Source organism: Nomia melanderi, unplaced genomic scaffold, assembly GCF_051020985.1.
Source record: "Nomia melanderi isolate GNS246 unplaced genomic scaffold, iyNomMela1 scaffold0168, whole genome shotgun sequence".
Classification (NCBI taxonomy): Eukaryota; Metazoa; Arthropoda; class Insecta; order Hymenoptera; family Halictidae; genus Nomia; species Nomia melanderi.
The window spans coordinates 21,761-93,849 of NW_027475283.1; the positions used below are offsets into that span (position 1 = coordinate 21,761).

At 24.9% G+C, this 72,089-nt stretch overlaps 1 protein-coding gene and 4 pseudogenes across 1 annotated transcript; 3 read left to right on the forward strand and 2 right to left on the reverse strand.

The window, feature by feature from the left end:
* Positions 1-681: 681 nt before the first annotated feature.
* On the reverse strand, positions 682-862 carry LOC143175718 (U2 spliceosomal RNA; annotated as a pseudogene).
* Positions 863-25,037: 24,175 nt separating this feature from the next.
* Positions 25,038-27,252, forward strand: LOC143175717 (cytochrome c oxidase subunit 1 pseudogene; annotated as a pseudogene).
* Positions 27,253-36,890: 9,638 nt separating this feature from the next.
* LOC143175715 (NADH-ubiquinone oxidoreductase chain 4-like) lies at positions 36,891-37,589 on the reverse strand (the record flags this gene model as incomplete). The annotated part of the gene is given in 1 exon segment (XM_076374138.1): positions 36,891-37,589. A coding segment is annotated over 1 exon segment (699 nt), but the record flags the coding sequence as incomplete, so codon positions are not given.
* A 1,634-nt stretch (positions 37,590-39,223) lies between these two features.
* On the forward strand, positions 39,224-40,284 carry LOC143175716 (cytochrome b pseudogene; annotated as a pseudogene).
* A 9,824-nt stretch (positions 40,285-50,108) lies between these two features.
* Positions 50,109-50,289, forward strand: LOC143175719 (U2 spliceosomal RNA; annotated as a pseudogene).
* The last annotated feature ends 21,800 nt before the right edge of the window (positions 50,290-72,089 follow it).

A 72,089-nucleotide genomic window follows, 5' to 3' on the forward strand; every position in this document is an offset into this window, starting at 1 on the left:
CGGCAGCGTTACCCTCCTCACTGCCGGGGGGATAGAAAGAAAAGAGAGACTCACTCGGCGCAGGAGTCCAGCGATGCAGGAGCGCTCTCCGAGGGGAATAACACCTCGCTCCTGATTCCTGATCCAGCGGTGGTTGACGTGGATCAGGCGAGCCGTCCTTCCCGTCGGGGTTGCCGATGTCCAAGTCCTGGTGGGTCGTTGCGGTGTTGGGTGACCCACGTAGAGGAAGACCAGGGCTGATCGGGTTGGCCTGTGGTGGTTGTTGGCGTCCAAGTAGAGGGCTGGTTGTCCTAAGACCCTCTTAGACCCTCAGTAGACCCTGGTCGTCCTCTCCCTCGGTTGTCCATGGAAGCAGGATGGTGGGCAGTGCAGGTGGTGGTGCGCAGGTGATCCTCCCGCACAGGTGGGCGGCGCAGGTGTACTCCCGCGCAGGCTCGATCCGGTCCCGTGGCGAAGGCACTTTATCACACTTCACCGCACAACACCTCGAGCACTGATCGTGAACAGACCTTGCCGCGCAAACGCCCGATCGCAACTCGGCCCGCACTGTTGCGTAGTACCGCGGCGGGTGAATTTACCGCGATTTCGGGACATCGCGGAGCCAGAATATTAAGGGGCTCACTCTTTGGAGTCCCGAGTCGGTCCAGCAGGTGAAAAAAGATAAGAGCTCTAATTAGCAGCGCTAATTGAGTCGTTTCTGGCGGCACTGCAGTGCCGGACCGACTCGCGGCGGAAGTGGAGCGAGCCCCAGCGATCCGCCTGACTCCAAAAATCAGGTTCATTTTCTGACTCCGCGATGCGGACTGTATCAGATATTAAGCTGATAAGAACAGATAAAAAGCGCTTTATTCACAAAGAATGTTCCCCCAGCCTTACATTGTTTGGCTGGGGATGGATACATAGTAGCGCCTTTATGGCGAAGGCAAAATAGTTGATATAACTCTATAGCGTCTGTCGCTATTTTCAGATCTCAATCTGCGGTGGCTCTCATCTCATAAACACCTTAGCATTTATATGAATCTAGCAAGAGTCTGAATATGTATATATTAGTGGAAGTAGATAGTTAATCGAATAAATAGCAAAACTAGAATAAATTATATAAATAAATAAATAATAGTAGCGTAGATTAAATAAACAAATATACATAGCATACATAAATATAAACAAGAAAAGAAGAGGCACAGAAATATATAAATATACATAAATAAATAAATAAATAAATAGATAAAATAAATAACCAAACAAAAATAAGCGAGAATAAACATTAAAGATTAAATAAACAAATATACAGGGCATAAATAAATATGGACAAAATAAATATAAGCGTAGATATATAGCTAAAGGAAATTTTCAATATATACAATTCAGTGGTTAAATATGAACATAATGTGTAGTTCCTAGTCGAATCCGGGCTCTACTGTGCCCAGGCCTTCGCCATAGAAAACAGCACAAAAATAAAATAAAATAAATAGATATATAAATATAAATACGATTAAAAGCATCTCAGTAGCGGCTATTTCGCATTTCAATTAGGGCGCACGCGCGGAAGTGCAGTTATAGAGAAGCGGCTAGTATAGAATTAGAGTAGGCGGTTGAGGCAGAGAATGATTAAAATGAATAGGTCAGATAGATAAAATAATCAAGGAAATAAATAAATAAATAATAAATAATAAATAATAAATAATAAATAATAAATAATAAATAAATAAATAAATAGATAAATAAATAAACTGGGATAAAAAAATAAGAAATATAAAAAAATTAAAGAAAAAGAAAAGAAAGAGTACCAAATTGATGAATAATTAGAACCAGTGTCATATCACTAATTAAGAAACCGTTACCAAATCTCGTAGTTAGTTCAGAAAGAAAAAATAAATAGATATGTAAATAAATATGTAAATAAATAAATATGTAAATGAATAAATATGTACATAGATAAATATGTAAATAAATAAAAGTGTAAATAAATAAATAAATATGTAAGTAGAATGAAACAAAAAAGAAAAAAAATATGTAACTAAATAGATAAATATATCGTTAGTCAGTATGTTTGAAATGGTTAAGTAAATAGATAAATAAAAACCAGGAAAAGAATATAATTAAATGAGTTAATAACTAAATAAATAAGTAGTTAAATAAACAGAGTAAGATAGTTAGAATATTAATAGTTATAAACACTTTGACCTTAGCCATAAGAACGAGAAGCGATCTGCATTTAGGTTATGCGAGTACACTTTGATCTTCGCCATAAGGTCGAGGAGCTACCTGTTTCTGTGTTATGCGAGTACACTTTGATCTTAGCCATAAGGCGGAGAAGCAATATGGATTTGGATTATTCTACTACACGTTGACAATAGCCATAAGGGCGTGAAGCGATCTGGATTTGGGTTATTCCAGTACAATTTGATCTTAGCCATAAGGCCGAGAAGCGATCTGGATTTGGGTTATGCTAGTACATGTTCATATGAGCCGTAAGGCCCGGGAGTCTATCTGGATCCGTGTTATGCGAGTTTTCTACAATTTTATACAGTTTTATACAGTATTGTATAGTATATTACAGTTCTATGTTATTTTATACAGTTTTATGTAGTATTATAAATGTTTCTATAGCATTATGTAGTTTTACGCGGTTTTACATTGTTTTGTATTCTTTTTTATTGTATTTCACATTTTACATTGTGTTATGCAGTTATATATATTATTATGAAGTTTTGTGTAGTTTTATATAGTTTTATATAGTTTTATACAGTTTTATATAATTTTACATAGTTTTATATAGTTTTATATAGTTTTATTAGTTTTATATAGTTTTATATAATTTTATATAGTTTTATATAGTTTCATATAGTTTTATATAGTTTTATATAGTTTTATATAGTCTTATATAGTTTTCTATGGCTTTATATAGTTTTAGTAGTTTAAGTAGTTTTAGTAGTTTTATATAGTTTTAATAGATTTAGTAGTTTTATACAGTTTTGTATAGTTTCATATAGTTTTATTAGTCGTACATAGTTTTATACAGTTCTATATAGTTTTATATAGTTTCATGCAGTTTTATATAGTATTGTTTGTTTTATACAGTTTTACATTGTTTTATATAGTTTTACATAGTTTTACATAGTATTATATAGATTTATATAGTTTTTCATAGTTTTATATAGTTCTATATAGTTTTATATAATTTTATATAGTTCTGTATAGTTTTATATAGTTTTATATAGATTTATATAGTTTTATATAGTTTTGTATAGTTTTATATAGTTGCGTATTGTTTCACACAGTTTTATTAGTTTTACATAGTTTTATATAGTTCTGTATAGTTTCATATAGTTTTATATCGTTTTATATAGTTTTATATTGTTTTATATAGTTTTATATAGTTTTATATAGTTTCACATAGCTATATATAGTTTTATATAGTTTTATATAGTTTTATACAGTTTTATATCGTTTTATATAGTTTTATATAGGTTTAGTAGTTTTATATAGTTTTATATAGTTTTACATAGCCTTATTAAGTTTTATATAATTTTATATCGTTTTATATAGTTTAAATAGTTTTATATAGTTTTATATAGTTTTATTAGTTTTATATAGTTTTATATAATTTTATATAGTTTTATATAGTTTCATATAGTTTTATATAGTTTTATATAGTTTTATATAGTTTTGTATAGTTTCATATAGTTTAATTAGTTCTACATAGTATTATATAGTTTTATATAGTTTTATATAGTCTTATATAGTTTTCTATGGCTTTATATAGTTTTAGTAGTTTAAGTAGTTTTAGTAGTTTTATATAGTTTTAATAGATTTATATAGTTTTATATAGTTTAATACAGTTTTCATAGATTTATATAGTTTTATATAGTTTATTACAGTTTTAATAGATTTATATAGTTTTATACAGTCTTATATAGTTTCATATAGTTTTGTATAGTTTTATATAGTTTTATATAGTTTTATATAGTTTAACATGGTTGCAATAGATTTAGATAGTGTTATATACTTTTATATAGTTCTATGTAGTTTTAAATAGTTTTATATAGTTTTACCTAGTTTTATTAGATTTATATACTTTTACATAGTTTTATATAGTTTTGTATTGTTTCATATAGTTTTATATAGTTTTATATAATTTTATATAGTTTTATATAGTTTCATGTAGTTTTATATAGTTTTATATAGATTCAAATATAATTTTATATAGATTGATATTGTTTGATGTATTTTTATATAGTTTTATATATATTTAAACATAATTTCATATAGATTGATATTGTTTTATGTAGTTTTATATAGTTTTATATAGGTTTATAAAGTTTTATGTAGTTGTATATAATTTTATATAGGTTTATCTAGTTTTATATAGTTTTACATCCTTTTACATTGCTTTGTATAATTTTATATAGTTTTATATAGTTTTGTATAGTTTCATATCGTTTTATTATGTTTACATAGTCCTATATAGTTTTAAATAGTTTTATATAGTGTTACATAGATTTGTATAGTTTTATGCGGTTTTATATAGTTTTATATAGATTTATATAGTTTTATATAGTTCTATATAATTTAATATAGTTTTATATAGGTTTATATAGTTTTATTTAATTTTATACAGTTTTATATAGTTTTATATAGTTCTATATAGTTTTACATAGTTTTATACAGTTTTCTATAGTTTTATATAGTTGTGTGTAGTTTCATATAGTTTTATGTAGTTTTATATACTTTTAATTGTTTTATATAGTTTTACATAGTTTTATATAGATTTATATAGTTTTATGTAATTTTATATAGTTTTACATAATTTTATATAGATTGATATTGTTTTATGTGTTTTTATATAGTTTTATATATATTTATATAGTTTTATATAGTTTTGCTTAGTTTAATATAGTTTCATATAGTTTTACTAAGTGTATATAGTTTTAAATAGTTTTATATAGTATTATATAGTTTTATATAGTTTTCCTTGGTTTTATGTAGATTCATATAGCTTTATATAGTTTTACGTAGTTTTACATAGTTTTCTATAGTTTTATATAGTTTTATATAGTTTTATATAGTTTTATATACTTTTGTATAGTTTTATATAGTTCTATATAGTTTTATATAGTTTTATATAATTTTAGTATTTTTATGTAGTTTTATATAGTTATATGTAGTTTTATATAGTTTTATACAGTTTTATATACATTGATATTGTTTTGTGTAGTTTTATATAGTTTAATATCGTGTTAATAGATTTATATACTTTTATATAGTTTTATGTAGTTTTAAATAGTTTTATATAGTTTTATATAGATTTATATAGTTCTATATAATTTTATATAGTTCTATATAGTTCTATATAGTTTTATATAGTTTTATACAGTTTTATTAGGTTTATATAGTTTTATACGGTTTTATATAGTTTTAAATAGTTTTATATAGCTTTACATAGTTTTATATAGTTTTATATAGGTCATATAGTTTTATATAGTTTTATATAGTTTTATATAGTTTTATATAGTTTTATATAGTTTTATATAGTTTTATTTAGTTTTATTCAGGTTTATATAGTTTTATATACTTCTATATAGTTTTATATTGTTTTATATAGTATTATATAGTTTTATATAGTTTTGTATAATTTTATATTCTTTTATATAGTTTTCTACAGTTTTGTATAGATTTATACAGTTTTACATAGTATTATATAGTTTTATATAGTTTTATACAGTTTTATACAGTTTTATACTGTTTTATATAGTTTTCTATAGTTTTATTTAGTTTTATATAGTGTTATATAGTTTTATATCGTTTTATACTGTTTCATATCGTTTTATATAGTTTTATATGGTTTTTTATAGTCTTATATAGTTTTATATGGTTTTTTATAGTTTTATATAGTTTTATACAGTTTTATATATTTTTGTATAATTTTGTATAGTTTTATGTAGTTTTATTTAGTTTTATATAGTTTTATATAGTTTATAAAGATTTATATAGTTTTATATAGTTTTACATAGTTTTACATAGTTTTATACAGATTTATATAGATTTATATAGTTTTATATAGTTTTATATAGTTTTATATAGTTTTATATAGTTTCATATAGTTTTATATAGTTTTATATAGTTTAATATAGTTTATTATAGTTCTATATAGTTTTATATAGTTTTATATAGTTTTATATAGTTTTATATAGTTTTATATAGTTTTATATAGTTTTATATAATTTTATAAGGTTATATAGTTTTGTTTGTTTTTTATATTTTTATATAGTTTCATATAGTTTTTTATAGTTTTTTATAATTTTATAGAGATTGATATTGTTTTACGTAGTTTTATATAGTTTTATGTAGATTGATATTGTTTTATATAGTTATACATCGTTTTATATAGTTTTAAATAGATTTATTACTTTTATGTAGATAAGATCACATTGTACTCGAATAACCCAAATCCAGATCGCTTCTCGGCCTTATGGCTAAGATCAATGTGTATTCGAATGACCTACATCCATATCGCTTCTCGGCCTCACGGCTAAGATCAATGTGTACTCGGGTAACCCAAATCCAGATCTATTCTGGGCCTTATGGCTAAGATCAAAGTGTACTCGCATAACACATATCCAGCTCGCTTCCCGGCCTTATGGTTATGCTTTGCCATAAGCCCGTGAGGAGATCTGCATTTGTGTCATGCGTGCTCTCATTAATCTTAGTAATAAGGCCGAGAAGCGATCTAGATGTTTATTTTGCGAGTACACTTTGACCTTAGCTATAAGGCCGAGAAGCGATCTGGATGTGTGTTATGGGAGTACACTTTGATCCTAGCCATAAGGCCAAGAAGCGATGTGTATTTGGCTTATTGGAGTACACTTTGATCTTAGCCATACGGCCGAGCAGCGATCTGGACTTGGGTTATGCGAGTACAATTTGATCTTAGCCAAATTGCCGAGAAACGATCTCGATGTGTGTTATGCGAGTACACTTTGATCTTTACCTATAAGGCCGAGAAGCGATCTGGATGTGTGTTATGCGAGTACACTCTGACCTTAGCCATAAGGCCGAGAAACGATCTGGATGTGTGTTATGCGAGTGCACTTTGATCAGAGCCATATGGCCGAGAAACAATCTGGATTTGGGTTGTTCGAGTACACTTTCATCATAGCGATGAGGCCGAGAAGCGATCTGGATGTGTTATGCGAATAGACTGTGATCTTGGCCATAAAGCCGAGAAGCGAGCTGGATGAGTGTTATGCGAGTACACTTTGATCTTGGCCATAAGGCCGCGATGCGATCAGCATGTGTGTTATGCGAGTACACTTTGATCTTAGTCATAGGGCCGAGAAGCGATTTGGATTTGGTTTATGCGAGTACACTTTGATCTTTGCCCTGTGGCCGAGCAGCGATCTGGATTTGGGTTGTTCAAGTACTCTTTGAACTTATCCATAAGCCCGAGAAGCGATCTGGATATGTGTTATGCGAGCACAATTTGATCTTAGCCATACGGCCGAAATGCGATCTGTATTTGGGTTATTCGAGTACACTTTGATATTAGCCAAAAGGCCTAGAAGCGATCTGGATTTGGGTTATGTGAATACACTTTGATCTTAGCCATAAGGGTGATAAGCGACCTGCATTTGGGTTATTCTAGGACACTATGATCTTAGCCATAATGTCGGGAAGAGATCTGGATGTGTGTTATTCGAGTACACATTGATCTTAAACATAGGGCCGAGCAGCGCTCTGGATTTGGGTTATTCGAGTACACTTTGATCCTCGCCATAAGGCCGGAAACCGATATGGATTTGGGTTACTCGAGTACACTTTGATCTTGTCCACATGGCTGAGAACCGTTCGGAATGTATGTTATGCGAGTATACTTTCATCATAGCCATGTGGCCGAGAATCGATCTGGATTTGGTTTATTCGACCACACTTCGATCTCAGCCATAATGCCGAGAAGCGTTCTCGAAGTGTGTTATGCGAGTACACTCTTATCTTAGTCATAAGGCCGACAAGCGATCTGGATTTGTATTATTCGAGTACACTTTGATCTTAGCCATCAGGCCGAGCAGCGTTCTGGATTTGGGTTATTCGTGTACACTTTGATCTTAGCCATACAGCCGAGCAGCGATATGGATTTGGGTCATTCGTGTACACTTTGATCTTTGCCATAAGGCCGAGAAGCGATATGGAGTTGGGTTATTCGAGTACACTTTGATTTTAGCCACAAGGCCGGATAGCGACCTGGATGTGTGTTATGCGAGTACACTTTGATCCTAACCATAAGGCTGAGAAGCGATCTGGATGTGTGTTATTCGAGTACAATTTGATCTTAGCCATAAGGCTGAGAAGCGATCTGGATTTGGGTTAATCGAGTACACTTTGATCATAGCCATACGGCCGACAAGCGATCTGAATTTGAATTATTCGAGTACACTTTGATCTTGGCCATAAGGCCGAGAAGCGTTCTGGATGTGTTTTATTCGAGTACACTTTGCTCATAGCCATGCGGCCGAGCAGCGATCTTGATTTGGGTTATTCGTGTACACATTGATCTTAGCTATAAGGCCGGAAAGCGATCTGGATGTGTGTTATGCGAGCACAATTTCATCTCAGCCATAAGGCCGAGAAGTGAAATGGATATGGGTTATTCGAGTACACTTTGATCATAACCATAAGGTCGAGAAGCGATCTGGATGTGTTATGCGAGCACACATCGATCTTAGCCATACGGACGAGCAGCGATCTGGTTTTGGGTTATTCGTGTACACTTTGATCTTAGCCATAAGGCCGAGGAGCGACCTGGATGTGTGTTATGCGAGTACACTTTGATTTTAGCCAAAAGGCCGAGAAGCGATCTGGATTTGAGTTATTTGAGTACACTTTGATCTTAGCCATAAGCACGTGACGCGTTCTGGATGTTTGTTATGCTAGTACACTTTGCTCTTTGCCATACGACCGAGAAGCGTTCTGGATGTGTGTTATGCGAGTACACTTTGACCTAAGCCATAAGGCCGAGAAGCGATCTGGATGTGTGTTATGCGAGTACACTTTGATCTTATCCATGAGGCCGAGAAGCGTCCTGGATGTGTGTTATGCGAGTACATTTTGCTCTTAGCCAAACGGCAGAGCAGCGGTCATGATTTGGGTTATTCGTGTACACTTTTGTCTTAGCCATAAGGCTGAGAAACGTTCTGCATGTGTGTTATGCGAGTACACTTTGATGTTAGCCATGAGGACGAGAAGCGATCTGTATTTGGGTTACTCGAGTACACTTTGATGTTAGCCATAAGGCCGAGAAGCGATCTGTATGTGTGTTATGCTTGTACACTTTGACCTTAGCCTTAAGGCCGAGAAGCGACCTGGATGTGTGTTATGCGAGTACACTTTGATCTTGTCCGTAAGGCCGAGATGCGATCTGTATGTGTGGTATGAGAGTACACTTTGGTCTTAGCCATAAGGCCGAGAAGCCATCCGGATATTGGTCATGTGAGTACACTTTGATCATAGCCACAAGGCCCACAAGCGATCTGGATGTGTGTTACGCGAGTACACTTTGATCTTAGCCATAAGGCCGCGAAGCGATGTGGATTTGGGTTACTCGAGTACACTTTGATCTTAGCCATAAGTCCGAGAAGCGATCTAGATGTGTGTCATGCGAGTACACTTTGATCTTAGCCATAATGCCGAGAAGCGATCTGGATGTGTGTTATGCGAGTACACTTTGATCTTAATCATAAGGCCGGGAAGTGATCCGGATGTGTGTTATGCGAGTACACTTTGATCTTAGCCATAAAGCCGACAAGCGACCTGGATGTTAGTTATGCGCGTAGACTTTGATCTTAGCCATAAGCCCGAGCAGCGATCTGGATGTTTGTTATGCGAGTACACTTTGATCTTAGCCATAAGGCCGAGAAGCGACCTGGATGTGGGGTATGAGAGTACACTTTGATCTTAGCCATAAGGCCGAGATGCGACCTGGATGTGTGTCATGCGAGTATTCTTTGATGATAGCCATAACGCCGAGGAGCGATCTGGATGTGTGTTATGCGAGTACACTTTGATCTTAGGCATAAGGCCGAGAAGCGATCTGCATGTGTGTTAGACGTGTGCACTTTGACCTTAGTACTAAGGCCGAGAAGCGACACGGATGTGTGTTATGGGATTACACTTTGATCATAGCCATAATGCCGGGAAGCGATCTGGATGTGTTATACGATTACACCTTGATCTTAGTCATAATGCCGAGAGGCGATCTCGATGTGTGTTATGCGAGTACACTTTGATCGTAGCCATAGGGCCAAGACGCGATCTGGAAGTGTGTTATGCGAGTACACTTTAATCGTAGCCATAGGGCTGTGAAGCGATCTGGATGTGTGTTATGCGAGTCCACTTTCATCTTAGCCATAAGGCCGAGTAAAGATCTGGATACGTGTTATGCGAGTACACTTTGAACTTACCCATAAGGCCGAGAACCGACCTGGATATGTGTTATACGTGTACACCTTGATCATAGCCATAAGGACGAGAAGAGATCTGGATTTGGGTTATGCGAATACACTTTGCACTCAGGCATAAGGCCGAGAATAGATCTGGATGTGTGTTATGCGAGTAAACTTTGATCTTAGACATAAGGCCGAGGCGAGATCCGGATTTTGCTTATTTGAGTCCACTTTGGTCGTAGCCATAAGCCCGAGTAAAGATCTGGATATGTGTTAATGCGAGTAAACTTTGATCTTAGCCATAAGGCCGAGAAGCGATCTGGATATGGGTCAATCGAGTACACTTTGATCTTATCCATAAGGCCGGGAAGCGATCTGGATGTGTGCTATTCTAGTACACTTTGATGTTAGCCATAATGCGGAGAAGCGATCTGGATGTGTGTTATGCGAGTACACATTGTTCTTAGCCATAAGGGCGATAAGCGATTTGGATTTGGGTTATACGAGTACACGCTGATCTTAGTTGTAAGGCCGAGAAGCGATCTGGATATGTGTTATGAGAATACACTTTGATCTTAGGTTAGGTTAGACTAATCTAAAACTGTGTAAAAATACATAAAAATAATAAAACTATATAAAACTATATAAAACTATATAAAACGATATAAAACTATATAAAACGACATAAAACTATATAAATCTATATAAAACTATATAAAACTATATAAAACTATATAAAACTATATAAAACTACATAAATCTATTAACACTATACATAACTGTATGAAGCAACACAAATCAATATAAAACAATATAAAACTATATAAAACCATGTAAAATTATATAAAACACGGTAAAACTATTTAAAACAACATAAAACATTACAAAGCTATATAAAACTATGTGAAACTATATAAAACTATACAAAACTATACAAAACTATATTAAACTATATAAATCTATTAAAACTATGTAAGACTATATAAAACTATATAAAACTATACAAAATTATATAAAACTTTATAAATCTATTAAAACTATGTAAAACTATATAAAACTATATAAAACTATGGAAACCAAATAAAGCTATATAAAACTATACAAAACTTTGTAAAACTATATAAAACTATAATAATCTACATAAAACTATATAATGCTATATAAAAGTATACAAAACTATATAAAACTATAACGAAACTGTATAAAACTATATAAAACTATATAAAACGATATGAATATATATATATAACTATATAAACCTATTAAAACAGTATAATACTATGTAAAACTATATAAGACTATGTAAAACTATATAAAACAAATAAAACTATACAAAACTATATAAAACTATATGAAATTATATAAAAGTATATAAAACTATATAAAAGTATATAAAACTATATAAAAGTATATAAAACTATATTAAAATATATAAAACTATATAAAATTATATAAAACTAATAAAACTAAATAAAACTATATAAAACTATATACAACTAATAAAACTAATAAAACTATATAAAACTATATAAAACTATTTGAAACTATACAAAACTATATAAAACTATAAAAAACTATATAAAACTAATAAAACTATATAAAACTATATAAAACTATAAAAAACTATATAAAACTCTATAAAACTATTAAAATTATATGAAACTAACAAAACTATATAAACCTATATAAAACTCTATAGAACTATATAACTATATAAAACTATATAAAACTATATAAAACTATATAAAACTATACAAAACTATATAAAACAATAAAAACTAATAAAATTATATAAAACTATATAAAACTAACTAAACTATATAAAACAATAAAAACTAATATAACTATATAAAGCTATATAAAACTAATAAATCTATATAAAACTATATAAAACTATATAAAACTATATAAACTAACGAAACTATATAAAACTATAAGAAACTATATAAAATACTATAAAACTATTAAAATTATATAAAACTAACAAAACTATATAAACCCATATAAATCTCTATAGAACTAAATAAAACTATATAAAACTATATAAAACTATTTGAAACTATACAAAACTATATAAAAATATAAAACTATATAAAACTAATAAAACTATATAAAACTATATAAAACTATATAAAACTATATAGAACTATATAAAACTATATAAAACTATATAAAACTATATAAAGCTATATACAACCAGTAAAACTATATAAAACTATATAAAACAAACAAAACAATTTAAAACAATATAAAAATATATAGAAATATATAAAACTAATAAAACTATATAAAACTATATAAAACCCTATAAAACTATTAAAATTATATAAAACTATATAAAACTGTGTAAAACTATATAAAGCTATATAAAACAATATAAAATTATATAAAACAGTATAAAAATGTATAAAACTATATAGAACTATATAAAACTAATAAAACTATATAAAATTATACAATACTATATAAAACTATATAAAACCATATAAAACTGTATATAACAATACAACCCTATATAAAACAATAAACAACTTTTAAAACTATAGAAAACTATATAAAACAATATAAAACTATATAAAGCTGTATAAAACTGTATAAAACTATATCTAGTTTCGAATAGTTTTATATAGTTTTGTATACTTTTATATAGTATTATATAGTTTTATATAGATTTATATAGATTTATATAGTTTTATATAGTTTTATATAGTTTTCTATAGTTTTATTAGTTTTATATAGTTTTATATAGTTTTATATAGTTTTGTTAGTTTTATATAGCTTTATATAGTTTTATTAGTTTTTATTGTTTTATATAGTTTAGTTAGTTTTATATAGTTTTATATAGTTTTATTAGTTTTTATTGTTTTATATAGTTTTGTATAGTTTTATATAGTTATATACAGTTTTTTATAGTTTTGTATAGTTTTTTATAGATTTATATAGGTTTATATAGTTCTATAGAGTTTTATATAGGTTTATATAGCTTTGTTAGTTTTATATAGTTTTATAGAGTTTTATAGAGTTTTATATAGCCTTATATAGTTTTATAAAGTTTTATATAGTTTTATATAGTTTTATATAATTTTATATAGTTCTATAGTGTTTTAAATGGGTTTATATAGTTTTGTTAGTTTTATATAATTTTAATAGTTTTATAGTGTTTTATACAGGTTTATATAGTTTAATATAGTTTTATATAGTTTTGTATAGTTTTATATAATTCTATAGAGTTTTATATAGTTTTATATAGTTTTGTTACTTTTATATAGTTTAATATAGTTTTATATAGTTTTATTAGTTTTATATCGTTTTCTATAGTTTTATATAGTTTTATATAGTTTTATTAGTTTTATTAGTTTTATTAGTTTTATATAGTTTTATATAGTTTTATTAGTTTTATACAGTTTTATATAGTTTTATATAGTTTTATTAGTTTTATTAGTTTTATATAGTTTTATATAGTTTTATATAGTTTTACATAGTTTTGTTAGTTATATATAGTTTTATTAGTTTTATATAGTTTTATATAGTTTTATATAGTTTTATATAGTTTTGTATAGTTTTATTAGTTGTTTATTGTTTTATATAGGGTTGTATATTTTTATACAGTTTTATATAGTTTTATATAGTTTTATATAGTATTGTATAGAATTACATAGTTTTCTTAGTTTTATATAGTTTTATATAGTTTTGTATAGTTTTATATAGTTTTACATAGTTTTGTTAGTTATATATAGTTTTATTAGTTTCATATAGTTTTATACAGTTTTATTAGTTTTATATTGTTTTATATAGTTTTATATAGTATTATATAGTTTTATATAGTTTTATATAGTTTTATATAGTTTTATATAGTTTTATATAGTTTTATATAGTTCTATACAGTTTTATATAGGTTTATATAGTTTTGTTAGTTTTATATAGTTTTTTATAGTTTTATACAGTTTTATATAGATTTATATAGTTTTATATAGTTCTATAGAGTTTTATATAGGTTTATATAGTTTTATATAGTTCTATAGAGTTTTATATGGGTTTATATAGTTTTGTTAGTTTTATATAATTTTAATAGTTTTATAGTGTTTTATACAGTTTTATATAGTTTAATATAGTTTTATATAGTTTTGTATAGTTTTATATAGTTCTATAGAGTTTTATATAGGTTTATATAGTTTTGTTACTTTTATATAGTTTTATATGGTTTTATATAGTTTTATTAGTTTTATATCGTTTTCTATACTTTTATATAGTTTTATATAGTTTTATTGGTCTTATTAGTTTTATTAGTTATATATAGTTTTATATAGTTTTATTAGTTTTATATAGTTTTATACAGTTTTATATAGTTTTATATAGTTTTATATAGTATTGTATAGTTTTACATAGTTTTCTTAGTTTTATATAGTTTTATATAGTTTTATATAGTTTTACATAGTTTTGTTAGTTTTATATAGTTTTATATAGTTTTATATAGTACTATATAGTTTTATATAGTTTTATATAGATTCAAATAGTTTTGTATCGTTTTATATAGTTTTATATAGATTTGTTCGTTTTATACAGTTTTATATAGTTTTATATAGTTTTAAATAGTTTTATATAGTTTTATAGAGTCTTATATAGTTTTACATAGTTCTACATAGTTTTATATAGTTTTCTTAGTTTTATATAGTTTTATATAGTTTTATATAGTTTCATATAGTACTATATAGTTTTATATAGTTTTATATAGATTCAAATAGTTTTGTATCGTTTTATATAGTTTTATATAGATTTGTTCGTTTTATACAGTTTTATATAGTTTTATATAGTTTTAAATAGTTTTATATAGTTTTATAGAGTCTTATATAGTTTTACATAGTTCTACATAGTTTTATATAGTTTTCTTAGTTTTATATAGTTTTATATAGTTTTATATAGTTTCATATAGTACTATATAGTTTTATATAGTTTTATATAGATTCATATAGTTTTGTATCGTTTTATATAGTTTTATATAGTTTTGTTAGTTTTATATAGTTTTATATAGTTCTATAGAGTTTTATATAGGTTTATATAGTTTTATATAGTTTTATATAGTTTTATATAGTTTTATATAGTTTTATATAGGTTTATATATTTTTATATAGTTTTATTAGTTTTATATAGCTTTATATAGTTTTATACAGTTTTATATAGTTTTATATAGTTTTGTTAGGTTTATATAGTTTTATATAGTTTTATATAGTACTATATAGTTTTATATAGTTTTATATAGATTCATATAGTTTTGTATCGTTTTATATGGTTTTATATAGTTTTGTTAGTTTTATATAGTTTCATATAGTTTTATATAGTTTTAAATAGTTTTATATAGTTTTATATAGTTTTATAGAGCTTTAAAAAGTTTTATATAGTTTTATATAGTTTTATATAGTCATATATTGTTTTATATAGTTTTCATAGATTTATATTGTTTTAAATAGTTGTATATAGTTTTGTATAGTTTTATTAGTTGCTTATTGTTTTATATAGGGTTGTATAGTTTTATACAGTTTTATATAGTTTTGTATAATTTTATATAGTATTGTATAGTTTTACATAGTTTTCTTAGTTTTGTATAGTTTTATATAGTTTTATATAGTTTTACATAGTTTTGTTAGTTTTATATAGTTTTATATAGTTTTATATAGATTCAAATAGTTTTGTATCGATTTATATAGTTTCCTATAGTCTTGTTAGTTTTATATAGTTATATACATTTTTATATAGTTTTAAATTGTTTTAAATAGTTTTATATAGTTTTATAGAGTCTTATATAGTTTTACTTAGTTTTACATAGTTTTATATAGTTTTACATAGTTTTACATAGTTTTATATAGTTTTCTTAGTTTTATATAGTTTTATATAGTTTTATATAGTACTATATAGTTTTATATAGTTTGATATAGATTCATATAGTTTTGTATCGTTTTATATAGTTCTATATAGTTTTGTTGGTTTTATATAGATTTATATAGTTTTATATAGTTCTATAGAGTTTTATATAGGTTTACATAGTTTTATATAGTTTTATATAGTTCTATGGAGTTTTATATAGGTTTATATAGTTTTGTTAGTTTTATATAGTTTTCTATAGTTTTATATAGTTTTATATAGTTTTACATAGTTTTGTTAGTTTTATATAGTTTTATATAGTTTTATATAGTACTATATAGTTTTATATAGTTTTATATAGATTCAAATAGTTTTGTATCGTTTTATAGTGTTTTATATAGTTTTGTTAGTTTTATACAGTTTTATATAGTTTTATATAGTTTTAAATAGTTTTATAGTTTTATAGAGTCTTATATAGTTTTACATAGTTTTGCATAGTTTTATATAGTTTTATTAGTTTTATATAGTTTTATATACTGCAATATAGTTATATATAGTTTTATTAGTTTTATATCGTTTTATATAGTTTTATATAGTTTTATATAGTTTTGATACTTTTATATAGTTTTATATAGTTCTGTTAGTTTTATATAGTTTTATATAGTTTTATATAATTTTATTAGTTTTATATAGTTTAATATAGTTTCATTAGCGTTATATAGTTTTACATAGTTTTATACAGTATTATATAGTCTTGAATAGTTTTATTAGGTTTATATAGTTTTATATAGTTTTAATAGAATTTTATAGTTTTACATAGTTTTATTTAGCAATATATAGTTTTACATAGTTTTATTATCTTTATATAGTTTTATATAGTTTTGTATAGTTTCAAATAGTTTTATTAGTTTTATATAGTTTTATATAGTTTTATTAGTTTTATATAATTTTATATAGTTTTATATATTTTAATATAGTTTTATATACTTTTATATAGTTTTATATACTTTTATATAATTTCGTATAGTTTTATATAGTTTTGTATAGTTTTATTTGTTTTATATAGTTTTACACAGTTTTATATAGTTTTACATAGTATTATACTGTTTTAATAGGTTTATATAGTTTTATATATATATTCATATCGTTTTATATAGTTTTATATAGTTTTATACAGTTTCGTTATAGTTTTATATAGTTTTGTATACTTTTATATAGTATTATATAGTTTTATGTAGATTTATATAGTTTTATATAGTTTTACATAGTTTTGTATAGTTTTATATAGCTTTATTTGATTTCCATAGTTTTATATAGTTTTATATAGTTTTATATAGTTTTACATAGTTTTAATAGATTTATAAAGTTTTATATAATTTTCTATAGTTTTATATTGTTTTAAATAGTCTTACATAGTTTTAATAGATTTATATAGTTTAATATAGTTTTGTATAGTTTTGTATAGTTTTATATAGTTTCACATAGTTTTATATAGTTTTGTAATGTTTTATGTTGTTTTAAATAGTTTTACCGTGTTTTATATAGTTTTACATGGTTTTATATAGTTTTATATTGTTTTATATTGATTTGTGTTGCTTCATACAGTTTTAAATAGTGTTAATAGAATTATGTAGTTTTATATAGTTTTATGTAGTTTTATATAGTTTTATATAGATTTATATAGTTTTATGTCGTTTTATATAGTTTTATATCGTTTTATATAGTTTTATATAGTTTTATATAGTTTTATTAGTTTTATGTATTTTTACACAGTTTTAGATAGCCTAACCTAACCTAAGATCAAAGTGTATTCTCATAACACAAATCCAGATCGCTTCTCGGCCTTATAACTAAGATTAGCGTGTACTCGAATAACCCAAATCCAAATCGCTTATCGCCCTTATGGCTAAGAACAATGTGTACTCGCATAACACACATCCAGATCGCTTCTCCGCATTATGGCTAACATCAAAGTGTACTAGAGTAGCACACATCCAGATCGCTTCCCGGCCTTATGGGTAAGTTCAAAGTGTAATCGCATAACACACATACAGACCGCTTCTGGGCCTTATGGCTAACATCAGAGTGTACTCGAGTAACCCAAATACAGATCGCTTCTCGGCCTCATGGCTAACATCAAAGTGTACTCGCATAACACACATGCAGAACGATTCTCGGCCTTATGGCTAAGACCAAAGTGTACTCGAATAAACCAAATTCAGATCGCGCCTCGGCCTCATGGATAAGATCAAAGTGTACTCGCATAACACACATCCAGAACGCTTCTCGGTCGTATGGCAAAGATCAAATTGTACCCGCATAAACTAAATCCAAATCGCTTCTCGGCCCTATGACTAAGATCAAAGTGTACTCGCATAACCCAAATCCAGATCGCTTCTCTTCCTTTTGGCTATGATCAAAGTGTACCCGCAAAAAACACATCCAGATCGCTTCTCGGCCACATGGCTATGATGAAAGTGTACTCGAACAACCCAAATCCAGATTGCTTCTCGGCCATATGTCTAACATCAAAGTGTACTCGCATAACAAACATCCAGATCACTACTCGGCGTTATGGCTATGATCAAAGTGTACACGCATGTCAGTCATCCAGTTCGCTTCTCGGCCTTATGGCTAAGATCAAAGTGTACTCGCATAACCCAAATACAGGTCGCTTTTCGGCCGTATGGCTAAGATCAAATTGTACCCGCATAAACCAAATCCAAATCGCTTCTCGGCCCTATGACTAAGATCAAAGTGTACTCGCATAACCCAAATCCAGATCGCTTCTCTGCCTTTTGGCTATGATCAAAGTGTACCCGCAAAACAAACATCCAGATCACTACTCGGCGTTATGGCTATGATCAAAGTGTACACGCATGTCAGTCATCCAGTTCGCTTCTCGGCCTTATGGCTAAGATCAAAGTGTACTCGCATAACCCAAATACAGGTCGCTTTTCGGCCGTATGGCTAAGATCAAATCGTACCCGCATAAACCAAATCCAAATCGCTTCTCGGCCCTATGACTAAGATCAAAGTGTACTCGGATAACCCAAATCCAGATCGCTTCTCTGCCTTTTGGCTATGATCAAAGTGTACCCGCAAAACAAACATCCAGATCGCTTCTCGGCCACATGGCTATGATGAAAGTGTACTCGAACAACCCAAATCCAGTTTGCTTCTTGGCCATATGTCTAACCTCAAAGTGTACTCGCATAACAAACATCCAGATAGCTCCTCGGCCTCATGGCTAACGTCGAGGAGTAATCGCAAAAGACATATCCAGGTCGCTTCTCGGCACTATAGCTAAGATCAAAGTGTACTCGAATCACGCAAATCCTGGTCGCTTCTCGGCCTTATGGCTGAGATCAAAGGCTACTCGAATAACGCTAATCCAGATAACTTCTTGGACTTATGGCGAAGTGCAAAGTGTACTCATATAACACACATCCAGATCGATTCTCGGCTTTATGGCTAAGATCAAAGTGAACCGGAATAACACAAATCCAGATCGCTCCTCGGCTTTATGGCTTTGATCAGTCTGTACTCCCATTAAACTCATCCCGATCGCTTCTCTGCCTTCCGGCTAAGATCAAAGTGAACTCGAATAACCTAAATCCAGATCGCGTACCGGCCTTATGGCAAAGAACAAAGTGCACTCGCATAACACACATCCAGATCGTTTCTCGGCCTTATGGCTAAGATCAAAGTGTACACGAATAACCCAAAACCAGATCGCTGCTCGTCCGTATGGCTAAGATCGATGTGTGCTCGCATAACACATCCAGATCGCTTCTCGACCTTATGGTTATGATCAAAGTGTACTCGAATAACCCATATCCATTTCACTTCTCGGCCTTATGGCTGAGATGAAATTGTGCTCGCATAACACACATCAGGATCGCTTCTCGGCTGTATGGCTAAGATCAAACTGTACTCCAATAACTCAAATCCAGTTCGCTCCTCGGCCTTATGGATAAGATCAAAGTGTACTCGCATAACACACATCCAGAACGCTTCTCGGCCTTATGGCCAAGATCAAAGTGTACTCGAATAATTCAAATCCAGATCGCTTGTCGGCCGTATGGCTATGATCAAAGTGTACACGAATAACCCAAATCCAGATCGCTTCTCGGCCTTATGGCTGAGATCAAAGTGTACTCGCATATCACACATCCAGAACGCTTCTCGACCTTATACCTAAGATCAAAGTGTACACGAATAACCCTAATGCAGATCGCTGCTCGACCGTATGGCTAAGATCAAAGTGTACTCGCATAACACACATGCAGAACACTTCTCGGCCTTACGGCTAAGACCAAAGTGTACTCGTACAGCCCAAATCCAGATCGCTTGACGGCTTTACGGCTAAAGTCAAAGTGTACTCGAATAACACACATCCAGATTGCTCCTTGGACTAATGGCTAGTATCACAGTGTACTCTAATAATCTAAATCCAGATCGCTTCTCGGCCTTATGGCAAAGATCATAGTGTACTCGCATAACACACATCCAGAACACGTCCCGGCCTTATGGCTAAGATCAAAGTGTACACGAATAACCCAAATCCAGATCGCTGCTCGTCCGTATGGCTAAGATCAAAGTGTACTCGCATAACACACATCCAGATCTCTTCTCGGACTTATGGCTAAGGTCAGAGTGAACTCGAATAACCCAAATCCAGATCGCTGCTCTGCCGTAAGGACAAGATCAACGTGTACTCGCATAACACACATCCAGGTCGCTGCACTGCCATATCGCTAAGATCAAAGTGTACTCGCATATCACAAATCCAGATCACTTCTCGGCCTTATGGCTAAGACGTAAGTGTACTGGAATAATCCAAATCCAGTTCGGTTCTAGGACTTTTGGCTCAGATCAAAGTGTACTGCCATAACACACCTCCAGATCGCTTCTCGGCCTTATGGCCAAGATCAAAGTGTACTCGAATAATTCAAATCCAGATCGCTTGTCGGCCTTATGGTTAAGATCAAAGTGATCTCGCATAACACACATCCGGATCGCATCCCGGCGTTACGGCTAAGATCAAAGTGTACTCGCTTAACACTTGATATTATCCATAATGCCGTGAAGCGATGTGGAACTGTGTTATGCGAGTATTATATAATTTTATAAAGTTTTATACAGTTTTGTAACGTATATTACAGTTCTATATAATTTTATACAATTTTATGTAGTATTATACACGTTTCTATAGCATTATGTAGTTTTAGGCGGTTTTACATTGTTTTGTATTCTTTTTCATTGTATTTCACCTTTTACATTGTGTTATGCAGTTATAAGTATTATTATGAAGTTTTGTGTAGTTTTATATGGTTTTTTATAGTTTTATACAGTTTTATTCAGCTTTATATGGTTCTATTAGTTTTATACAGCTTTATATACTTCTGTTAATTTTATATAGTTTTATACAGTTTTCTATTATTTTATACAGTTTTAATTAGTTTTATATATTTCTATTAGTTTTATATAGTTTTATACTGTTGTGTACTATTTTATACAGTTTTAATTAGTTTTATATATTTCTCTTAGTTTTATATAGTTTTAGTTAGTTTTATATAGTTTTCTATAGTTTCATATAGTTTTAAATAGTTTTATTTAGTTTTATATAGTTTTATATAGTTTAATATAGTTTTAATAGATTTATATAGTTTTATATAGTTTTATGTAGTTTTAAATAGTTTTATATAGTTTTATAAGGTTTTATGTAGTTTTGTTAGTTTTATATAGTTTCATACAGTTTTATATAATTTTATTTAGTTTTATATAGACTTATTAGTTTTATATAGTTTTACATAGTATTATATAGTTTTCTATAGTTTTACATAGTTTTGTATAGTTTCATATAGTTTTCTATAGTTGTATATAGTTTTATATAGTTTTGTATAGTTTTGTATAGTTTTGAATAGTTTCATATATTTTTATTAGCTTTACATAGCTTTGTATAGTTTTATATAGTTTTATATAGTTTTATATAGTTTTATAGAGTTTTATAGAGTTTTATATAGTTTTATTAATTTTATTAGCTTTGCATAGTTTTAAATAGTTTTATATAGTTTAATATAGTTTTATATTGATTTGTATTGTTTTATACAGTTTTATATAGTTTTAATAGATTTATATATTTTTATATAGTTTCATATAGTTGTATATAGTTTTATATAATTTTATTTAGATTGATATTGTTTTATGTACTGTTATATAGTTTTACATAGACTGCTATTGTGTTATGTAGTTTTATATAGTTTTATATAGACTGCTATTGTTTTATGTAGTTTTATATAGTTTTAATAGATTTATATAGTTTCATATCGTTTTAAATAGTTTAATATATTTTTAATAGATCTATACAGTTTCATATAGCTTTATATAGTTTGAAATAGTTTTATATAGTTTTATATAGTTTTATATAGTTTTATATAGTTTTATATAGTCTTATTTAGTTTTATATAGTTTTATTAGTTTTATATAGTCTTACATAGTTTTATATAGTTTTATATAGTTTTATATAGATTGATATTGTTTTATGTAGCTTTATGTAGTTTTAATACATTTATATAGTTTTATTTAGTTTTATATAATATAATAAAATAAATCCCTTTAAATATAAAAATTTAATTAATAACACCAATAAATAAGAAAAAATTAAATAAATATATAATAAAATTTAAAATTATATAAATAAGCTAAATAAAATAAGCCATTAGGTTCATAGTCCTAAAAATGGAATATTATTCTTTTATATAATTAGTAATATGCGTGATTATAAGGATTATTTTGATGTAATATTTAATGTAAAAATTTTACTATTACTAATTTCTTTTTTCTTAAAATTTTTAAATCAAATTTTATTCCCTAAAAATTTTATTTAAATTTAAATTTTAATAGATTACTATCATCTAAATATTAATTTTAATTAATCATTATAATTAATAATTAAATCAAATTTTATTCCCTCAAAGTTTTATTTAAATTTAAATTTTAATAGATTACTATAATCTAAATATTAATTTTAACTAATCATTATAATTTAATTTATAACTCCATCAAATTTTATTCCCTAAAAATTTTATTTAAATTTAAATTTTAATAGATTATTATATTCTAAATATGAATTTTAATTTATCATTATAATTTAATTTATAACTTAATCAAATTTTATTCCCTAACAATTTTATTTAGCTATTAATAAAATTTATTAAATATTTTTTTTAATATATTTAAGTGTGATTGCACATAAATCTTTGAATTTTGAAGAATTTAAAAAAATTAAATAAATATAAAATAATAAAAGTTTTTGAAATTATCTCTAAATTCTAATTTTATTAATTCTATTAAAATTTTTTTATTAAATAAATTATTTATTTATTAAAAAATTAAATATAATTTTTCTAATCATAATTTTAAATTTTTTAAAATTACTATAATTTATGAAAAATTCAAATTATTTTTTAAATAATTAATAAATTTATATTTAATTATAAATTAATTTTAATAATTAATCAATTTTTATATTAACTTTAATTTTATCTTATATACCAATTTTAACTTTATATTTAAAAAATTTTTTTTATTTATGATTAATTATAGAAACTTTAAATTTAATTTATATTTCTATTATATGTTTTTTAAATTTTAATAAAAGAAGAATTTTATATTTTTTAATTTCTTCTATCTCAGGATTAATAATAATTTTTTCATATTTAATAATTATAATAAATAAAGAAATAAATATTTATTATGTAATATTTATATTCTCTATTTGAATAAAAATAGGTATTATACCAATACATTTTTGAACAAATATTATTATAAAAAATATAAATTATTTTCTTATTTTTTATTTTACAACATTTATAAAATTTATTCCAATATTAATTATTTACTATTTTTGTAATTAAAATTTTTTTTTTATATAACTTTATATTTTACATTATTAATATCACCAATTTTTATAATATCTCAAATTTCACTAAAATTAATATTTTCATATTCATCAATATTTCATTCATCATTAATAATTTTTTTAATTAATTTTAATAATGAAATTTGATTACATTATTTTGTTATATATTTATCAATTTCTTATTTACTTTTTATATCCTGAAATTATTTTAATTTTTATAACTCTATAAATTTAAAATCATATTTATATTTTAATAAATCAAACAAATTTAAATTAACAATATTAATTCTTTTATATTGTCAATTACCACCAATAACCTCATTTATTATAAAAATTGATATAATATAAAATTTAATAAAAATAAATATATTTAAAATAACTATTTTTTTTATTATAATAATATCTGTATTTTCAACATTTAACTATTTTAATTTTTTTAATTTAAACTTTTCTGATACTCAAATAAAATACACTTACATATTTAATTTTAAAAAATTAATATTTAATTTTCTTTATAATAAAATATTTTATTTATTTATTTCTTTTTCAATAATATATTTTTTTTACTAAAATTTTAATTACTAAAATAATAATATTTTTAAATTTGCTATTTAATATTTTTATTTAAATTATAAAATTTTATTAATTAATAATATCAGAATTATCTATTCATAAATAAATTTACAATTTATCCCTTAATTTCAGGCATGATATTTTTTATAAAGATTGTAAGTTAATTAATAAACTCTTATCCTTCAAAGATTAATATGTAAATAATTTTATCAATCTTAAAAATTTAAATTTTTATATTTAATATATCAAAATGATTTTATTCAACAAACCATAAATATTATCAACAAACCATTAATATACTTTATTTTTGCAATATGATCAGGAATACTTGGATCATCAATAAGAATAATTATTCGAATAGAATTTAGTACTCCAGGATCATGAATTAATAATGATCAATTATATAATACTATTGTAACAGCTCATGCATTTTTAATAATTTTTTTTATAGTAATACCATTTATAGTTGGAGGATTTGGAAATTGATTAATTCCACTAATATTAGGAGTTCCAGATATAGCATTTCCACGAATAAATAATTTAAGTTTTTGATTATTAATTCCTTCAATTATACTATTAATTATTAGAAGAATTTCTGGATCTGGAATAGGTACAGGTTGAACAGTTTATCCTCCATTATCATTAAATACATTTCATACATCAATATCAGTTGATTATGGAATTATTTCACTTCACATTGCAGGTATATCATCAATTTTAGGAGCAATAAATTTTATTACAACAATTTATTATTCAAAAAATATTTCATTAAATTATAATCAAATTTCATTATTTCCTTGATCAATTATTATTACAGCAATTTTATTACTCTTATCATTACCTGTATTGGCAGGAGCTATCACAATACTATTAACTGATAGAAATTTAAATACATCATTTTTTGAACCATCAGGAGGAGACCCAATTCTTTATCAACATTTATTTTGATTTTTTGGTCACCCTGAAGTTTATATTTTAATTCTACCTGGATTTGGTTTAATCTCACAAATTATCATAAATGAAAGAGGAAAAAAAGAAACATTTGGAAATTTAAGAATAATCTATGCTATATTAGGCATTGGATTTTTAGGTTTTATTGTATGAGCACATCATATATTTACTGTAGGTTTAGATGTTGATACTCGAGCATATTTTACTGCCGCAACTATAGTAATTGCTGTTCCAACAGGAATTAAAGTATTTAGATGACTATCAACATTCTACACAATTCAAATTTTCTTAAATCCATCAATTTTATGATCTTTAGGATTTATTTCATTATTTACAATTGGTGGTTTATCAGGAATTATATTATCTAATTCATCAATTGATATTATCCTTCATGATACATATTATGTTATTGGTCATTTTCACTATGTTCTATCTATAGGAGCTGTCTTTGCAATTTTCTCAAGAATTATCCATTGATATCCAAATTTTACTATATTAACATTAAATAAAAAATTATTAAATATTAATTTTTTTATAATATTTATTGGTGTAAATTTAACATTTTTTCCTCAACATTTTTTAGGATTAATAAGAATACCACGACGATATTCTGATTATCCAGATGCATATTATTGCTGAAATTTAATTTCTTCAATTGGATCATTAATCTCATTTAATAGATTAATTTTTTTTATTTTCATTATACTTGAAAGTTTAATTAAACAACGATTAATTCTAATAAAATACATTTTTTCATCATTAGTGTTAAGGTTTTATTTGGCTACATGTGTACATTTATTGATTGGAACAGTTTATATAGATATAATTTAATATTGAGTTATTATGCTAACAGTTATAAGTAACATTTTTACATAACGATGTTCTTGGCGCGAAAACACTAAGCACGTGTTACCCCATACCCAAGCACAAGCGGAAGGGAAGAAGAAACTTATATCTAAATGAGCATCGTTGCTACAACGCCCTCATATATATATTCTATGTTGTTCCCATTCATGGCGGTCACTTTGAATAATCATAAGCTATATTTTCCAACACTCCCCCTTTCAAAGTGCCCCTAAATATATTTCTTTCAAGTTAATTTCGCTTACAGTAATTAATCGATACATTAATTTCGCATTTTTAACAAATCTATAAATTTTTCTACTTTACATTTTGGTATCGACTTAGTTAACATATCAGCAACCATTTCATCTGTTTTAAGATATTTCAATTCTATTTCACCACGTTCTTGCATCTCCCTTGAATAATGGTAGCGTATATCTATATGTTTACTTCTATTATGAAATACGTTATTTTTACTAAGTTGAATCGCACTTTGGTTGTCGCAAAATATATTTACTTTATTAACCATTAAACTAGTGAGTTTCGTATATGATAAAAATCTTTTTAAATATATAGCCTCTTTCACAGCCTCTGACATTGCCATATATTCAGCTTCCATTGTTGATAAAGCTACAGATTTTTGCTTTTTCGAGGCCCAGCTGATTGGCCCCCCTGCTAATATTGCAATGTACCCAGACCGCGATCTTCTTCCATTTTCATCAGCTGCCCAATCTGAGTCGACATATAATTCAACTTGCTTATTGCTGGCTAGATAAGTAATTGTTGGAAAATATAGCTTATGATTATTCAAAGTGACCGCCATGAATGGGAACAACATAGAATATATATATATGAGGGCGTTGTAGCGACGATGCTCATTTAGATATAAGTTTCTTCTTCCCTTCCGCTTGTGCTTGGGTATGGGGTAACACGTGCTTAGTGTTTTCGCGCCAAGAACATCGTTATGTAAAAATGTTACTTATAACTGTTAGCATAATAACTCAATATTAAATTATATCTATATAAACTGTTCCAATCAATAAATGTACACATGTACCCAAATAAAACCTTAACCGGTTATGGGCCCAGTAAATTAAAATAGTATCATAGTCCAAAAAGGGAGGTTAGCCAATACCACGTGTTCGAGGAAATAAAGAAACATGAATACTATAAACACGCAACGCTGCGAAAAATTAAATAATAAAAACTACGAATCATGGAAAATAGAAATGAAGAGCATATTGCGATTTAATGAACTATGGGGATATGTGAACGGAACAATAACAAAGACAGGTACAAATGATATTGAGTGGAATATAAAGGACGAGAAGGCTCTCGATTTAATTATTTTAAGTATAGATAAAAGCCAGTACAACCACATTAAACGTGCAGAAACGTCACAGTGTGCATGGAATGCATTAAATTAGGTGTACGAGTCCAAGGGCCCCATGCGACAGTGTATTCTATATAAACAATTATATAAAATGAAAAAGGATGAAAGTCAAAGCATGGCGCAGTACATAGACAATTTTGTCCAAAAGGTGGAACAGCTCGAGGAGTCCGGTGGAAAATTACCAGATACTACCATACCAATAATGTTACTTACGTCACTGCCAAATGAATATGAAACCTTTTGCATTGCTATCGAGTCAAGAGAAAAAATGCCAACAATGGACGAGCTTAAAGTTAAACTATTAGAAGAGGAAATCAGAAAAGCTGACAATGATGGAGCAAAATGTTCAAACGAGGAAGCATTGCTATCAAATAAAAAACCATACGACAAGAGATTTCAAAAGGATCACAACCAAAAACAGAGAAGTGAATGCAATCAAAATAAAAAGTTAACCAAATGTTATACATGTGGAAAGAATGGGCATTTGGCTAAATATTGCAGAACCAAACATAGAACCCACTTCCATACAAAAAATAAAGGCGACGCAATGATAGCTGTAGCACTTAATTCAGGCTCGCTTGAATCAAATGAATGGTATTTGGACAGTGGTGCAACAGTACACATGTGCAAAGATGGAAACATGTTCAAAAATCTTGACGAAACGAAGAAAAGCAAAGTTTGCACCGCAACAGAAAGCAGCACAAGTTCTCGAGGAATAGGAGAGATACAAATGAAAGTAAATTCAAGAAACAATTCTGAAAACAATATAAAATTAAAAAAGGTTATGTGGCTACCAGAATTTAGGAATAACTTATTATCAGTATCGAGCGTCACTGAAAACGGGTACTCAGTCAACTTTAACAAACACTCAGCTACGGTAAAACGCAAAGATGGGTCTGTTGTCTTAACCGCATACAAATAAAATGGACTATATGCAGTGAAAACTGGAAAGAATCAACAAGCCATGCTAGCAGAAAAAGACGACGACAAGCTTATAAGATGGCATAAAAGGCTCGGTCACTTAAACTTCAAAGATTTAAAACAATTGTTAAACAAAGAAATGGTAATGGGAGCGAATATAAACCATCAAAAATTATCAAACACACAGAGATGTGAGATATGTGATTTAAGTAAGGCACATCAATTACCATTTAAAGAATCGAATACAATAGAAAAAGACACTCTAGGATTGATACACACTGATATATGTGGACCAATGAGCACACCATCTCTAGGGGGAGCAAGGTATTTCGCAACCTTCATTGACGACAAAACAAGATATACAGAAATAGCGATTCTTAAGGAAAAATCCGAGATATTTAGTGCTTTTAAAAAATTCAAAACTCGGGTAGAAAAGCAACTGGGAAAATCAATAAAGAAATTACGGAGCGACAATGCAAGAGAATACTTGTCCAAAGAATTTTCTGAATATCTCGAGAAAGAAGGAATAACGTGGCAACTATCTACCGCGTATACACCTCAACAAAATGGCATTGCGGAACGTGCAAATCGGACGATAATAGAGATGGCACGCACTATGTTGACTCAATCGGGACTACCAATGAGTTTATGGGCAGAAGCAGTTAACACATCGGTATACATAAGAAATAGATGCCCAACGAAAAAACTTAATAATTCAACACCGTATGAAGCATGGATGTGTAAGAAGCCATACATTGGATTCATGAGAATATTCGGCAGCAAAGTGATCGCATTTGAAAAGGGGCGAAAAATAAATAAATTTATGCCTAGAGGTAAAGAATACGTCCTCGTAGGGTATTCTCAAGAATCAAAAGCATATAGATTGTGGGAACGAGGAACAAAATCCATAATGGTACGTAGAGACGTTCGATTTCATGAATATACCGAAAATAAAGCAAATATAAATAATGAAGAAACCGAAAACAATAATACAATTTTGCACTCTTTATCAAATAAATCCAACATAATTCCTGATATCCAAGACGAAAACACGCATACATCTGAAGCAGAGGAATCAGACAATGGTACTGAGGAGATTTCAGATGACGAAGAACGGCAAGAAAACAATGAGTCACTACTCTACAGAAGGTCAAGAGGCCGCCCCAAACTGGACCGAACCGGAGCTCGGGGAAGACCTAAGAAAATTTATCACATGGCAAACACTGTCGAAACTGACTACATTGAACCGAAAACAGTGGTACAGGCAATGAAGAGTAAAGAAAAGTCTTTGTGACTAGAAGCCATGCAGAAAGAATACGATTCACTAATAGATAACAAAACATGGGAACTAGTTGACAAGCCAAAAGACGTGAAAGTACTCACGAACAGATGGGTATTTAAAATAAAATCAAATTACTCTACTCTAAACAAATTTAAAGCAAGACTTGTGGCCAGAGGAAATGAACAAAAGAAGGGCATAGACTTCGACGAAGTATTTGCACCCGTGGCACGACTTGAAACTATACGCACTCTTCTTGCAGCAGCAGTCGAAAATAAAATGCATGTGCATCACATGGATGTGGTCACCGTGTACGTACAGGGTGAGTTAATTGATGTCATCTACATGCAGCAGCCCGAGATGTTCATCGAAGCTAATAAAGAAGACAAGGTATGCAAGCTTAACAAGCCATTATACGGACTTAAACAAGCTGGCAGGGAATGGTATTGTACTTTAAATAATTATCTATCGCATATTGGTTTAAACAAATGTCAAATCAATCCGTGTGTTTATGTAGATAGTAGAAAAGAAAGTGACGTTATACTAATTATATATGTAGACGATATTCTTATAGCATCCAAAGATTTACAGAAGCTTGTAGAAATAAAACAAAAATTGAAAGAAAGGTTCAAAATAAACGACTCGGGAAAAGTAACCAATATACTTGGAATATCCGTTGAACGAGAGGGTGATACTGGCCGTATAAAACTGAACCAACGAGCGTATATAATGGAGGCACTTCAAAAATTTGGCATGGAAGACTGCAAACCGATGAAAACCCCATTAATGCCAAATGAAAAATTTAATAACTCAAATGAGGAAGAAGGTGATCTGAAAAATATTCCATATAGAGAATTAGTAGGAACTTTAATATATTTGTCGAACCCTACACGACCTGACATAGCATTTGCTTCGAATGCTCTCAGTCAATATAATGACAAACCATCTCACTACCACTGGAAAATAGCGAAACATGTCCTTCGATACTTAAAGGGTACAATTAACTATGGAATTACTTATCTAGCCAGCAATAAGCAAGTTGAATTATATGTCGACTCAGATTGGGCAGCTGATGAAAATGGAAGAAGATCGCGGTCTGGGTACATTGCAATATTAGCAGGGGGGTCAATCAGCTGGGCCTCGAAAAAGCAAAAATCTGTAGCTTTATCAACAATGGAAGCTGAATATATGGCAATGTCAGAGGCTGTGAAAGAGGCTATATATTTAAAAAGATTTTTATCATATACGAAACTCACTAGTTTAATGGTTAATAAAGTAAATATATTTTGCGACAACCAAAGTGCGATTCAACTTAGTAAAAATAACGTATTTCATAATAGAAGTAAACATATAGATATACGCTACCATTATTCAAGGGAGATGCAAGAACGTGGTGAAATAGAATTGAAATATCTTAAAACAGATGAAATGGTTGCTGATATGTTAACTAAGTCGATACCAAAATGTAAAGTAGAAAAATTTATAGATTTGTTAAAAATGCGAAATTAATGTATCGATTAATTACTGTAAGCGAAATTAACTTGAAAGAAATATATTTAGGGGCACTTTGAAAGGGGGAGTGTTGGAAAATATAGCTTATGATTATTCAAAGTGACCGCCATGAATGGGAACAACATAGAATATATATATGAGGGCGTTGTAGCGACGATGCTCATTTAGATATAAGTTTCTTCTTCCCTTCCGCTTGTGCTTGGGTATGGGGTAACACGTGCTTAGTGTTTTCGCGCCAAGAACATCGTTATGTAAAAATGTTACTTATAACTGTTAGCATAATAACTCAATATTAAATTATATCTATATAAACTGTTCCAATCAATAAATATACACATGTACGCAAATAAAACCTTAACAATAAGAATGAATTAATTTATCCCCTTCTGAACATTGATTTAATGAATTACCTATAATTCTTTTTAAAAATTAATTTAATATGGCAGATTTTAAGTGCAATGGTTTTAAACACCATAAATAAAATATAAATTTTTATTAAAAATTGCTCATTGAAATATATATTCATTTCCAGACCCAAATTCACCATTAATAGATAACCTAATTTATTTTTATAATTTCACAATAATTATCTTAATAATAATTACTATATCTATTATTTACATAAATTGTATAATTATAGAAAATAAATTTATTAATTTAAAATTTATTAAAAATCATAATTTAGAAATAATTTGAACTATTATTCCAATAATTATATTATTAATTATTTCTATTCCATCATTAAAAATACTTTACTTTATTGATGAATTATGAAACCCAACCTTTTTTTCAATTAAATCAATTAGACACCAATGATATTGATCTTACGAATACCCAGAATTTAATAATAATTCAATTGATTCTTATATAATTAATCTATTAGAATTAAATTCATTTCGAATATTAGATGTTGATAATCGATTAATCATCCCATTTAATACACCTATTCGAATTTTAACAACATCAATAGATGTAATTCATTCATGAACAATTCCTTCAATAGGAATTAAAATAGATGCAACACCAGGACGAATTAATCAAATATCTTTAATCTCATTACGACCAGGATTATATTTCGGTCAATGTTCAGTAATTTGTGGAGCCTACCATTCATTTATACCAATTACTATTGAAAGAACAAATTTGAAAAACTTTACAAATTGAATAAATAACTTAAATCTATAAATAAAAAAGAATTAGTTAAATTTATAACATTAAATTGTCAATTTAAAATTATTTTTATAAAAATATTTTTTTAATATTATCATTAAGTATCTTAAAAATAAAGAATTAACCTTTTAAGTTAAATATAATAAAAAAATATTCTTAATGATAATAATTAAAAATAATTCTTTAATTCCTCAAATAAGACCAATAAAATGAACTTTAATTTTAATTTTAATTATTATTTTATTCTTTATTATTACAATACTAATTCATTTCATAATAAATAATTTTATTAACTAAAATAAAATAATAATAAAAAAATAAATTTCCAAAAAAAATGATAAATAAATAACTATATAAAAATATTATGATAACAAGCATATTCTCAATTTTTGACCCTTCAACATCTAATAACTATTCTTTAAATTGAATTATTATAATTTGACCTATCTTAATTTTCAATTGATCTTATTGATTTATTCTCTCGCGATTTAACTTTAAATGAATTATATTAATAAACTTTATTTTAAATGAATTTAAAATTTTAACAAAAAAAATTGATCATTATAATTTAATTATATTTTTAAGATTATTTTACTTAATTATAAACATAAATCTAATTAGTTTAATACCTTATGTATTTACACCTACAAGACATATAAGAATCAATTTAAGATTATCTTTAAGAATATGAATTAGATTCATAATATTTGGTTGAATTAAAAATACAAAACATATATTAATTCACCTTGTACCAATAAATACACCCTCAATATTAATAAGATTTATAGTATTAATTGAATCAATTAGAAATTTAATTCGACCATGAACTTTAGCAATTCGATTATCAGGAAATATATTAGCTGGACATTTATTATTATCTTTATTAGGTTCCTCAATAACAAACTTATCAATTAAATTTATCCCAACAATAATTATTATTCAAAATTTATTAATAATACTACAAATTTCTGTAGCATTTATTCAATCTTATGTATTTTCAATTTTATCATTATTATATTTTAATGAAACAAATTAAATTTATGAAAATTAATATAATTATAAATTCAAAAAATAATCCATTTCATATAACAACAAATAGACCATGACCATTAATTTTATCATTTAATCTTATAAACTTATTATTTAATAATATTATTAGATTCAATTTAAATTTTTCCTTTCTTAATTTATTAAATTTATTTACATTAATACTAACATCATATCAATGATGACGAGACTTAATTCAGTCTCCATTCCATGGAATTCATGTAATTATTGGAACCATATTTTTAATTATTTGTTCTTTACGATTAAAAAAAAATCACTTTTCAATAATTCATCATTTAAATTTTGATCTAGCATCATGATATTGACATTTTGTTGATATAATCTGATTAATTTTATATATTTTAATTTATTGATGAATATATTAAATTATATAAATAGTATAATAAAATTACATTTAATTTCCAATTAAAAAATTTACAATTAAAATTTAATTTATATAATATTTTTTATTTTAATAATAATATTATTTTTAATTTTTATTCCAATATTAATTTTCTTAATTAATAAATTCTTATCAATAAAAATAAATAAAGACCGAGAAAAAATTAAACCATTTGAATGCGGGTTCGACCAATTAACATCCCCACAATTACCATTTTCTATTCAATTTTTTTTCATTACTTTAATATTTATAATTTTTGACATAGAAATTATCTTAATCTTACCTATTATTAATTCACTAAATAACTTACAAAATTCAACAATTTTAATGTTTTTAATATTTATTATAATTCTTTTTATAAGATTATGATACGAATGAACATTTAATTATTAAATATGAATTTAAAAAAATTATATATATATATATAAAAAATTAGGATATTATTTAATAAATTAATATATAACATTAAAATTGCAATTTAAAATAATTTTATAATATATCTCAATTAATTGAAACCAAAATAGAGGTAAATTAATGTTAATAATTTAAATGAATACAAAATATTCCAATTAATGAAATAATAAACTATGAACTTCTAATTCATTTCAAAATGACATAAATCATTTATATTTCTAAATTTATATAGTTTATTAAAAACATTATATTTTCAGTATAAAAAAAATTTATTACTTAAAAATTTATAAATATTTAAAAATTTAACAATTACAATTATATTTTCAATATCATACTCTAAATTTAAGCTATTTAAATATAATAAAATTTGTATAAATAAAAAAAATATAAAAATAATTAATTAATAAAATAATATATTTACAACACCAATATTTTCTTTATAAATTTTAATTAAAATACCATTTTTAATTATAAAATTAATTAAAAATTTTAAATTTATTATAAAAACTTTATCTACAGATTTATCAAATATAACCTCAAAATTAAATATTTTATTAATAAATCAAATATAAAAAATTTTTAATAAATATTCTGAATAAAATGTACTTAAAATAAAATTAAATACCTCAAAATATTCTTTTTTTAAAAAAATTAAACTTTTAAATTCAAAATAAAATATTAAAGACAAAAAATATATAAATAATAAAATATATTTATCATTTAATGTTATCTTAAAATTTTCATAAATAAATATATTATAAAAATATTTACCATAAAAAATTCTAATAAAACTCATAAAAAAAAAGAATAACTTTATATTTTAATCCCCCTTCATATATATATATAAAATAATTAACATAATAAATTAATACCCAATTTAATAAACGAATACTATAACTTATCGTAAATACAATTGAAATATATAACATAATTATAATAAAAGTAAGTAAATTAAAATTATAAAATATCTCCATAATTAAATCCTTAGAAAAAAAACCAGTAATAAAGGGAAATCCACATAAATTTAAAATTGATAAAATACATATTAATCTTTTTAAAGGATTAACATAATAATTTCCCCCCAAAAAACGTAAATCTTGTATACCTAAATTTATATGAATAAATCTTCCAACACTTAAAAACATTGTAGACTTAAATAAAGCATGACAAATTAAATGAAAAAATCCTAAATCAATATTACCTAACAATAAAATCCTTATTATAAAACTTAATTGACTTAAAGTTGATAAAGCAATAATCTTTTTAAAATTTATTTCAAAATTTGCTATTAATCCAGACATAAATATTGTAAACCTAAAAATTAATAATATAACAATATTCATAAAATTTAAATCTATAAATATTCTATTATAACGAATTAATAAATAAACACCTGCAGTTACTAAAGTAGAAGAATCAACTAAAGAAGAAACAGGTGTAGGTGCAGTTATAGCTGCTGGTAACCAAAAAGAAAATGGAAACTGTGCACTTTTTGTTAATATTATAATTGACATAAATAATAAAATTAATTTATAATCCTGATAAAAAAAAACATTTCAAGAACCAAAAAATGACAATATACAAACAATCAAAATTAAAGCTACATCAAGTAATCGATTACAACAAATAGTTAATATACCAGAATTATAAGAATTTTTATTTTGATAATAAATTACCAAACAATAAGAAATTAACCCCAACCCATCTCAACCTAAAATAATACCAATTATTCTAGGTCTTAAAATTATTAAACATATAGAAATTATAAAAATAAAAACTAACAATTTAAAACGTTCAATATATAAATCTTCTTCTATATATTCAACACTATATAATATAACAATTCCAGTAATTAAAATAACTGTACGTAAATATATTATACAAATAAAATCAATATAAATAACAAATCTAAATTTTATAGAATTCATTTCAACAATTATTCATTCCATAAAATAAATAATTTTAAATAAATATAAATAAAATCCGAAAAAAAGAAAAGAAAAATATAAATAAAAAATAAACCATAAATCTTATAATAATAATTTAAAGTAAACATTACATCTTTGAAATCACAATTCAATATTTTTTTTAAACTACTTAAATTTAATAAAATCAAATTATAAAAATATTGATAAATTAAAAATAAATAAATTTAAAGGGATTCAATGAGATAAAACAATTAAGTAATCTATTAAACTATATTTATTAATTTTACAAAAATTAAATTCACCATGTTGTGTGTACCTAAATAAATTTAATGAATAAAAAAATCTAAAAAATATTAAAATTATTAAAATAAATAAATTAAAAAAATTTCAATTAACTAAACTTATAATTAAAAAAATTTCACTAATTGAATTTAATGATAATGGAGCAGATAAATTTGATGTACATAATAAAAATCATATTAAAGACATTCTAGGATATAAATTTATTAATCCTTTATTTATTAATATTAATCGTCTATTTCTTGATAAATAACATAAATTTACTAAAAAAAATAACCCTGATGAACCTAAGCCATGAGAAATTATTATTATATATCTCCCTTTAATTCCACTATTTATTAATGTTATCATTCCCCTTAATGTTAACCCTATATGAACAACTGAAGAATAAGCTACTAAAATTTTCATATCAATTTGACGTATACATAAAATACTAATTAATATTGATCCAACAATTCTAAAATATATAATAATTTCATTAAATTCAATAAAATTTTTTATAAATATTAACATAAATCGAATTAAACCATAAATTCCTAATTTTAATAAAATCCCTGCTAAAATTATTGACCCAATAACAGGAGCTTCAACATGAGCTTTTAATAACCAAGAATGAAATATAAATATAGGAATCTTAACAAAAAATGTATAACTAAAAATTAAAAATATAAATATATTCAAATACTTAATTTTTAATATTTCAAAATAATATATCATTAAAATATTATAAAAATAACATAAATCCAAAATAAAAATTAAAAAAGGTAAAGAAAAAAATATTGTATAAAATAATAAATAAAATGAAGCTAATCCTCGTATTTCACCTAAACCTCATTTTATAATAAGAAAAAATATAAGAACTAATCTAATTTCAAATATAAAATAAAATATTAATAAATTTATTGAAGTAAATACAAAAATTAAAGAAATTAATAATATTACTATTAACATTTTAAAATAAAAAAAATCATTATTTTTAACATAAAAAAAAATAAAAATTAAACCAAAAATTAAAAATGTTAATGATAATAATATGTAAGAATATAAATTCATTCTAAATATTTCATTAATTATTCCATTTTCTACAAATTGATTAAAACAAAAAAATGGAATTACACAAAATAATAATATTAATATTCCTAATAAATGCTTATTATTAAAAAAAATTAATAAAATTATTATAAAAATTATATAAATTATCATATTAAATTTAATACTTTTACACTTTGATTCCCAAATAAAAAAATTATTCTAATTATTAATCCTAATCCAATTATACTTTCACAAACTCCTATAATTAAAATAATTAAAAATAATCAATCATTTAAATCCAAATTTAATAATATTAAAACTAAATGTAAAATTAAAATTAATAAAAACTCTAAACAAATTAAAATTAATAAAAATCTCTTAAATCTTAATATCATTAATAAAATAATTACAAATAATAATAATATATAATTAAATTCACTTATAATTTAAAAAAATATTAATCTATTAAATAAATTTATTTAACAAATTTCAAAAAAATTATTTTAAAATAATATCTTTAACTCCCAAAATTAAAATTTTTTTAAAACTATTTCTTGATAAAATTAAATTAAGCTATATAATTTAAATACATAAAATATTAATTTTGTAAATTAAAATTAGAACTTTATTCTTATAGCTAATAAACCTATTTATTAAAATTATCATTTTTAAAATCATTATATTAATATGAATAAAATTATATAATATTTCAGAAAATAATTTCTCTCCAATAAATCTTATATTAATATTAATTTATTACACCTTAACTTTAATAATAATAAATTATATCTTTATACCAAAAAAATCTTTATACTTAATAATAATTTTTATCACAATCATTAGAAGAATACTAATTATATTTATATACTTTGTTAGATTAATAAATAACTTATTTTATAAAAAAAATAAGATAAATAATTACTTTATCTTCATAAATTTTATATTTTTATTATTTTTTATCATAAATTTATACTTAAACAAAAATAAAATAATAATTAATTCAATTAATGAAAATATTAATATTTATAAAATCTATGAATATCCTTATATTTTAATCACTTTTTATTTAATAAATTTATTATTATTAATTTTAATTTTAACAATAAAAATTTCCACAATTAACAAAACAAATTTATCATTACGAAAAATCAAAAATTAATATTTATGAAAAAAAAAAAATTTTTCATAAGTTAATTAATCTTAATCCATTAACAAAAATACTTAATATATCATTAATTAACTTACCAACACCCATAAGTATTAATTATTTATGAAATCTAGCATCAATTTTAGGTTTATTCCTAATAATTCAAATCATTTCAGGATTATTCTTATCTTTTCATTACTGCCCTAACATTAATCTAGCTTTTGATAGAACTATCCATATTATAAAAAATATTAATCTTGGGTGATTTATACAATTAACTCACATAAATGGAGCCTCATTCTTTTTTATATCAATATTTATTCATATCGCTCGAGGAATTTATTATTTTTCATTTACACTTACAAAAGTATGATTAATTGGAATTATTATTCTATTATTATCTATAGCAACAGCATTCTTAGGATATGTATTACCTTGAGGACAAATATCTTTTTCAGGAGCAACCGTAATTACTAATTTACTATCAGCTATCCCATATTTAAGACAAATAATAGTTCAATGAATTTGAGGAGGATTTTCAATTAATAATGCTACTCTAAATCGATTCCATTCATGTCATTTTATTTTACCAATAATTATTTTATTAATAGTAATTCTACATTTATTGTTCTTACATTTAAGATTTTCTCATAATTCAATAGGCTTAAGAAGAAAACTTTACATATTATCTTTTAATCCTTATTTCATTATTAAAGATTTATTTGGTTATATAATTATTTTAATACTTTTTTTTCAATTACAATAAAATTTCCTTATATACTAAGTGATCCTGATAATTTTATTTTTGCAAATCCTATAGTTACTCCTGAACATATTAAACCTGAATGATATTTCTTATTTGCATACGCTATTCTTCGATCTATCCCAAATAAATTAGGCGGTGTAACTTTTCTATTATTATCAATTTTAATTTTAATTACATTAACAATATTAAATAAAACTAATATAAATTCATGTAAATATTATTATTTAAATAAAATAAATTTTTGATTATTTATTATATCATTTATTATATTAACATGACTAGGAAAACAATTAATTGAATATCCATATATTCAATTAACACAATTATTTTCAATTATCTATTTTTCCTACTTCTTTATTTCTCCAATTTTAAATTATTTTTGAGATAATATTTATTTATTATAACTAAGTTAATGAGCTTGAAATAAGCATATATTTTGAAAATATAATATAGATTTATTAAATCTATTAACTTTAAAAAATAATTATTAATAAAAATTCCTTAAATATCAAATTTAATAAAATATAATATAAAGAAATTAATAAAAATTTTTTTTAACATAAATCTATTAATTGATCATAACGAATTCGAGGACAAATTGAACGTATCAAAATAATAAAAAAAAAATGAATATTAACAAATAAACAAAAATTTCTACTTATTAAATATAAACCAAAAAAAATTTATACTATAATAACTCTAACAAAAACAATTCTTAAATACTCAGATATAAAAATTAATGTATATATACTTCTAAAATATTCAATATTAAAACCTGAAACTAACTCAGATTCACCTTCAATTAAATCAAAAGGTGAACGATTTAATTCAACTAATATACTAATTAAAAATATTAAATAAATAGGAAATATATATATAAATATATACATATAAAATTGATACTTTAAAAAATTATATAATGAAAAATCTTCAATTAATAAAATTAAAGAAAACAAAATTAAAAATAAACTAACTTCATAAGAAACTGATTGAGCAATAGATCGAATAGAACCTAATATTGAATAATTTGAATTAGAAATTCAACCTCTTAACATTACAGGATAAACAATTAAACCAATAATTATTAACATAAATAAAATTCCATAATCAATAAAAATTATATAACAATTTATTGGATAAATAAATCAAATTAATATAGAAAACAAAAATATTAAAATTGGTATAAACTTATAAATTAAAAACTTTCTTTTTATAACGAAAAACAACTCTTTACTCAATAATTTAATTGCATCTCTAAAAGGTTGAAAAAACCCTAAAAATCCAACTTTATTCGGACCTACCCGAAATTGAACTAAACGTAACAATTTACGTTCAAAGAATGTCAAAAAAGCTATTCTAACTAAATTGAAAATTAATAAAATAATAAATATAATTATCTTAAATTCAAATAAAATTATTGTCTATTATAATACTTATTCTTATAATATTTATAAATTCTAAATTTATAACACTTTTCTGTCAAGATAATTATTAATAAATTTAAATTATACTAAAAATAATATTTATATAAATTTAGTCCTTTCGTACAAAAATTTAAAATTAATTTAAAGATAGAAACTGATCTGGCTTACACCGATCTGAACTCAAATCATGTAAAATTTAAAAAGTCGAACAGACTTAATATTTAAATATCTTCATTTAAATTTAATTTTAATTCAACATCGAGGTCATAAACATTTTTATAAATATGATCTTTCCAAAAATATTATGCTGTTATCCCTAAGGTAATTTTTTCTAATAATTCTTATAAACAATCTCAAAAATTTTACAATAATTACTGATAAAAATATTTTAAAGTTTATTAAATTTAAATATCCTCCCAATTAAATAATAAATCAATTAAATAAAAATTAAATTTTTAAAATATTTAATAAACTAAATTATAAAATTCTATAGGGTCTTCTCGTCCCTTAAAAAAAATTAAGCATTTTTACTTAAAATTTAAATTCATAATTTATACTTGAAACAGTTTATATTTCACTAACTCATTCATACAAGACCTTAATTAAAAGCCAAATTATTATGCTACCTTTGCACAGTCATGAATACTGCAACTATTTAAAATCAAATTCATTGAGTAGAGCTTACCTTAAAATAAAATCAAAAAGAAATGTTTTTGTTAAACATTTGAATAAAAATTTTGCCGAATTCTTTAAATATAAATAAATATAATATTTATTTTATTTTTAAATAAATTTAATTACTAATTTAATCATTATAAATAATTTCAATTAATTTTAAAATATTATTTTATAAAAAATACATTAATAAAATTAAATTAATAATAAATAAAAATAAATTATAAAATTTTTTATATTAATAACAAATTTTATGTTTATAAATTTATAAACTTTAATTTTAAAATTATAAAATAAATTTATAGATTATCCCATAAATTTTTTATATTTAATAAATTTTAAATTATATATATGCATATATATATAATAAAATATATATATATATAATTATATATATAATAAATATTATATATATATATATATATATATATATATATAATAAAAATAATAAAAATCACTTTAAATATATAATAAACATTTTGCTACATATAATATTATATTTATTTAGATCATTTTATTTTCGAGATTCATAAATTTATAAATATAAATTAAATAACCTTGATACAAAAGGTACAAAAATAAATTTTATTTTTATAAAATTAAAACATTTCTTTCACAATACTATTAAATAAAAAATAAATTTATTCAAAAATTTTACTAAAATAATATAAAATTAAATTACTTTAAAAAAAAAATAAATATAACAAATATTATATATATATATATAAATTCTATTTAATAAAATTTTAAATTATAAAAATTAATCTTTTTATTGTAAATAAAAAATTTTTATTAAACTAAAATTTTAAATAAGTACATTTTCCAATACACTCACTTTGTTACGACTTATTTCAATTTTAATGAAATTGACGGGCGATTTGTACATTAAATAAAATAAATTCAAACAATAAAATTTTATTTATTTTACTTTTAAATCCAATTTTATAAAAATATTAAAATTTTAAATTCAAAAATTTAATTTAATGTAACTCATATAAATCTAAAAAAAAATACATTTTGATCTGAATTCTTATATTTAAAAAAAATATTTTTAAATTATAAAACTTAAATTTATAATCTTACTAAACGACAATACATAATCAATATCTTCAGTTTGTCTTAACGTGGATTATCAAATTAATCTACAACTTCCTCTAATTTAAAGATATTTAACCGCCAAATTTTTTAATTTTAATGATTAACATTTAATTATTAAATTATAATTTTCATATTCAATAATAGGGTATCTAATCCTAGTTTACTTTAAATATTTAATAAAAATAATATCTATAAAAATTTAATTAATTAAATTTGTATATTTCACCAATAAAAATTTAATAAAAACTAATTATCTAAACAAATTATTTAAAATTTAATTAAATCAATTTATAAATAAAGTTTAACCGCAGATGCTGGCACTTATTTATCCTTTATTTAAATTAAATTTCTAATTATAACATTAATTAATAAAAAAAATTAATTTCTAAAATAAAATTATTAAAACTATTAAAATTTTAATAAATAAAAATTTTATATAATAAATTAAATTAAATAATTAATTAAAATTTTAAAATCAATAACCTTTATTTTTCAATTAAAATTCATCTATAAAAAAATATCCACAATAAATTCTTTAAATTTAATTAAAATCTCCCTAACTCAAATTAAATCTATTCAATTTATTACTGATTAAATTTTTTCACTGGAAATTAAAACTACCGACTAAAATTCTTTTACTTTCAATAAACGTTATTCGGTAGAATTTTTACCTTACTTATCTAAAATATCTATAAATAAATATTTAATAAAAAAATAAATAATTTCTACATAAATTAATATTAAATTAATCAATTTTATATTTAATTAAATTAAATTATTATATAATTAATAAATAATTATAGACTATACATATAAATATTTAATATATATATATACAATATTACTTGTATATATATATTAAATATTAATATTTATATAAAGAAATAATTAATATATAATGTATACATATTTACATATAATTAAATATTTAAATTAAAATTATTATTTAATAAATAATTAAAACCTCCCTAAATATTTTACATTTATAAATATATAAATATTTAACATATATATAGATACATATATTTATATATATATATATATATTAAATATTTATATATATATATACACATATATATACAATAAATATAATAAAATAGTTTAATATAGTTATAATAGATTTATATAGTTTTATATAGTTATATGTAGTTTTAAATAGTTTTATATAGTTTTATATAGTTTTATTAGTTTTATATAGTTTTTCATAGTTTTATATAGTTTTATATAGTTTTATATAGTTTTGTATAGTTGCATATAGTTTATTTGTTTTACATAGTTATATATACATTTATATAGTTTTATATAGTTTTACATAGTTTTGTATAGTTTTATATAGTTTTATTAGGGTTACATAGTTGTATATAGTTTTATATAGTTTTATATAGTTTTATATAGTTTTATATTGATTTGTGTTGTTTTATACAGTTTTATATAGTTTTAATAGATTTATATAGTTTTATATAGTTTTGCATAGTTCTATATAGTTTTACATTGTTTTATACTGGTTTATATAGTTTTATTAGTTTGATTAGATTTACATAGTTTAATATAGTTTTAAAAGTTTTATATAGTTCTACATAGATTTATACAGTTTTATATAGTTTTATATAGTTTTATATAGTTTTATATAGTCGTATATAGTTTTATATGGATTTATGTTGTTTTATATAGCTTTATATGTTATTATTAGTTTTTTATTGTTTTGTATTGTTTTAAATAGTTTTATATAGCTTTATATAGTTTTAGATAGTTTTATATTGTTTTATTAGTTTTGTATAGTTTTATTAGTTTTATAGAGTTTTATATAGTTTTATATAGTTTTATATAATTTTATATATTTTTATATAGTTTTATATGGTTTTATATAGTCTTGTATGATTGTATATAGTTTTATATAGTTTCATATAGTTTTATTGGTTTTTTATAGTTTTATATAGTTTTATATATTTTTATATAGTTTTATATAGTTTTATATTGCTTCATATAGTTTTATATAGTTCTAAATAGTTTTATATATTTTTATATAGTTTTAGTAGTTTTATATAGTTTTGTTTAGTTTCATGTATTTTTATTAGTATCACATAGTTTTATATAGTTTTATATAGTTTTATGTTGTTTTATATAGTTTTCCATAGTTTTATATAGTTTTATATAGTTTTATATAGTTTCATATAGTTTTATTAGTTTGACATAGTTTTATATACATTTATATAATTTTATATAGTTTTGCATAGTTTTATATAGTTTTACATAGTCTTATATAAATTTATATAGTTTTATATAGTTTTATATAGTTTTACATAGTTTTCCTTAGTTTTATGTAGATTTACATAGTTTTACATAGTTTTACATAGTTTTGTATAGTTTTATATTGTTTTATCAGGTTTGCATATTTTTATATACTTTTATATAGCTTCATATAATTTTATATAGTTTTCCTAAGTTTATATAGTTTTATATAGTTTTATATAGTTTTATATAGTTTTATATAGTTTTAGTAGTTTTATATAGTTTTGTATAGTTTTATATAGTTTTATATAGTTTTATATAGTTTTACATAGTTTTCCTTAGTTTTATGTAGATTTACATAGTTTTACATAGTTTTACATAGTTTTGTATAGTTTTATATTGTTTTATCAGGTTTGCATATTTTTATATACTTTTATATAGCTTCATATAATTTTATATAGTTTTCCTAAGTTTATGTAGTTTTATATAGTTTCATATAGTTTTATATAGTTTTATATAGTCTTATATAGTCGTATATAGTTTTATATAGTATTATTAGTTTTTTATTGTTTTGTATTCTTTTAAATAGTCTTATATAGCTTTATATAGTTTTATATAGTTTTATATTGTTTTATTAGTTTTGTATAGTTTTATTTGTTTTATAGAGTTTTATATAGTTTTATATAGTTTTATATAGTTTTATATAGTTTTATATAGTATTATTAGTTTTTTATAGTTTTATATAGTTTTATATAGTTTTATATAGTTTTATATAGTTTTATATAGTATTATTAGTTTTTTATAGTTTTATATAGTTTTAAATAGTTTTACATAGATTTATATAGTTTTATATAGTTTTATATAGTTTTGAATAGTTTCATATAGTTTATTGGTTTTACATAGTTTTATAGAGTTGTATATAGTTTTATATGGTTTTACGTTGTTTTATATAGTTTTATATAGTATTAATAGTTTTTTTTAGTTTTACACAGTTTTATATAGTTCTATATACTTTTATGTAGTTTATATACTTTACTAGCATAACAGACATACAGGTCGCTTCTCGGCCTTATGACTAAGATCAGAGTGTACTCGCATAACACAAATCCAGGTCGTTTCTCGACCTTATAACTAAGATCAAAGCGGACTCGAATAACCTTAATCTATCCCGCATTTGGGCCTTATGCCTATGATCATTGTGTACTTGCATAAAACACATGCAGATCGCTGCTTGGCCTTACGGCAAAGATCAAAGTGTACTCGAATAACCGGATTCCTGGAGGCTTCTCGGCCGTACGGCTAAGTTCAAAGTGTACTCGAATAAACCAAATCCAGATCGCTTCTCGGCCTTACGGATAAGATCGAGGTGCACTCGCATAACACACATCCTGATCGCTTCTCGGCCGTATGGCTAAGATCAAAGTGTATTCGCATAACCCAAATTTATATCGCTTCTCACTCTTATGACTAAGATCAACATGTACTCGAATAACCCAAATCCAGAACGCTTCACGGCCTTATGGCTAAAATCAAAGTGTAATCGCATAACCCGAATCCAGTTCGCTTCTCTACCTTATGGCTAAGACCAGAATGTAGCCCTATAACACGCATCCAGATCGCATCTCGGCCTTATGTCTAAGATCAAAGTGCACACCCATAACACTAATCCACATCGCTTCTCGGCCTTACAGCTAAGATCATTGTGAACTCGCGTAATACACATCCACATCGCTTCTCGACCGTATGGCTAAGATCAAAGTGTACTCGCACAATACACATCCAGGTTGCTTCTCGGCCTGATGGCTAAGCTCAAAGTGTGCTCTAATAACCCAAATCCAGTTCGCTTCTGGGCCTTATGGATAAGATCAAAGTGTACATGCATAACACACATCCGGTTCGCTTCTCGGCCTTATGGCTAAGATCAAAGTGTAATCGCATAACACACATCCAGATCGCTTCTCGGCCTTATTGCTCAGATCAAAGTGTACTGGAATAAACCAAAACCAGAGCGCTGCTCGGCAGTATGGTTAAGATCAAAGTTTACTCGCATAGCACATATCCCGATCGCTTCTCAGCCTTATGTCTAAGATCAAAGTGGACTCGAATAACCCAAATGCAGATCGCTTCTCGGCCTTATGACTAAGATCAAAGTGTCCTCGCATAACGCAGATCCAGGTCGCTTCTCGGATTTATGGCTCAGATCAGAGTGTAATCGGAAAACACACATCCAGATCGCTTCTCGGCCTTGTGGTTAAGATCAAAGTGTAATCGCATAACACACATCCAGATCGCTTCTCGGCCCTATTGCTCAGATCAAAGTGTACTGGAATAAACCAAAACCAGAGCTCTGCTCGGCAGTATGGTTAAGATCAAAGTTTACTCGCATAGCACATATCCCGATCGCTTCTCAGCCGTATCGCTAAGATCAAAGTGTACCCGTATAACACAAATCCAGATTGCTTTTCGGCCTTATGCCTAAGACCAATGTGTACTCGCATAACAGAGATCCAGATCGCTTCTCGGCCTCATGGATAAGTTCGAAGTGTACTCGCATATCACACAACCAGATAGCATCTCGGCCTTATGGCTATGATCAAAGTGCATTTGTATAACACACACCCAGATCCCTTCTCGTCCTTATGGCTAAGATCAAAGTGTACTCGCACAAAACATATCCAGATCCCTACTCGGTCTTATGGCTAAGACCAAAGTATACCCGAATCACCCAAATCCGGATCGCTGCTCTGCCGTATGGCTAAGATCAAAGTGTACTCGCATAACACATATCCAGATCGCTTGTCGGCCTTATGCCTAAGATCAAAGTGTACTCGCTTAACACACATCCACTTCGCCTCTCGATCTTATGGCTAAGGTCAAAGTGTATTCGTATAACCCAAATCCAGATCGCTTCTCGACTGATGTCAAAGATGAAGCTGCAAAGGCATAACAGACATCTGGATCGCTTCTCGCCGTAATGGCTAAGTTCAAAGCGTACTCGCATAACAGACATTCTGATCGGTTCTCAGCCTTACGGCTAAGATCAAAGTGTACTCGCATAACACGCATCCATATCGCTTCTCGGCCTAATGGCTAAGATCAAAGTGTACTCGCACAATACACATCCAGGTTGCTTCTCGGCCTGATGGCTAAGCTCAAAGTGTACTCTAATAACCCAAATCCAGTTCGCTTCTGGGCCTTATGGATAAGATCAAAGTGTACATGCATACCGCACATTCAGATCGCTTCTCGGCATTATGGGTAAGGTCAAAGTGTACTCGAATAACCCAAATCCAGGTCGCTTGTAGACCTTATGGCTAAGATCAAAGTGTCCTCGCGTAACACACATTCAGATCGCGTCTCGGCCTTATGGGTAAGATCATAGGGAACTCGCATAACACCCATCCAGATCGCTTCTCGGCCTTATTGTTAAGATGAACATGTACTCGCGTAGCCCAAATCCTTTTCGCTTCTCGGCCGTATGGATAAGATCAAAGTGTATATAACTATTAATATTCTATCTATCTTACTCTGTTTATTTAGCTACTTATTTATTTAGTTATTAACTCATTTAATTATATTCTTTTCCTGGTTTTTATTTATCTATTTACTTAACCATTTCAAACATACTGACTAACGATATATTTATCTATTTAGTTACATATTTTTTTTCTTTTTTCTTTCATTCTACTTACATATTTATTTATTTATTTACACATTTATTTATTCACATATTTATTTATGTACATATTTATTCATCTACATATTTATTTATTTACGTATTTATTTACATATCTATTTATTTTTTCTTTCTGAACTAACTACGAGATTTGGTAACGGTTTCTTAATTAGTGATGTGACACTGGTTCTAATTATTCATCAATTTGGTACTCTTTGTTTTATTTTTCTTTAATTTTTTTATATTTCTGATTTTTTCATCCCAGTTTATTTATTTATCTATTTATGTATTTATTTATTATTTATTATTTATTTATTTATTTACTTGATTATTTTATCTATCTGACCTATTCATTTTAATCATTCTCTACCTCAACCGCCTACTCTAATTCTATACTAACCGCTTCTCTATAACTGCACTTCCGCGCATGCGCCCTAATTGAAATGCCAAATAGCCGCTACTGAGATGCTTGTAATCGTATTTATATTTATATATCTATTTATTTTATTTTATTTTTGTGCTGTTTTCTATGGCGAAGGCCTGGGCACAGTAGAGCCCGGATTCGACTAGGAACTACATATTATGTACATATTTAACCACTGAATTGTATATATTGAAAATTACCTTTAGCTATATATCTGCACTTATATTTATTTTGTCCATATTTATTTATGCTATGTATATTTGTTTATTTAATCTTCAATGTATATTCTCGCTTATTTTTGTTTGGTTATTTATTTTATCTATTTATTTATTTATTTATTTATGTATATTTATATATTTCTGTGCCTCTTCTTTTCTTGTTTATATTTATGTATGCTATGTATATTTGTTTATTTAATCTACGCTACTATTATTTATTTATTTATATAATTTATTCTAGTTTGGCTATTTATTCGATTAACTATCTACTTCCACTAATATATACATATTCAGACTCTTGCTAGATTCATATAAATGCTAAGGTGTTTATGAGATAAGAGCCACCGCAGATTGATATCTGAAAATAGCGACAGACGCTATAGAGTTATATCAACTATTTTGCCTTCGCCATAAAGGCGCTACTATGTATCCACCGCCAGCCAAACAATGTAAGGCTGGGGGAACATTCTTTGTGAATAAAGCGCTTTTTATCTGTTCTTATCAGCTTAATATCTGATACACTCCGCATCGCGGAGTCAGAAAATGAACCTGATCTTTGGAGTCAGGCGGATCGTTGGGGCTCGCTCCACTTCCACCGTGAGTCGGTCCGGCACTGCAGTGCCGCCAGAAACGGCTCAATTAGCGCTGCTAATTAGAGCTCTTATCTTTTTTCACCTTCTGGACCGACTCGGGACTCCAAAGAGTAAGCCCCTTAATATTCTGGCTCCGCGAAGTCCCGAAATCGCGGTAAATTCACCCGCCGCGGTACTACGCAACAGTGCGGGCCGAGTTGCGATCGGGCGTGTTCGCGGCAAGGTCTGTTCACGATCAGTGCTCGAGGTGTTGTGCGGTGAAGTGTGATAAAGTGCCTTCGCCACGGGACCGGATCGAGCCTGCGCGGGAGTACACCTGCGCCGCCCACCTGCGCGGGAGGATCACCTGCGCACCATCACCTGCGCCGCCCACCATCCTGCTTCCGTGGACAACCGACGGAGAGGACGACCAGGGTCTACTGAGGGTCTAAGAGGGTCCTAGGACAACCAGCCATCTACTTGGAGGCCAACAACCACCACAGGCCAACCCCATCAGCCCTGGTCTTCCTCTACGTGGGTCATCTAACACCCCTACGACCCACCAGGACTTGGCCATCGGCAACCCCGACGGGAAGGACGGCTCGCCTGATCCACGCCTACCACCGCTAGAACAGGAATCAGGAGCGAGGTGTTATTCCCCTCGGAGAGCGCTCCTGCATCGCTGGACTCCTGCGCCGAGTGAGTCTCTCTTCTCTTTCTATCCCCCCGGCAGTGAGGAGGGTAACGCAGCCGGTCTCCAGCCGTCTGCGGTGCTCGAATCATCGTCGGTAGTCCTCTACCTTACCCCTACGCGTCCACCCACACCTTCGATCGCTCCCATCCGTTGAGGTGTGTCAACGGACCGGGACGCGTGAGGTCCGAGTCGAGTGGCGCCTCCACTTCCTTCTTTTCCCTTCAGTCACCGCCCGCGTGGAGGCTGACTCCACTCTCCCATTAGTGAGTGAACCTCAGGTCGGCCCGCTTGCGGTACAACCCCCGTGCAGTCCTCGGTGGAGTGGGCGATTCCGTCGCTCTTCCTCCATCGAGATCGCTGCACTCCTCCGTAACCGTCACCTGTTAGTATCCCTACCGACTGCCACGTCGGAGGATGTCATTTTTCCAGGCAGACTTCGACACCGGACTTAGAGCCGGCGGAGTCAGTAGGGTGTTAGCGCGTGGCGGTATTCCTTCTGTCGTTTTGGACTTAGTTTTCTCTTCTCTTACTCTGTTATTCCCACTCTGTCTATCCTCCCCGTTTCGCCTCGATGTGGCACTTAGAAATATTTGCCACAGCAACTCTGTCTCTTCTTCTGTCTCACTTAGCGTAGGACTTAGTCTTAAGAGCGATGCAGGACCGCGGTGATAGTGCGTCAGTCACCTCCTGCACTACCGAGGGGAGTAATAATCTCGCCCTGGTGATAGAGTTTCCCTTCCCAGCGGAGTTCCGATGCCCTGCCTGCTTCGGTGTCCCCGGGATCAGGATGAGTGGCGTGCACAAGTACCACACGGATTTGACAAAGCACGCCCGGAAACATCATCCGGGCGTTGTATTGGCGTACAAGTGTCGTGAGTGCAGCTTCACCGGCGATGGGAGGTATCCTCTCAAGGTGGAGAGGCTGCACCACGACTTTTTACACAAATCCGACCAGCAGAACAATCCGTGTGGGACTTGTACAGTTCCCGTGACAGGTTCGACCGGTTCGAGCAACACCTCTCGTCGGGGGAGTTCCGCGTTATTCGCCCCCGCAGTACCGCGCGCTGTTACGTTAGCTGCTGCCAATTTGGCGGTCCAGTCCCCGCCCCCGCAAACGATGTGCGCCGCGACGTTGCCGCCCACCCACACCCTTTCTACGACGAAGGATTCAACGGGGATGGCAATCACCACCTGCACGACGCGGCGCACAATGGCGGCAGCGGCAACAACAACGGCAACAGCTATAACATCTGCAACTACGACGGGGACAACAACGAGGACTACGAGGACGACGACGAAGACGACGACAACGAGACCGATGGCTAGGGGGGGGCGGGCACTGAAGCCGGTCCAGCACTCCCACGCTAACCATCAACATTGGGCCGACCACCAGCGCCCGGCCCGCGCCCCCGCCGCCCCCGCAACCAATCTACCACAAACCCAAGGGGACGCTACCGGTCAATAAGAGCGGCAGCCCGCCGCGGCGAACGGGGTCGGCTGCTCCTAGGACATCGCCGCCGGCTGCAAGGGCGCCTGCTACCAGGAGGGGCTCCGGTCCCTCAGCCGCTACCACAACGAGGCCCACCCCACCGGGCAGATGAACGGCCCCCGCTACCGACTGGCACCTCTCCAGCGATGACCCCGCCCACCACCACACAAGGGCGGGTGACACGGGGTACGAGGGGTGCCAGCGCCCCGGTGGAGGTGGGCAGAAGGACCACCACCACCACCACCCGGGGGACGGTAGCGGCTGCGACCGGAGCCAGAAGAACGCCCCCGAGATTAGGAGGGACACCCACCGCTCAAACTCCATCTCCAAGGGCGGTGGCTCAAGGGAACAGTCCATCCAGCGGCCCATCACCACCTCGGGCCGCCCAAAGGAAACCCTCGGGGGTAAGGACAGCGGCTTCGCCATCATACGCCGCCGTCACAGCGGGCGCCCTTTCCCACACGTCACCTCCCACGCCGATACACGTCGCGCCGGAAAGGGGGCTGCGTACAGCAACCCGGGCCACCCCTACACTGCCCGGGCCATCACCACGACCACCAAGACGCAGCCCCCCACCGAGGAAGCACCGGAGCCCCAGGACGCCGCCGACCATCCGCGGCGAGCAGGGGGCTCCGTTACCGGTAACGTCGGCGAGTATGGTGATGTTGTGCAGCTCCGCCGTTACCACCACCTGCAGCGGGGTGCCGATAATGACCCCCCTGCTTATTGTAGGAGGAGCGATGGTGGCCAGGCCGCTACCACCATCTCCAGCGGCCCCGCTCCTCCCACCCATCGGAGAGGTGGAGGGGCGGCAGCCGGCCGGGGCAGTCGCAACCCCGGAATCATCACCGGAGCCGTGGCGAATCACCGCTGGATCCCGCCAACGTCACCACAGCGGGATCCTGTCGTTGAGCTCGTCGTCCGAAGAGGAGGCGCAGCCGCTGTCGCCAGAGAAGAGGACGACGACGCCTCCTCTATCACCGCGAGAAAAGTCACTCGCCCGGCCGCCTCCGGGCAGCAGCAGCAGCAGCAACAACAACAACAGCGCCGCGCACAATAAAGCGCATCGGCCTGGAGCAGGGTGCTCCGGGGCGCCCTCGGTGAGTAGCGTAACATCGTTTAGCCCTTCGCTACTACCGAGCGTCCCACGTGGGGGCCCCCGTCTCCCTTTTTACTTTGCGGGAAGGGGTAGTATTAAATCGCGCGGGGAGGGATAATCGGAGGCCCGTCACCGTTAATGTAACCGTGAGGGGTGCTCCTGCCTCCGCGACGGAGGCGACCGCACCCTCGCCTGCCTCGAGACCTCGTGAGCCCAGGCGTCCTGCGGCATCCGGGCATCCCTCTCGAAGAAGGGGCGCCATCCGACCTTTGGTCGGGAAAGCGTTTCCTTCGGAGAGAGCGTTGCTGATCGGCATTGCGCAGAACGCTGGCTCCCTGGAGCAGCTGGAGGATGTTACGAGGGAAATCGCAGCATACCGTCAGGGCTTCAGAGTCGGGGGACCGACCACGAGAGGGGCGGGACAGGTAGGCCCCAAAGGCGTGCGAGAGCTAGGGGCGTGTCGGGCGACCAAGCGGCTCGCGGTTCGAACGGTCACCGAGATCGTAATGTGTTGGCAGGTGGACCAACGCGGGGAGACCAGGTAAGGGAGGCTACGCGCATACAACGGCTCTTCAGGCAGAACCGCCGGCGTGCTGTTCAGGAGGTGCTCATGGGCCCGTCCTTGCACTGCAAAGTGCCTAAGGACAGGGTACATGAGTACTTCCTCAACATGTACTTACCGGCGGGGAACCTGGGAGCTAGGCCTCCCCCGCCTTCCATCGAGGCTCCAGACGAGAGTTTTATATAGTTTTATATAGATTTATATGGTTTTATACAGTTTTATATGGTTTCATATAGTTATATATAGTATTATATAGTTTCATACAGTTTTATTAGTTTTATGCAGTTTTATATAGTATTATACAGTTTTAAATAGTTTTATATAGTTTTATATAGTTTTGTATAGTTTCATTAGTTTTATATAGTTTTATATAGTTCCATATGATTTTATACACTTTTATATAGTTTTATATATTTTTATACAGTTTTATATAGTTTTATACAGTTTTATTAATTTTATATAGTTTGATATAGTTTTATATAGCTTTACAAATTTTTATATAGTTTTATATAGTATTATATAGTTTTATATAGTTTTATTAGTTTTATATAGTTTTATATAGTTTTATATAGTTTTATATAGTATTATATAGTTTTATACGGTTTTATTAGTTTTATATAGTTATACATAGTTTTATTAGTTTTATATAGTTTTATACAGTTTTGTATAGTTTTATTAGTTTTATTAGTTTTATACAGTTTTTTATAGTTTTATATAGTTTTATATAGTATTATATAGTTTTACACAGTTTTATATAGATTTATATAGTTTTATATAGTTTTATATAGTTATATACAGTTCTATATAGTTTTATTAGTTTTACATACTTTTATATAGTTTTTTATAGTTTTATATAGATTTATATAGTTTTATACAGTTTTACATAGTTTTATATAGCTTTATATATTTTTATATAGTTTTATACAGTTTTATATAGTTTTATATAGTTTTATATAGTTTTATATAGTTTTATACTGTTCTATTCAGTTTTATATAGTTTTATATGGGTTCATACAGTTTCATATAGTTTTATTAGTTTTATTAGTTTTATACAGTTTTTTATAGTTTTATATAGTTTTATATAGTATTATATAGTTTTACACAGTTTTACTAGTTTTATATAGTTTTATATAGTATTATATAATTTTATATAGTTTTATTAGTTTTATATAGTTTTACATAGTTTCATGTAGCTTTATTAGTTTTATATAGTTTCATGTAGCTTTATATAGTTTTATATAGTTTTATACAGTTTTATACAGTTTTATATAGTTTTATATACATTCATATAGTTTTATTATTTTATATGGTTTTATAAATTCTTATATAGTTTTATATAACATTATATAGTTTTATATAGTTTTATTAGTTTTATTAGTTTTATTAGTTTTATATAGTTTTACATATTTTCATATAGTTTTATTAGTGTTATATAGTTCTATATAGTTTTATTAGTTTTATATAGTTTTTATAGTTTTATATAGTTTTATGTAGTTATATTAGTTTTATATAGTTCTATATAGTTTTATACAGTTTTATATAGTTTTATATAGATTCATATAGTTTTATTAGTTTTATTAGTTTTATTAGTTTTATTAGTTTTATTAGTTTTATCAGTTTTATATAGTTTCGTATAGTTTCATTAGTTTCATATAGTTTTATATAATTTTATATAATTTTATATAGTTTTACATAGTTTTACATTGTTTTATAGTTTTATATAGTTTTATATAGTTTCATACAGTTTAATATAGTTTTATATAGATTCTTATAGTTTTATATAGTTTCATGTAGTCACATATACTATTATATAGTTTCATACAGTTTTATTAGTTTTATTTAATTTTATATAGTTTTAAATAGTTTTATATGGTTTTATATAGTTTCATATAGTATTATATAGTTTTATTTAGTTTTATTAGTTTTATATGGTTTTATATAGTTTTATATAGCTTTAATAATTTTATGTAGTTTTAATAATTTTATGTAGTATTACTAGTTTTATATAGTATTATATAGTTTTGTACAGTTTTATTAGTTTTATAAAGTTTTATATAATTTTACATAGTTTCATATAGTTTTATTAGTTTTATGTAGTTTTATATAGTTTTATATAGGTTTATATAGTTTTATATAGTTTTATTTAGTTTTGTATAGTTTTATGTAGATTTATATAGTTTTAAATAGTTTCATATACTTTTATATAGTTTCTTATAATTTTATAAGGTTTTATATAGTTTTATATAATTTTATGTAGATTGGTACTGTTTTATGTAGTTTTATATAGTTTTATATAGTTTTACATTGTTCTATATTGTTTTATATAGATCTATACAGTTTTATGTAGTTTTATATAGTTTTATATAGTTTTATATAGTTTTATATAGTTTTATATAGTTTTATATAGTTTTATATAGTTTTAATGGTTTCATATAGTTTTACATAGTTTTATATAGTATTATATAGTTTTATTGGTAGCATATAGTTTTATATAGTTTTATATAGTTTTATATAGTTTTATATAGTTTAATATAATGTTATAAAGTTTTATATGGTTTTTTATAGTTTAATATAGTGATATAAAGTTTTATATGGTTTTATATAGTTTTATATAGTTTTATATAGTTTTATATAGTTTTATATATTTTGATATAGTTTTATATTGTATTATATAGTTTTATATAGTTTTATACACTTTTAATAGTTTTATATAGTTTTACATAGTGTTATATAATTTTCTATAGTTTTATACAGTTTTATCACTATTATATAGTTTTATTAGTTTTATATATTTTTATATAATTTTATATAGTATTATATAGTTTTGTACAGATTCATATAGTTTTATATTTTTCCATATAGTTTTATTAGTTTTATTAGTTTTACATAGCTTTATATACTTTTATATAGTATTACATAGTTTAATATTGCTCTATATAGTTTTGTATAGTTTTATATAGTTTTATGCACATTTATATAATTTTTAATAGTTTTATATAATTTGATATTGTAATAATAGAATTTTATACGTTTACATAGTTTTATATTGTATTATATAGTTTTATATAGTTTTATATAGTTTTATATAGTTTTATATAATTTTATATAGTTTTGTATATTTCTATATAGTTTTATTAGTTTTGTATAGCTTTATATACATTTATACAGTTTTATAAAGTTTTCTATAGTTTTCTATAGGTTTATATAGTTTTCATATGGTTTTATTAGTTTAGTGTAGTTTTATATTGTTTTATATAGTTTTATATAGTTTTATACAGGTTATATAGTTCTGTATAGTTTTAAATAGTTTTACTAGTTCTATATAGTTTTATACAATTTTATTATTTTATATAGTTGTACATAGTTTTATATAGTTTTATATAGTTCTGTATAGTTTCATATAGTTTTATTAGGTTTATATAGTTTTATGCAGTCATATTTGTTTTACATAGTTTTACATAGTTTTATATAGTTTATATAGTGTTATATAGTATCATATAGTTTTATATATTTTTATATAGTTTTATTAGTTTTATATAGTTTTATATATATTTATATAGTTTTATATAGTTTTCTATAGTTTTGTATAGTTTTATACAGTTTTATTAGTTTTATATAGTTTTATACAGTTTTATTACTTTTATATAGTTTTACACAGTTTTATATAGTGTTATAGAGTTTTATATAGTTTCATATAGTTATATATATTATTATATAGTACCATACCACTATATTAGTTTTATATAGTTTTATATAGTTTTGTATAATTCTATATAGTTTTATAAGTTTTATACAGTTTTATATAGTTTTACATAGACTCATATAGTTTTATTAGTTTTCTATAGTTTTCTATAGTGTTATATAGTTTTATGCGTTTTACATATTTTTATATAGTTTTATATAGGTTTATATAGTTTCATATAGTTTTACATAGTTATATATAGATTTGTATAGTTTTATATAGTTTTACTTAGTTTTATATAGTTTTATACAGTTTTATATAGTTTTATATAGTTTTATATTGTTCTATATAGTTTTATATAGTTTTATATAGTTTTATTAGTTTTATATAGTTTTATATAGTTTTATATGGTTTTATATAGTTTTGTATAGTTTAATATAGTTTTATATAGTTTTACACAGTTTTATATAGTTTTACACAGTTTTATATAGTTTTATATAGTTTTATATAGTTTTATATGGTTCTATATAGTTTTATACAGTTTTATATAGTTTTATTAGTTTTATATAGTTTTATACAGTTTTATATAGTTTTATATAGTTTTATATAGTCTTATATAGTATTATATTGTTCTACATGATTCTATATAGTTTTATATAGTTTTATATAGTTTTGTATAGTTTTATATAGTTTCATATAGTTTTATATAATTTTATACTGTTCTATATATCTTTATATAGTTTTATATAGTTTGTATAGTTTTATACAGTTTTATATAGTTTTATATTGTTCTTCATAGTTTTATATAGTTTTATATAGTTTTATATAGTTTTATATAGTTTTATATAGCTTTATACAGTGTTATATAGTTTTATACAGTTTTATATACTTTTATATAGTTTTATTTGTCTTGTATAGTTTTATATAGTTTTATATAGTTTAATATAGTTTTATATAGTTTTACACAGTTTTATATAGTTTTACACAGTTTTATATAGTTTTATATAGTTTTATATAGTTTTATATAGTTTTATATAGTTTTATATAGTTTTACTAGTTTTACACAGTTTTATATTGTTTTATATAGTTTTATATAGTTTTATATAGTTTTATATAGTTTTATATAGTTTTATATAGTTTTATATTGTTCTACAAAGTTTTATATAGTTTTATATAGTTTTACATTGTTCTACATAGTTTTATATAGTTTTATATAGTTTTATATTGTTCGACATAGTTTTATATAGTTTTACATAGTTTTATATAGTTTTATACAGTTTTATGTAGTTTTATATAGTTTTATATAGTTTTGTATAGTTTTTTATTGTTCTACATAGTTTTATATAGTTTTATATGGTTTTATATTGTTCCACATAGTTTTATATAGTTTTATATAGTTTTATTAGTTTTATATAGTTTTATATAGTTTTATATAGTTTTATAAAGTTTTATATAGTTATATAGTTTTATATAGTTTTATATAGTTTTATATAGTTTTACTAGTTTTACATAGTTTTATATAGTTTTACATAATTTTATACAGTCTGATATAGTTTTATATAGTTTTATATTGTTCTATATAGTTTTATATAGTTTTATATAGTTTTATATAGTTTTATATAGTTTTATATAGTTATATATAGTTTTATATGGTTTTATATAGTTTAATATAGTTTTATATAGTTTTACACAGTTTTATATAGTTTTACACAGTTTTATATAGTTTTATATAGTTTAATATAGTTTTATATAGTTTTATATTGTTCTACATGGTTCTATATTGTTTCATATAGTTTTATATAGTTTTGTATAGTTTTATATAGTTTCATATAGTTTTATATAATTTTTTATTGTTCTATATATCCTTATATAGTTTTATATAGTTTATATAGGTTTTTATAGTTTCATATAGTTTTATATTGTTCTACATAGTTTTATATAGTTTTATATAGTTTTATATTGTTTTATATAGTTTTACTAGTTTTACATAGTTTTAAATAATTTTATATAGTTTTATATAGTTTTATATAGTTCTATATAGTTTTATATTGTTCTACATAGTTCTATATAGTTTTATATAGTTTTATATAGTTTTATATAGTTCTGTATAGTTTTATATAGTTTCATATAGTTTTATATAATTTTATACTGTTCTATATATCTTTATATAGTTTTATATAGTTTGTATAGTTTTATATAGTTTTATGTAGTTTTATTTTTTTCTACATAGTTTTATATAGTTTTATATAGTTTTACATAGTTTTATATAGTTTAATACAGTTTTATATATTTTTATACAGTTTCATATACTTTTATACAGTTTTATTTGTTTTGTATAGTTGTATATAGTTTTAGATAGTTTTATTTGTTTTTTATAGTTTTATATAGTTTTATATAGTTTTATATAGGTTTATATAGTTTTGTTGGTTTTATATAGTTTTATATAGTTTTATATAGTTCTATATAGTTTTATATAGTTTTGTTAGTTTTATATAGTTTAATATAGTTTTATATAATTTTATATTGTTTTGTTCGTTTCATATAGTTTTATATAGCTTTATATACTTTTATATAGTTTTATGTCGTTATACATACTTTTATTTGGCCCTATGTAGTTCGACATAGTTTTGTTAGTTCCATATAGTTTTATATAGTTTTATATAGGTTTATAGGCTTTCATATAGTTTAATATAGTTTTATAGAGTTTTATATAGGTTTATATAGTTTATATAGTTTCGTTAGTTTTATATAGTTTTATATAGTTTTATATAGTTTTATATAGTTTCACATAGTTTCATATAGTTTTACATAGTTTTATATAGTTTTATTCGTTTTATATAGTTTTATATACTTTTATATAGTTTTATATAGTTCTATAGAGTTTCATATAGGTTTATATAGTTTCATATAGTTTTAAATAGTTTTATATAGTTCTATAGAGTTTTATATAGGTTTATATAGTTTTGATAGTTTTATATAGTTTTATATAGTTTTATATAGTTCTATATAGTTTTATATAGTTTTGTTAGTTTTATATAGTTTTATATAGTTTTATATTTTTATATAGTTTTATATAGTTTTATATAGTTTTACATAGTTTTATAGAGTTTTATATAGTTTTACATAGTTTTGTATAGTTTTGGTAGTTTTATATAGTTTTATATAGCTTTATATTGCATTATATAGTTTTATTAGTTTTATATAGTTTTATATAGATTTATATATTGTTATATAGTTTTGTTAGTTTTATATTGTTTTATATAGTTTTATATAGTTCCGTTCGTTTGATATAGTTTTATATAGTTTTGTGGAGTTTTATATAGTTTTATATAGTTTTATTAGATTTACATAGTTTTATATAGTTTTATATAGTTTTATATCGGTTTATATAGTTCTATAGAGTTTTATATAGCTTTATATAGTTTTATTAGTTTTATATAGTTTGATATAGTTTTATGTAGTTTTATATTGTTTTATATAGTTCTATAGAGTTTTTTATAGGTTTATATAGTTTTGTTAGTTTTATATAGTTTTAAATAGTTTTATATAGTTTGATATAGTTTTATGTAGTTTTATACAGTTTTATATAGTTCTATAGAGTTTCATATGAGTTTATATAGTTTTATATAGTTTTCTTAGTTTTGTATAGTTTTATATAGTTTTATTAGTTTTATATTCTTTTATATAGTTTTACATAGTTTTATTTGGCCCTATGTAGTTCGACATTGTTTTATTAGTTTCATATAGTTTGACATAGTTTTATATGGTTCTATATAGTTTTATATAGTTTTATATAGTTTTATAGAGTTTTATAGAGTTTTATATAGTTTTGTTAGGTTTATATAGTTATATATAGTTTTGTTAGTTTTATATAGTTTTATATAGTTTTATATCTTTTTATATAGTTTTATATAGTTTTATATAGTTCTATATTGTTTTATATAGTTTTATATAGTTTTGTTAGTTTTATATAGTTTTATACAGTTTTATATAGTTTTATATGCTTTTATATAGTTTTATGTCGTTTTACATAGTTTTATTTGGCCCTATGTAGTTCGACATAGTTTTATTAGTTTTATATAGTTTTATATAGTTTTATATAGTTTTATATAGTTCTATAGAGCTTTATATAGGTTTATATAATTTTGTTAGTTTTATATAGTTTTATAAAGTTTTATACAATTTTATATAGTTTTACATAGTTTTGTATAGTTTTATATAGTTTTATATAGTTTTATATAGTTTTGTTAGTTTTATATAGTTCCATAGAGTTTTATATAGGTTTATATGATTTTATATAGTTTTAAATTGTTTTATATAGATCTATAGAGTTTTATATAGGTTTATATAGTTTTGTTAGTTTTATATAGGTTTATATAGTTTTATATAGTTCTAAATAGATTTATATAGTTTTGTTAGTTTTATATAATTTTATACAGTTTTATATAATTTTATATAGTTTTATTCGTTTTATATAGTTTTATATAGTTTTATATAGATTTATATACTTTTATATAGTTTTATGTAGTTTTACATAGTTTTATATAGTTTTGTAGTTTTATATAGTTTTATATAGTTTCATATACTTTTATATAGTTTTATATAGTTTTATATAGTTTTATATGGTTTTATATATTTCTATAGAGTTTTATATAGTTTTATATAGTTTTGTTAGTTTTATATAGTTTTATATAGTTTTATACTGTTTAATATAGTTTCATATAGTTCTATAGAGTTTTATATAGTTTTATATAGTTTTATATAGTTTTATATACTTTCATATAGTTTTATGTAGTTTTACATAGTTTTATTTGGCACTATGTAGTTCGACATTGTCTTATTAGTTTCATATAGTTTGACATAGTTTCATATGGTTCTATATAGTTTTATATAGTTTTATATAGTTTTATAGAGTTTTATAGAGTTTTATAGAGTTTTATTAGCTTTATATAGTTTTATATTTTTATATAGTTTTATATAGTTTTATATAGTTTTACATAGCTTTATAGAGTTTTTTATAGATTTATATAGTACTATATAATTTTATATAGTTTTATAGAGTTTTATATAGGTTTATATAGTTTATATAGTTTTGTTAGTTTTATATAATTTTATATTGTTTTGTTCGTTTCATATAGTTTTATATAGCTTTATATACTTTTATATAGTTTTATGTCGTTATACATACTTTTATTTGGCCCTATGTAGTTCGACATAGTTTTGTTAGTTCCATATAGTTTTATATAGTTTTATATAGGTTTATAGGCTTTCATATAGTTTAATATAGTTTTATAGAGTTTTATATAGGTTTATATAGTTTATATAGTTTCGTTAGTTTTATATAGTTTTATACAGTTTTATACAGTTTTATACAGTTTAATATAGTTTCATTAGTTTTATATAGTTTTATATAGTTTTATGTAGTTTTATATAGTTTTATATAGTTTTGTTAGTTTTACATATTTTAATATAGTTTTACATAGTACTATATAGTTTTATGTAGTTTTATTAGCTTTATATAGTTTTATATTTTTATATAGTTTTATATAGTTTTATATAGTTTTACATAGCTTTATAGAGTTTTTTATAGATTTATATAGTACTATATAATTTTATATAGTTTTATAGAGTTTTATATAGGTTTATATAGTTTATATAGTTTTGTTAGTTTTATATAGTTTTATATAATTCTATATAGTTTTATTAGTTTTATATAGTTTTATATAGTTTTATATAGTTTTATATAGTTTCATTTAGTTTTATACAGTTTTATTAGTTTTATATGGTTTTATATAGTTTTATATAGTTTTATATAGTTTCATATATTTTTATGTAGATGCATATAGTTTTATATAGTATTATATAGTAATATACAGTCTTATTAGTTTTATACAGTGTTATATAGTATTATATAGTTTTATATAGTTTTATATAGTTTTATATAGTTTTATATAGTTTTATATAGTTTTATATAGTATTATATAGTAATATACAGTCTTATTAGTTTTATACAGTGTTATATAGTATTATATAGTTTTATATAGTTTTATATAGTTTTATATAGTTTTATATAGTGTTATATAGTTTTATACAGTTTTATACAGTTTTATACAGTTTAATATAGTTTCATTAGTTTTATATAGTTTTATATAGTTTTATGTAGTTTTATATAGTTTTATATAGTTTTGTTAGTTTTACATATTTTAATATAGTTTTACATAGTACTATATAGTTTTATGTAGTTTTATTAGTTTTATATAGTTTTATATAGTTTTATAGAGTTTTATATAGTTTTATATAGTTTTATATAGTTCTATAGAGTTTTATATAGTTTTAAATAGTTTTAATATAGTTGTATAGAGTTTTATACAGGTTTATATAGTTTTGTTAGTTTTATATAGTTTTATATAGTTTTATATAGTTTTATATAGTTTTATATAGTTCTAAATAGATTTATATAGTTTTGTTAGTTTTATTTAGTTTTATATAGTTTTATTCGTTTTATATAGTTTTATATAGTTTTATATAGATTTATATACTTTTATATAGTTTTATGTAGTTTTACATAGTTTTATATAGTTTTGTTAGTTTTATATAGTTTTATATAGTTTTATATAGTTTATATAGTTCTACATTGTTTTATATAGTTTTATATAGTTTTGTTAGTTTTATATAGTTTTATATAGTTTTATATACTTTTATATAATTTTATGTCGTTTTACATAGTTTTATTTGGCCCTATGTAGTTCGACATAGTTTTATTAGTTTTATATAGTTTTATATAGTTTTATATAGTTTTAAATAGTTCTATATAGTTTTACATAGTTTTATATAGTTTTATGTAGTTTTACATAGTTTTATTTGGCCCTATGTAGTTCGACATAGTTTTATTAGTTTTATATAGTTTTATATAGTTTTATATAGTTCTATAGAGTTTTATATAGGTTTATATAGTTTTGTTAGTTTTATATAGTTTTATATAGTTTTGTTAGTTTTATATAGTTTTATATAGTTTTATATAGTTTTATATAGTTTTATATAGTTCTATATAATTTTATATAGTTTTGTTACTTTTATAAAGTTTTATATAGTTTTATATAGTTTTATGTAGTTTTACATAATTTTATTTGGCCCTATGTAGCTCGACATAGTTTTATTAGTTTTATATAGTTTTATACAGTTTTATATAGTTCTATAGAGTTTTTATATAGGTTTATATAGTTTTGTTAGTTTTATATAGTTTTATATAGGTTTATAGGGTTTTACATAGGTTTATATAGTTTTGTTAGTTTTATATAGTTTAATATAGTTTTATAGAGTTTTATATAGGTTTATATAGTTTTATTAGTTTTATATAGTTTTATATAGTTTTATATAGTTTTATAGTTTTAGTAGTTTTATATAGTTATATATAGTTTCATATAGTTGTATATAGTTTTATATCGTATTATATAGTTTCATTTAGTTTTATATAGTTTTATATAGATTTATTAGTTTTATATAGATTTATTAGTTTTATATAGTTTTATATAGTTTTATATAGTTTTATACAGTTTTATTCAGTTTTACATAGTTTTATATAATATTATATAGTTTTATACAGTTTTATTAGTTTTATATAGTTCTATATTGTTTCATTCAGTTTTATAAGTTTTATATGGTTCTATATAGTGTTATATAATTTTATACAGTTTCATTAGTGTAATATAGTTTTATATAGTTAAATATAGTTTTATATAGTTTTATTAGTTTTATATAGTTTTATATAGTTTCATATAGTTTTATACTGTTTTAATAGTATTATTTAGTTGTATATAGTTCTACACAGTTTCATATAGCTTTATTAGTTTTATATAGTTTTATATAGTTTTATATAGTTTTATATAGTTTTATATAGTTTTATATAGACTTCTATAGTATTATATAGTTTCATACAGTCTTATTAGTTTTATATAGTGTTACATAGTTTTATATAGTTTTAAACAGTTTTTAAATACTTTCATATAGTTTGATATAGTATTATATTGTTTTATATAGTTTTATATAGTTTTATATAATTTTATATAGTTTTACATACTTTTATATAGTTTTGTTAGTTTTATATAGTTCTATATAATTTTATAGAGCTTTAATAGTTTTATTTAGTTTTATATAGTTTTATATGGTTTTATATAGTTTTATATAGTTTTATATAGACTTGTATAGTATTATATAGTTTCATACAGTCTTATTAGTTTTATATAGTGTTACATAGTTTTATATAGTTTTGTTAGTTATATATAGTTTTATATAGTTTATATAGTTTTTGTTAGTTTATAAAAGTTTAATATAGTTTTACATAGTACTATATAGTTTTATATAGTTTTATTAGTTTTATATAGTTCTATATAGTTTTATATAGTTTTATATAGTTTTATATAGTTTTATATAGTTTTATATAGTTTTATATAGTTTTATGTAGTTTTACATACTTTTATATAGTTTTGTTAGTTTTATATAGTTTTATATAGTTCTATAGAGTTTTATATAGTTTTATATAGTTTTATATAGTTTTATATAGTTTTATATAATTCTATAGAGTTTCATATGAGTTTATATAGTTTTATATAGTTTTCTTAGTTTTGTATAGTTTTATATAGTTTTATTAGTTTTATATTCTTTTATATAGTTTTATATAGTTTTATATACTTTCATATAGTTTTATGTAGTTTTACATAGTTTTATTTGGCCCTATGTAGTTCGACATTGTTTTATTAGTTTCATATAGTTTGACATAGTTTTATATGGTTCTATATAGTCTTATATAGTTTTATATAGTTTTGTTAGTTTTATATAGTTTTATATAGTTTTATATAGTTTTGTTAGTTTTATATAGTTTTATATAGTTTTATATAGTTTTATATAGTTTTATACAGTTTTATACAGTTTTATACAGTTTAATATAGTTTCATTAGTTTTATGTAGTTTTATATAGTTTTATGTAGTTTTATATAGTTTTATATAGTTTTGTTAGTTTTACATATTTTAATATAGTTTTACATAGTACTATATAGTTTTATGTAGTTTTATTAGTTTTATATAGTTTTATATAGTTTTATAGAGTTTTATATAGTTTTATATAGTTTTATATAGTTCTATAGAGTTTTATATAGTTTTAAATAGTTTTATATAGTTGTATAGAGTTTTATATAGGTTTATATAGTTTTGTTAGTTTTATATAGTTTTATATAGTTTTATATAGTTTTATATAGTTCTTAAATAGATTTATATAGTTTTGTTAGTTTTATTTAGTTTTATATAGTTTTATTCGTTTTATATAGTTTTATATAGTTTTATATAGATTTATATACTTTTATATAGTTTTATGTAGTTTTACATAGTTTTATATAGTTTTGTTAGTTTTATATAGTTTTATATAGTTTTATATAGTTTTATATAGTTTTATATAGTTCTACATTGTTTTATATAGTTTTATATAGTTTTGTTAGTTTTATATAGTTTTATATAGTTTTATATACTTTTATATAATTTTATGTCGTTTTACATAGTTTTATTTGGCCCTATGTAGTTCGACATAGTTTTATTAGTTTTATATAGTTTTATATAGTTTTATATAGTTTTAAATAGTTCTATATAGTTTTACATAGTTTTATATAGTTTTATGTAGTTTTACATAGTTTTATTTGGCCCTATGTAGTTCGACATAGTTTTATTAGTTTTATATAGTTTTATATAGTTTTATATAGTTCTATAGAGTTTTATATAGGTTTATATAGTTTTGTTAGTTTTATATAGTTTTATATAGTTTTGTTAGTTTTATATAGTTTTATATAGTTTTATATAGTTTTATATAGTTTTATATAGTTCTATATAATTTTATATAGTTTTGTTACTTTTATAAAGTTTTATATAGTTTTATATAGTTTTATGTAGTTTTACATAATTTTATTTGGCCCTATGTAGCTCGACATAGTTTTATTAGTTTTATATAGTTTTTATACAGTTTTATATAGTTCTATAGAGTTTTATATAGGTTTATATAGTTTTGTTAGTTTTATATAGTTTTATATAGGTTTATAGGGTTTTACATAGGTTTATATAGTTTTGTTAGTTTTATATAGTTTAATATAGATTTATAGAGTTTTATATAGGTTTATATAGTTTTATTAGTTTTATATAGTTTTATATAGTTTTATATAGTTTTATAGTTTTAGTAGTTTTATATAGTTATATATAGTTTCATATAGTTGTATATAGTTTTATATCGTATTATATAGTTTCATTTAGTTTTATATAGTTTTATATAGATTTATTAGTTTTATATAGATTTATTAGTTTTATATAGTTTTATATAGTTTTATATAGTTTTATACAGTTTTATTCAGTTTTTACATAGTTTTATATAATATTATATAGTTTTATACAGTTTTATTAGTTTTATATAGTTCTATATTGTTTCATTCAGTTTTATAAGTTTTATATGGTTCTATATAGTGTTATATAATTTTATACAGTTTCATTAGTGTAATATAGTTTTATATAGTTAAATATAGTTTTATATAGTTTTATTAGTTTTATATAGTTTTATATAGTTTCATATAGTTTTATACTGTTTTAATAGTATTATTTAGTTGTATATAGTTCTACACAGTTTCATATAGCTTTATTAGTTTTATATAGTTTTATATAGTTTTATATAGTTTTATATAGTTTTATATAGTTTTATATAGACTTCTATAGTATTATATAGTTTCATACAGTCTTATTAGTTTTATATAGTGTTACATAGTTTTATATAGTTTTAAACAGTTTTAAATACTTTCATATAGTTCTATATTATTTTATATAGTTTCATATAGTTTGATATAGTATTATATTGTTTCATATAGTTTTATATAGTTTTATATAATTTTATATAGTTTTACATACTTTTATATAGTTTTGTTAGTTTTATATAGTTCTATATAATTTTATAGAGCTTTAATAGTTTTATTTAGTTTTATATAGTTTTATATGGTTTTATATAGTTTTATATAGTTTTATATAGACTTGTATAGTATTATATAGTTTCATACAGTCTTATTAGTTTTATATAGTGTTACATAGTTTTATATAGTTTTTAAACAGTTTTAAATACTTTCATATAGTTCTATATTATTTTATATAGTTTCATATAGTTTGATATAGTATTATATCGTTTTATATAGTTTTATATAGTTTTATATAGTTTCATATAGTTTTATACAGTGATATATAGTTCTATATAGTTTCATATAGTTTTATTAGTTTTATATAGTTTTATATAGTTTTATATAGTTTTATATAGTTTAACATAGTTTCATATAGTTTTATATAGTTTTATATGGTTTTATATAGTTTTATATGTTATTATATAGTTTTATACAGTTTTATTATTTTTATATACTTTTATATAGTTTTATATAGTTTTATATAGTTTCATATAGTTTCATATAGTTTTATACAGTTTTATTAGTTTTATATAGTTTTATATAGTTTTATATAGTTTTATATAGTTTTATATAGTAGTTCGTATGTTTATGTAGATGCATATAGTTTTATATAGTATTATATAGTAATATACAGTCTTATTAGTTTTATACAGTGTTATATAGTATTATATAGTTTTATATAGTTTTATATAGTTTTATATAGTTTTACATAGTTTTGTATACTTTATATACTTTTATATAGTTTTGTATAGTTTTATATAGTTTTATATAGTTTTATATAGTTTTAGAGAGTTTTATATAGTTTTATATAGTTTTGTTAGTTTTATATTGTTTTATATAGTTTTATATAGTTTTATATGGTTCTATAGAGTTTTATATAGGTTTATATAGTTTTATATAGTTTTTTATAGTTTTGAATAGTTTTATATAGTTTTATATAGTTTTATGTAGTTTTATATAGTTTTATATAGTTTTGTTAGTTTTATATATTTTAATATAGTTTTACATAGTACTATATAGTTTTATGTAGTTTTATTAGTTTTATATAGTTTTATATAGTTTTATAGAGTTTTATATAGTTTTATATAGTTTTATATAGTTCTATAGAGTTTTATATAGTTTTATATAGTTTTATATAGTTTTATATAGTTTTGTTAGTTTTATAAAGTTTTATATAGTTTTACATAATACTATATAGTTTTATATAGTTTTATTAGTTTTTATATAGTTTTGTTAGTTTCATATAGTTTTATATAGTTTTATATAGTTTTATATAGCTTTATATAGTTTTTATATAGTTTTATATAGTTCTATAGAGTTTTATATAGTTTTAGATAGTTTTATACAGTTTTATATAGTTTTATTAGTTTTATATAGTTTTATATATTTTTATATAGTTTTTATATAGTTTTATATAGTATTATATAGACTTCTATAGTATTATATAGTTTCATACAGTCTTATTAGTTTTATATAGTGTTACATAGTTTTATATAGTTTTAAACAGTTTTAAATACTTTCATATAGTTCTATATTATTTTATATAGTTTCATATAGTTTGATATAGTATTATATAGTTTTATATAGTTTTATATAGTTTTATATAGTTTCATATAGTTTTATATAGTATTATATACTTTCATTTAGTTTTATATAGTTCTATATAGTTTTATATAGTTCTATATAGTTTTATTGGTTTTATAAAGTTTTATATAGTTTTATATAGTTTTATATAGTTTTACATAGTTTTATATGGTATTATATAGTTTTATGCAGTTATATTAGTTTTATATAGTTTTAGTTAGTTCTACACAGTGTCATATAGTTTTATTAGGTTTATATAGTTTTATACAGTTTTAAATAGTTTTATATAGTTCTTTATAATTTTGCATAGTTTTATATTGTTTTATATAGTTTTATATAGTTTTATACTGTGCTATACAGTTTCATATAGTTTTATTAGTTTTATATAGTTTTATATAGTTTTATACTGTGCTATACAGTTTCATATAGTTTTATTAGTTTTATATAGTTTTATATAGTTTTATATAATTGTATGTAGTTTTATATAGTTTTATTAGTTTTATATAGTTCTATATTGTTTTATATAGGTGTATATAGTTTTATATAGTTTTATTAGTTGTATTAGTTTTATATAGTTTTATATAGTTTTATATAGTTTTATATAGTTTTATATTGTTTTATATAGTTTTCATATAGTTTTATATAGTTTTATATAGTTTTATATAGCTTTATATAGTTTTGGTAGTTTTATATAGTTTTATATAGTTTTATATAGTTTTATATGGTTTTATATAGTTTTATATGGTTTTATATAGTTTTATATAGTTGTATATAGTATTATATGGTTTTATATAGTTTTATATGTCATTATATAGTTTTATATAGATTTATATAGTTGTATATAGTATTATATGGTTTTATATAGTTTTATATGTTATTATATAGTTTTATACAGTTTTCTTAGTTTTATTTGTTTTATATTGTTTTATATAGTTTTATATAGTTGTATATAGTTCTATATAGTTTCATATAGCTTTATTAGTTTTATATAGTTTCATATAGTTTTATACAGTATTATATAGTTTTATATAGTTTATATAGTTTCATATATTTTTATATAGTTTTATATAGTTTTATATACTTATATATATTTCTATATAGTTTTATTTAGTTTTATATAGCTTTATATAGTTTTATTAGTTTTCTAAGGTTTTATATTGTTCTATATAGTTTTATATAGTTTCATAAAGATTTATATAGTATTATATAGTTTTATATAGTTTTACATAGTTTTATTAGTTTTATATAGTTTTAAATACTTTTATTAGTTTTATATAGTTTTATATAGTTTCATATAGTTATATATGGCTTTATATAGTATTATATAGTTTTATATAGTTTTATTAGTTTTGTATAGTTCTATATAGTTTTACATAGGTGTATATGGTTTCATATAGTTTTATATAGTTTATATAGTTTCATATAGCTTTATATAGTTTTATATAGTTTTATTAGTTTTATTAGTTTTATATAGTTATATATAGCTTCATATAGTTATATATAGTTTTATGTAGTATTTATATAGTTTTATATAGTTTTATATAGTTTTATATAGTTTTATATAGTTTTAAATAGTTTTATATAGTTTTATATAGTTTTATTAGTTTTATATAGTTTTATATCGTTTTATATAGTTTTATATAGTTTTTTATAGTTTTACATAGTTTTATATAGTTTTATATAGTTTTATATAGTTTTATTAGTTTTATATTGTTTTATAAAGTTTTATATAGTTTTATATAGTTTTATATAGTTTTATATAGTCTTATATAGTTTTATATAGTTTTATATA